This window comes from Pinus tabuliformis, chromosome X, assembly GCF_031772625.1.
Source record: "Pinus tabuliformis cultivar Carrire ecotype Pingquan chromosome X, CPIR1, whole genome shotgun sequence".
Classification (NCBI taxonomy): Eukaryota; Viridiplantae; Streptophyta; class Pinopsida; order Pinales; family Pinaceae; genus Pinus; species Pinus tabuliformis.
This window is the reverse complement of record NC_142308.1, coordinates 1,261,179,275-1,261,251,363: the sequence shown is the minus strand read 5'-3', so window position 1 is coordinate 1,261,251,363 and position 72,089 is coordinate 1,261,179,275.

The window sequence follows — 72,089 nt, the reverse complement described above, 5'->3', positions numbered from 1 at the left end:
GTTGCCATGCCTCCATTGCATCGCTCTCCTGTTCAATGCTTCGATCTTCCCCATTCCCATTCTACCTTTGTGCAAATGAAATGAAAGGTTATTATACAAATGGGCGATGGATTTTTCAAAGTGCCATGCTTGGCGGAGCGGTTGGGCATTGGCACCAAAGGCAGGAGGTCAGGGGATCAAATCCCGCCTCTGCTAAAAATACACACAACATTTTTTTGTGTTTTAATATGGCGTTGTTTGTTATGTTTTAATGTAAATTTCATGTGGTATGGTGGGGCGTGGGTCGGGTCCATCGAAGGTGGCCCGCCCACCTCCGTATAATAATGTTAATGCATTGTGATATGTGGCTTGGGCCGACAGGGGTCACGACCTATCGACCCTTTAATTTATTTTTTAATACATGTAAGATCCGATGGAGGTGGCGAGGGTCATGGTCCGCCACCTTTTTTAACATTTTCTTTTTAAATAATAATCATTTTTAAAATTTCCCAAATTTGACTGTAACAGATGATTTAATGAGGCCACAATTTCACTTGGAAGTTGGTCGGAATCCAGTGGTCAAATTTCTGCGAAATCGTGCCTTCCATAAACCTACTAAGTCACCTGGTCAACCCTGAACTTTGACTGCATCTAACTTTCGCATACGAGCTCGATTTGACAAATCGTTCACACTGTTGCGATCAGGACGATGAGATCTACGCTCTAGTTCTAGTTCGATAACATTTTGATCACTTTGATCTTTTACCCTTTCCGAGTCCTCTTGAACTTCTACCTGTGTTTGGAGCCACCTAGATCAATCCTCCCCACTGAGGAGCTTTTGGTCCTCCAAAAGCATGAAAATAATCTGCCACTTCTTTCTACCTTGTCTGCACTTACATGTATCTAATATGTCACCCTTCCTTCTCTTTCACCTTTGTCCTTCGGAGCCATAAGCGATGAGCCAACCCTTGCAACCTCTGCAAACTTGTAGTACATTGTTTTGCAAATTATATGCTTGAATTACATGACCAACTAATGACCCAAGAATCCCATACTTGCCACGAGTTTATAACACATACTCAGTGGTCAAGTTTACATCAAAATAGAAACAATACCCCAACTATGAAAACAAGGCCAAAATATCATTGTTGCTTCAACAAGTGATAGAAAACACATCATCACTGCAACACATGATTTACAAAAATAAGGCCAAACACTATTGTTGCTTTAACAAGTGATGGAAAACATATCATCACTTTCACAATTTAACATGCAACACAAAATAAGACTAGACATCATTGTTGCTTAACAAGTGTGGAAAACACATCATCACTTTTACATTTTAAAATGCAACAAATGATTTACAAAAGCATGACCATGACAAGCTAACATATCTAGAAATCATTTTTCACTTATTGATGTGAATGGGTCATCCTCTTGTGGTGGTTTTGCTTGTCGAATGACTTTTTCAACTGGTTCATGCACTGACGCTTTGTCTTTAAGGCGCTACTCTGGATGGAGCCTCCAACATGTGGCCCTTTGATGACCACTTCGGTTGCAATGACTACAATAAGTCTTCTTCCTCCAGATCTGCTTTACCTTCTTCTTTGCCTGCTATTGAGAGGGTCTTTCACGCCTAATCCTTTTGTGTGCTACTATTATTTTCCAGTGCTCAACAAATGTTTTGTTATGTAATCCACAAAAGTACATGTTTTTCGATGCCATGTTTAACGTCCATCATTAACAACATGATTGTAATCGAAATGAACATTCGAATATCGAGATTAGTTATACCTTTCCTTGTTGCCTCTGGTGTCATTATGGTGATAAGAGCTTTCCTAAGCTCTTTCCCTACAATGGGCACTGCCATGGGATGATGGTGATGTCTTCCCATCATTCTCTTTCCTTGACGATTTCAATGATGTCTCAGAAACATCTGACACCTTCGAGCATTCTCCTTCGGTGTATCCCAAGCTTTCAAATCGAGGTCTCTACACAACCTCCAATGGCTGATTTATGTCTTGGTTATTAACACCAAGTTCTTTTTCCTCCTTGTACCTCATCCTGGTAAGGAGCCTCATGTTTGTCCCTGTAATTGGTATCTCCACATTTCCAACAGAAATCATATTATGTGAAGATGAAACTGACGGGAAATCAACATCTTTTATCTCCACTATTATGAAACCAACTCACAAAAAGATAGAAAAGATAGATAAACGCCTTAGAAATAAGCCTATTCAAGGGGGCACCCTCCTTTACATTACACAAATGAACAATTCTTGGATGATACAAATGACAAGACCTCCTTTTTATATAGGAGTCTAAGGGGTCATAATATAATTAGAGCCGACATAACAATAATAATGTAAGGGAACAATAATAACAATAGTGGGCTTCTATGGGGCACAATAACAAACATATGGGGACTACATGGGCACAAAAATATAATAATGGGGTTACACTAATAACAATAAGGGGTTACACTAGTAGTATAGGGACCTAACATGCCCCTCTCCTTCAAAAAGTGTTGTCCTCAATGCTTGAGTAGTTCTTGATGCTTCTGTATAAAATTCTTATCCTCCCATGTGCAATCTTTAGCGGGTAAGTACTTCCACTTGATGAGATACTCTGAGATTGATCGATTTTGTAGCTATCAGGGTCTTGTTTTTGTGACTGCTCCAGGTTCCAATATGATTTTTCCTTCCTTTTCAAGTTTTGGCAATATTGTTTGAGTTGGTATCTTCTCATTATGTAAGGTTGCCATTTCTTAAGTGCATGTAGTCTTGCCAACATTTCCTTCTCATAAATAGCTTTGTGTAAATACTTTCCTTTTATTGGACGACTTTCGAAAGCAATGGGTCTTTCTTCTTGCATTAAAACATCACCAATTCCATTTCCTGATGCATCATATTCTACAATAAAGGTATTTGTGAATTCTGGTGTAGCTAAGACTGGTGCTTGGCACGTCGCCTCTTTAAGAAGTTCAAAGGTCTTCGTTGCTTCTAGTGTCCATGAAAATGCATCTTTCTTCAATAATGTTGCTTTCAGAATGTCTTCAGTGTTCCTTCTTATTTGATGATATCCTGAATGAACATCCAACTTGGTGAAGTAAATTAATCCATGCAATTCATCCAATAATTCATCAATGACAGGAATTTGAAATCTATCGTTAATAGTGAGTTTTTTGAGCTCTCTATAATCTGGACACGTGCCATGAACCATCCTTCTTGTGCATCAATACTACTAGAGTAGAGAAAGAACTTTGACTATGTTGAATTATACCAGCCCCTAACATTTCTGCAACCATACGTTCAATTTCACTCTTTTGGGCATATGGATATCTATAAGGCCTGATGTTTGGAGGAACACTTCCTGGAATCAAATGAATAACATAATCATGATCACGAATAGGTGGGAGGCCTTTGGGAGTCTCAAATACCTTGGAATGATTGTCCAAACGTTTTGGAGATCTTGAGAAATAGAAGATTTTGATGTGGAACCTCTAGCGAACATAAATGTGTAATTACACCTCTTTTTTATTTCTTTAGAAGCTTTTTCATTCTGTAATAAATGTCTATCTTTCCCGGTTTCCGTGTGATACCCCTTAATTCAACTTCCTTTCCTTTCGAAGAAAATTTCATGAAAAATTCTTGAAAATTAAAAGCTATTGTATCCATTCGACTCCAAATACAACATCAGTACCAGCTATTGGAATGGAAAACATTGGGATATTCAATACATATTCTCCCATGGATAGCTTGATATTATGGCACTTTTTAGAGCAAGTTATGGTTCCTCCACTTCCAACCATCACTTGACACTTTGGTGCTGGATATAGGAAGCAATTCAATTCCTTTGCTATCTTACAATGAATAAAATTATGGTATTGCCCGGATCGATCAACACTATTACCTTTTTCTTCTTAATATGTCCTTCTATCTTGATAGTTTGAGGAGTTGTAATTCCGTCCAATGCATTACAAGATATTGTCAGATTCATTTCTCGATGCTCTAAGTGATCTTTCGCTTCTTGAACCTTTTTCTTCTTGATATGTCCTTCTATCTTGATAGTTTGAGGAGTGGTAATTCGAGCCAATGCATTATAATATATGGTCGGATTCATTTCTTCTTTCTCAATGTGATCTTTCACTTCTTGAACTTTTTTCTTCTTGATATGTCCTTCTATCTTGAGAGTTTGAGGAGTGGTAATTCTTGCCAATGATTTACAAGATATGCTCGGATTCATTTATTCTTTCTCTGGGGTTGGGTCTTGGCATATATCCTCTTCTTTTGTTGTTTCTTGATCATTTTCTTCCTCCTCTTCATACTCTATGTAAAATAATTTCTTCTAAGCACACTTATGACCTTTAGTGCATTTACTATCACAATTGTAACAAAGCCCCTTTTTCTGTTTTTTCTTCCAATTATTTTGGTGTAAACCTTGTAGGTTGTGGAAGGCTAGGAGAAGAAATACTTCCATAATTATAGTCGTGAGTGGTGGGATTCTTTGATTCCCTAATTTTTCTTTGTATCCTCATAATGTGCTATCATTTCCTCCGTGAAAATTGACCATGTAACAAGTGGTTTACGAGAACAAAGCCCTTTATACCATAAAAATTGATCCAGTTCTAAATATGAATATGCAATACGTACCTTTTGTAACAATTGCACCTCATGTAGATCAAAATATTGCTCCATCTATAGTATCCAATTTACTGGATCCTTGCCATCGAACTTCCTCATATCGTCTTTTCTTGATTTTAGGAGATCAATCTTGAAACAACTATAACTCTGTAATTTCGGATCTTCCAGTTCTGAAATTGCGACTTGTAGTAGCCCTCTGTGTCCTCTTTCTAATGCCACCAGTCTGATCGAAATTGGATTTTCCAAGAAATAGTTATGCATAATCTCCCAAGATGGCCTGAGTATATACCTTTTCAAAAGAACGAACTTGTATGAAGTTCCACGTGTCACTGTTTTGACCTTCAGATCTGAAAAATATACACAGGAAACTACAGTCCGTCCTCTTTCTGTAACTTCTGATGAAATTTCAATTTGATGCTCAGAGAGACAGTTATGATGATTTTCCCCAGGTCACCTGTCTAGGATGTAATTCGGGAGTATCCAAAAACCCTAACTTCATTAGATCATATATCCGAAAATATAGCGAGACAATATCTGAAATTCGGACGCGAAGTTCAGACCGCTTTCTTCTAAAATGAGTTTTGTTTCAGCTTCTGAAACTTCGTAGCGAACAAGTTATAGCGAAACTTCCACGATGACCTATTTTAGATGAAATTCTAGAGCTTGCAAAAACCCTAACATCCTCAGATCATATATTTGAAAATATAGTGATACAAGCTCGAAAATTCGGACCCATGGTTCAGAGAGATTTCTTCTCAAATGGGTTTTTCTGTTAGATTCTGAAACGTCATAGAACAAAAGTTATATCGAAAATTCCGCAATGACCTATTTGGAGCAGCAAAACCCTAGAATCCAAAGCTTTGATACCAAATGTTATGAAACTAGCTCACAAAAAGAGAGAAGAGATAGATAAACGCCTTAGAAATAAGCCTCTTCGAGGGAGGCATCCTCCTTTACATTACACAAATGAACAATTCTTGGATGATACAAATGACAAGACCTCCTTTCTATATATAGGAGTCTAAGGGGTCATAATATAATCAGAGCCGACATAACAATAATAATGTAAGGGAACAATAATAACAATTGTGGGCTTCTATGGGGCACAATAATAACAATATGGGGACTACATGGGCACAACAATATAATAAGGGGGTTACACTAATAAAAATAAGGCATTACACTAGTAGTATAGGGACCTAAAATCCATTGTCGAGTTGGAATGAATTGATGAGGGCTTCTCATCATCTGTTATTGGTGGTTCGCTGACTGTCTTGGTGCGTTCCCCAACTTCCTTCCCAACATACCCAAGTTCTGCCTGATGGGGTAATTCTTCTCTTTAATGGGGTTGACAATGCCTTGGCCATTAATGCCCAAGCCTTTTCATTCATACCCCATTTTCCTCAATAGTTTGGAGCCAATTCTTGTGGTATGATTTTTAAAAACAACGAAATCATCATCAGGACACATACATGAAGATGAAGAATTACTTTTTACCTCACATGGGTCACGCTGCATCTTTTCCAAAAGCCTCATCCTTAGCTTGCAATTATCGTAGCAAACTATGTTTCTCCTCTTTCTCTTCTTGTAGAAGCATCTTCAATTCAACATTATCTGCTTGAAGACTTTGGTTGTTGTGCTTCAGTTCTTCCAAGGCCTCTTCCGTGGCTCGCAACTGAAGCTGAAATCGCTTCTTTTCCTCTATCTCTTTTTGTAGAGCTTCATACATTATTTCCACCTTTTGGGAAATTCTGAGCATGATCTCGTACATCACTTTGTCATCCTCCATCATTGCACATTCCATTGTTCACGTTCGCAATTCACATCCACGCAAATACTGCTCTGATACAACTCCTACTTAAAGCATCAACCACCCTATTTACCATTCCTTTTATGTAAGTGATATCAAAATCATATTCACTAATTAGCTCAGACCATCTTCTTTGTATTGCATTTAAGTGGTATTGAGTGAATATGTGTTGTAGCCCACAATGGTCAGTCCTAAGATCAAACTTCCTTCCTTGAAGGTCGGGTATCCAAATATTTAGTGCATAAACAATTGCTGCCATTTCTAGGTCATGGGTTGTGTAGTTTTCTTCGTGGGTTCTAAGTATCCTTTATGCATAAGCTATTACTCTTCCTTCTTGCATCGACACACAACTCAACCCTTCCTTGGAGGCATCAATGCAAACCAAAAATTCTTGTTCCATAATCGGCACCTTCAAAATTGGTGTTGTCGTTAATAACACCTTTAACCTTTGGATTGCCTCTTCACATTTTTCAGTCCAAATGAATTTCTTGTTCTTTCTTTGGAGATCGATAATGGGGCTTGTTATCTTGGAAAACCCTTCGACAAATCTACGATAATACCCTGTCATGCCTATGAAACTTCATATTTCATGAACATTGGTTGGTGTTGGCCATTCCATGATGTCCTTGATCTTTATCGGGTCTACTTTGATACCATCCCCAGAGATAATGTGCCCAAGATAATGAATCTTGGTTTGGTAAAAGGAACACTTTGATAACTTCCTGTATAATTGGTTTTCTCTAAGACATTGTAGAACTATCCTTAAGTGTTCTTCATGCTCTTCTACTAGAAAGTTGATGTTGCCTTCAAAGTATTTGTAGGATATATATATATATATATATATATATATATATATATATATATATATATAATTTTTTTTTTCAAAGGTTTTGGTGGAGTGTATTTTGGATTCCAATTATCTGATTTCTACTGGTATGGAAAGATTGAAATTCATTTTCGCATACAGATCTTCAATAGCCTATCATACTGATATTGAAACTAATTTCAGTATGTTAGCAACATTACAGTTGAACTAGATAAACCATGAATTACTACAAAAGTTACAGTATGAAGTTAATGGTTATCTTATAACAATACTCTTTCTTAAATATTGGTATGGAGATTCATATATTTGTGTTTGTGCATTTGAAACTTCCTGTTGCTTGCAGGAAATAATCTGAAATTAACTACTGAATGCCTATAGGTAGGAAAGAATTTGCCAGGAATTGAAATATGTAATAGTACTAAAGAGTCATTAATGCATTTTGATTATAAATTTCCTAATCAGGTTGTAAAATAAGATGTTAGGTAACTGTTACAAGCATTCCATATATTGCACATTAATGGAGGAGTGTATGACATTATTATAGCCATTATCTAAATTGATAAGTCATTAATTCACTAATTTTTATTGCTGGAATTCAAAGCTGTGAAGCTACAACAAACTCTTTTGCATTTAGGTCCCATTTTAGGCCAAGTAAGGTGACGATAGCATATCACTTTGAAAGAATATAGAAAATTATCTTTTAATATAAAATTGAATAAGATTTCAAAGTAAATAAAATTTCAAATAAATTAAAAATGTTATTAATGCTTGATATATATATATATATATATATATATATATATATATATATATATATATATATATATATATATATATATATATCAAACTATTGAAGAAAACAAAAATATTTTAAACTAATAGGAGAGAAACAAAAACCCTTTACAATATTCCCTACTTCCTTTAAAACAAGGACTAAGAATACTATTTTTTTTTTGAATTATAAACCATACATAAAATATCCTAACTTTTAATAATTTCTACACTTTTTTCTTTTTGAACATATCAATAGTAATAACGTTTATTTCTAGACAATAAAAATACCAAACTCAACGCATTAACAAACAAATGAAAATATAAAGATTACAATAAGCATGCATTAGTGTTTGAAATTTGTGATCTAACATGAGTTGAAATTGCTGATTATCAATCAGTTTACTCTACAGGGAATTAGTTATGTAAGCTTGATGATATTGACCCCTTTTTACTGTACGTCTTAAGGTCTGCACGGCAAGGCAATAATCCTCCTAATACTTGTCTCTTGACTCAAATATTTTGTAATAATCATTTTCCGAACTCAAATATATCACAAGAATTATTGGTTGTGTAACTATACTATACACTTTTTTTTATCAATATATTTTAATTTTATCGTAATTGTTTTTATTTTTTTAAGTGTGTGCCTCGTTTCCTTGTTTAATAAAAATTGACAGTGCCATTTCCAAAACCTGTAACTATTTCTGAGATCAATACAATTTACAGGGTCTATGTGACTTTGCTTTGCATGTTTTAATAGAGATATTGTCATTGATGAATGAATATAATGATTGACTGAATCCATTTCAAAAGCATCTAGTTATGTCAACGTTGTAGTAAAATCAACGACTTATATTCCTCAGAATCTCAAAAGACATACAAATTAAGAATTGAAACTGATAAGCTGGTACAGTGCATGTGACACATTGAGGGAAATACTTCCAAGCTAGCAAGGAAAACCAATATCTAAATTTCTCAGATGCCAAAGCCCATTGTCTCATTAAAAAGTTTCATTTATCTTTAAAAAAACAATTAACCAGGCTAAAATGAATATGTGTACTTAGAGAACATGAAACTGATAGTATATTGATCATTTTGAGAAAGAGAAACAAATAGATCCACTTAGCACAACACACAATATTCAGATGAATATTAGTATTGTCATTGATGTTGGGGACTTGAAGATATAGGGAAAAATATCAAGAGTTCAAAGCAAAAGGTATACAACTCTTATGAAGATTGCTTGAAAAGTGGGATTTCAAAAGTTACAACTTCATTTTTTCCTTTGGAATTTCCTTGAAAAACAAATCGCAACTCTGTTAACATTGAGAATATAAACAAACAAACCCTAAAAGTCTAGAGGGAGTTCTCTTTGTGTGAAAAAAGGTAACCACCAGCGGTTTCTTATCTGTGAGAAATAAGCATTGCTTTATTTCAGAGAAAGCACCAAAAGGAGTATTTATACCAGAAACCTTGTCATAAGCTCCAACATTAGCAATTTTGGGCTTGTCTAGTCCATGCTCGTTACTTCTATGAGGTGGTGATCGAGAACCATGTTTCTGTCTTTGTCTATGATCGTTTCGAGACATTGAAGAGGTATCCAGGTACTTATCTCGCCCTCTTTCCTCCCTTGTTCTGTTTCTGCTTGAGCCTTTGTCTTTATCTCTATGCCTGCCTCTGTCATGGTCCTCAATGCTTCTTCCATAATTATGTCACTTTATAGAGAAAAATCATATAGTATTTCAAAGCCTACGGAGGATGGAAAACTTCTATAGAAACTATAGCATGCCAATCGATAATTAATCCGTAAAAATGTCCTAAATGTGCTAATTATTAGGAGAAATCGAAAGAGTCTCGAAATTAAATTGGCTTGCCAGATTAAAAGTAGCAGAGTGGAGTGCATAATTTATTCCCTTGGTTAATGGTCTCCCAATGTCAACGAGACTGGTAAATGACTCCCCTGCTCAGCATTGGCGGTCTTTCGTTCAGGAATAGTAATGGTCTCGCTACCCCGAGAAATTTTCACCACAAAGCCCCACTCTTTATTCACCATTTTTTTTTTGTTTTTTTGGGGGTTTAATGCAAACTTTGGCCTACATAAATATTAATGTTCCACTAAAACTTTACAAAATCAACAAACCTATTCATTTCCACACATTCACGCACTTCGTCGGCATCTTCAACAACTTTTCTTTAAAGCCATAACTTCTTCATCCGGAAGCCGTCTTCAAAGTCGCTTTTTTGAATCAGCCTAATTTTTTGAGATCTTCCCATTGGAACACTTAGTTTCAACATCTATAGCTTCCATTTCTGTTAAAATAGAAAGTCCATGCTAAGTTATTCTTGACAACACCAACTACTTCCAATGGTGGTCCTACATTGTGGATTTACTTAGAAGTAAAGGTCTTTACAGAATAGCCTCAGGCCAAGAAAGCAAACCTCAAGATGAAGATAAGGCAGCCAAATGGGAATATAGGCAAGATAAAGCACGTGGGTTGATAGGGATGTCTTTTTCTCCAGACCTTAGATTCCATATGGCAGAACTTGATACTCCTAATGAAGCAATGAAACAACTCATTAAATTTTTTGGAATTAAAATGAAATTAGAGCCCATCAACTCGAAAATGAGTTGCTTACCTTGGACCCCAATAATTTTTCTTCCATTGAAGATTTTTGTCCATGTTCAAGACCTTAGACTTCTCTTGGAAGGTGTTAAGGTTAAGAAAGAAGATAGTAGCCTTATCTATTCCATTCTTACTAAGTTGGGACCAACCTACTCTGTGTTTGTTTCCACCTTCCATTCTACTAGAGAAGCCTTTATTTCTCAAGGACAAGACTACAAGTCCCCCTCTTTTAATGCCTTTTGTGATTATTTAATAAGAGAAAAATAAAAGCTCTTATATCTTGGTCTTCTTAATCTTGGAAACTCTTCTAAGAAATCCTTAGCTGCCCAGCAGTAACCAAATTCAAAGAATCCTAAGAAGCAGTATCCTAAAAAGAATGGTCCTAAACCAAACAAGGATCCTAAGAAATTTCAGTCTCAAAATGAAAAATCATTTCAACAAAATGATAAGGAAAATAAAAACAAAGGGAAGAAGATTGATAGACATTGCCACTTTTGTAATCGAGATGGCCACTTAGAATCCAAATGCTTTAAGAAGATGGAAGCCTTGGAAGCAACAATGAAGAAGCATAACATCCATTTGGAGCACTCTTCAACTTCAACTTCATCTTCAGGAATAACACTTTCTACATGTGGTTGTCAAGCATCTCAGTCTGGTTATGCACTAAATGTATATTCTTCTTCTCATTCTCATGAGTGGCTTATTGATTATGGAGCTTCTTATCACATGGCCAAAAACAAAGCCATATTTTTTTCTTTAAATGATTGTAACACCAAAAATATATATGTTGGTGATGATAGATCTCTTAGTGTTGTAGGGATTGGAACTGTTCATCTAGACAATGGTCAATTTAATGATGTATTATGTGTTCCAACCTTATCCTGCAACCTTCTATCTGTATATCAGATAACTCATTCAAGTGAAGGTAAAATCATTGAATTTTCACTTCACGATGTTGTAATTAAGGACCTAAGAGATCCTACATAGGTTTTAGCCACTGGCATTGCTGATGATTCTACAAGGTTGTATAAGTTTAACAACTTTGGGTCATCAAATATTCCCTCGATATTTGTTGCTCATAATGATGAAGTGAACAAACTTTAGCATGAGCGATTTGGTCACTTAAATTATCACTCCCTTCAGAATATATGTAAAGAAAATATGGTGACAAGTCTTCCAATGGTATCTTGCAGATATGGTGTTTGTTTTGGATGTGTACTTGGAAAACATCATCGGGATAGTTTTGAAAAACGTGCCTCTTGGCATGCCTCAACCCCTTTACAGCTTGTGCATAGTGATTTATATGGTCCACTTCCAGTTGTTTCATTCTCTGGCTACAAGTATTTCTTAACTTTCATTGATGATTTCTCCAGACGCACTTGGGTATACTTCTTAAAACTCAAGAGTGAAGTATTTAACATGTTCTTTGCCTTTAAGGCCTTTTCTAAAAAACAATCTGGACATCAAATTCTTAAGCTAAGATTTGATAATGGCAGAGAATATGTTAACAATAAATTCATCAACTTTTTCACTAAGAATGGAATTCAAATTCAACATATTGTTCCATATACTCCACAACAAAATGGTGTAGCTGAAAAGAAGAATCACACCTTAAAGGAAATGGCTAATTGTATGCTTCAAACTAAACGACTTAGTCTTAATTTTTGGGCAGAAGCAATTAATTGTGCAAATTACATAGTAAATCACACTCCTACTAAGGTTTTAAAGAATATCACTCCAGAAGAAGCATGGAGCTCAATTAAACTAGATGTAAGTCACTTTTGTGTTTTTGGAAGTGAAGCATGGGCTCATATTCCAGATGAGAAACATAAAGATTTAGAACCTAAGAGTGAAAAATGTATTTTTGTTGGATATTCTGAAGATGTCAAAGGATATAGAATTATTCCACTTAAGTCCAAAAATTTTATCATTAGAAGAAATGTAAAGTTCATTGAAAATATATCAGCCTACGAGCCTACTTCGGTGAATGTGCCACCTCTCTCTATCCCTTATACTTCTGAAAATATTTCTTCTTCAAATGATTATAGCGAGGATGACAATCCTCCCCCACCTTCTCAGGATCCTCCTTCAGCTCCTCAGCTTCCAAAATGGGTCTGTGCTACTCGAGATGCAACATGTGCTCTTGCCGTTGATCCTACAGATCAATGACATACACGTTCTTAGTTCAATAGAGCCTCTTCTTTACTGGCTCAAGCTTCAATGAATTATGATCATGACACATTTGCAGAAGATTCAGGCCATCCATATTGGGATGCAACTATGAATGAAGAATATCATTCATTATTGGTAAATGATACATGGGATCTTGTTCCTCTTCCAAAGGGATGAAAACTTGTTAGATGCAAATGGGTTTACAGAACTGAGTATGGACGAGATGGAAAAGTTGATAAACATAAATCTCATCTTGTTGCTAAGGGATTTTCACAAGTTTAAGGCATTGACTATACTGAAACCTTCTCCCCTATTGCCAAAATGAACTCTATCCGCCTTGTTCTTTCCCTTGCTACCTCTTTCAAATGGGAAGTCCATCAGATGGATGTTAAAAATGCCTTCTTGCACGGGGACTTGCATGAAAAATCTATATGGAACAACTGACTGGCTTTATACAAACAGACTCTAGCCTTGTATGTCGGCTTAAGAAATCCCTTTATGGTCTCAAGCAAGCCCCTCGGATTTGGTATGCCAAAATGGATAGCTTTCTTTTAGAAACTGGTTTTTCTAGGTGTCATTTTGACAATATTGTCTACACCAAGAAAGTGGGCAAGTCTCCTATCATTCTTGTTCTTTATGTTGATGATATTATCCTTACTGGTAGTGATCCCAACCTTATAAACCATGTGAAGTCCAGCCTTAAAAAGAAGTTTGAAATGACAGACTTAGGACACTTGCATTATTTTCTTGGTCTTCAAGTCTCGCAATCCAAGGAAGGTATTTCCCTTTCCCATTCTAAGTATGCTTGTGATCTTCTACACCATTTTCACATGGAAGACTGTAAGCCAGCCCCTTCTCCCTTTTATTCTGGAGCTAAACTTTCAGTTGCTTGTACTTCCCCTGAAGTTGATGCTACCTTATACTATCAACTTGTAGGAAAACTTTTGTATCTAACCCATACTCGTCCTGACATTTCCTTTGATGTTTGCCTTATTGCTTGGTTTATGCAAAACCCACATGAAATTCATTGGAAAGTAGCTAAAATAATACTTCGTTATGTTCGAGGTACAGTTCAGAGGCATCTCCTCTATTGGTTGGTTTCACTGATTCCAATTGGGCTGGTGACCCTGATGATCGGAAGTCTACTGCAGGTTATGTGTTCACTCTTGGTTCATGACCTATTACATGGACTTGCAAGAAAAAAGTTCCATTTCTCTTTCTTCAGTAGAAGCAGAGTATCGTGGTGTCGTAGAATCTAGTAAGGAAGCCCTACGGCTTCGTCAGATCCTGTCAGAGTTTGGCTTTCAGCAGCAGCATCCGACTACACTTTGGTGTGATAATAAAAGTGCCATTCAACTATGCAAAGATCCAGTCCAACATCAGCGCAACAAACACATTGAACTACACATGCAGTTCATCAGAAAACTCATTCATGACCATGTTCTTAAAGTGCAATATTTTTCAACAGATGATCAAGTTGCAGACATCTTTACAAAGGCTCTCACAGAGGCGAAGTTTACTAAATTTCGATTTATGGTTGGAGTTCAGGAAGTTGTCACTAAGGGTGGATAGGCTCTAATGCCTCCTTCCTTCTCCTATTGTGTCATATTTGTACATCCTTCAATCCTATCCCAAGTTGTTCTTAAGGGGGGATGTTAGGATATTCTGACACATAGGAAATAGATAAGTATAACTTGGTATAGTGTAGAGTTAGGTAAAGTGTGTTTATTTACTATGTACTTTTGTAACTTACAATCCAACGGTCACGATATGTTCTAGACATGAAGTGATCCGACGGTTCATTGTCTCCTTGGTACTACCGATGCTTGATCCATGGCTTAACACACGATTGGTCCATGATCTCTATTTCAAGAGCATGGAGGGTCATTTGTAGGTTAACCATTCATGAGAGAAGCTTATGTAATTTTTCATTCTTTTATTAATAAATTGCTTGAAGTGGCTGCGTAAGCTCAGGCCATGGATTGATTCCCTCTTTGAGGGTTTTAACCACGTCAAGAATTAACTGGTGTATTGATCTATGATCTGTTTTTTAGCGTCTCCTTTAGTGTGTTGTCTGAGGAACTTACTTTGTAAATTCCTACACCAAGCCCAAACCATAATGTGTCAAAAAATTTGATGCCTTGACTTAGCTCTTCAAAATAAATTTGAGATCCAGTCTATATAAAAATGTTGTTATTTTGTTTGCGGAATTAATATCGGATATATATTTTTCTATTGTGCAAACTAGAAATTAGTGACATTTACGTCATTTTTTTTTGGATTTCACCTTGTCTCTGATTCGATCAATAAGGTTTATAATCAATTGCTTTGTTGTTGAAGATTTCATTCCCGACGGGTCTGCATTAGAATATAGTTTGCATCCAATTATTGTTACCCTTGTGATTGGAATATCTACGCTCCATGTTGTATAGATTTTGCCAGAATTACAATTTTAATTAAAGAAAAATCCAATTTTTTTGTAGCAGTGATTTTGTGGTGCATACCAAATTAGGAAAACACCATTGTCGAGGTTCAATACCTTTTTAGGGAAATTTCTCTTGAGTTGCTAGGGCTACATCACTACACTGAGAAAAAATCTTGGGCATTGGAGGATAAGACTGTGACAAACATCAATTCGACTGCAGAAAATGTTCGAATCAATCTTGACGTGCGACAACATTATTGCACCGCAAAAAGAATCTCCACCAAACCTTATCAAGTGGGTGTATCCTGATTGGGATAATTGAGGCAATCCACATCTTAAGTGCCAAAACACCGAGAAATTTGAATCTTCAATCCAATCAATTTATGTCAAATAATTACACTCAGATCTTGAAAATCTCGCCCAAGTCTTAGATGGAAAGCATTATTGGCATAATTGATTAATAATTATAGATTTCTGAGGGTGAAACTTATTCAATTTATTTTATATCTGCATGATTTTCATGGCACGATTTCTGATTTGCCCAATAAGTCGATGCCATGAGATAAGAAGCAACTATCATCAGTTGGAAACAAAATCTATCAGTTTTCCATACACACTATGCACGGCATCAGAACGATCCATTTAAGAGTCCGAACAATGTGGGATTCGAGAGAAAAGAATGCAGGAATGAAATTTGACCGCACGAGAGTAGCACGAGTGCTTTCCTATGGAAAAGTGACAACGTGATGAAATTGAGGCGCCTTCAAAAAAACTTAAAGGTGTAATTTCAATCCAAAATTAGAATGAAAGGACAGAATTTGACCTCAATAGAACTCTAAAATATTTCTTGGAGGTGAATTCCTAGCATGAGAGATCAAGCTTAGAGTATTAATCTGTTAATTGATTTTGGGCATAAGGTAACTGTGAGTCTGCATTGAGTTTAATGAAGCATTTGGAGATTTTTCCCAATGAATGACGCTAAAGAAATTGAGTATTATAATGGGGTAATAATGTGAATTGGACATCGGCCACTGTGAGCGAAGCAAAGATGTCTAGTTGATTCAATGGGAATTAATGCCTCGAGAAGGAGCTAAAATTAATTATGATATGGAATGTTGGAGTGTGAGGACCACCATAGTATGGAGCCTTGTGTGTATTGCTCCATATCTTCGTAGAGAAGACTATGTGTAACAGAGTATGGTGAATTGCATGGGTACAGAAGGGAACTGAACCAATTTTCAGGATACAAACACAATTTTCAATTGTAGGGTTAAAACACTATTTTCAATTGCTAGAGTGTGGAAGCAATGGAGTTAATTTGGCTCTTACAAACTTGAGAGCATTAGCTCAATACGTTTTAAAACAAAATTAGGAATAAAATTTTCTGAGCCAATCAGAAAATAAACAAACCTGAAGGAATCTATATATGTTGAGATTGTATTAATGTCAATTCCACACTCTGATATTTTGGTTAAAATCTCTGGTTCATGGACATGCTCAGACCCTGATATGATTTCTTCACCGTTGATCAAATTGACAGTACACTGATTAAATATCTTAGTAACACAAACCCGCATCTCTGGGTTGCAATTTGACAATGCAGAAAATTATTATATTTTCCAAAATGTGTTTATTTGTTACCCCAAAAGTTTGAAGTATTATTGATGTACATGTCAATCACTAATTAAGTGCAACAGAACTCGAACCAATTTTTAAGCACGCCTTTGCGCAGAAGTGTTTCTACGATGGTGTTCCTTTGGTTTGCCCTCTCTGGATGGCTATTATAAATTGGTTCTAACGTCTTTAGTGGGTAGTTACATAAATGCCCAATCTTCAGAATGCAGCCAACACCTAGTTACAAATCCTCCATGGCATCGCAAGGCATCATACAACCTCGAAATAGAGCTGGAAACCCAAGAATAATGCTGTGGGCTCTTGGCATTTCATTTCAAACCATATTTAAAAAAAAAAAAAAAAACAAATCCTACAGTTAAGGGGGATAGCAAGACTGTCCAATTCTTCAAACCCATCCCATGAGAAAACAACCTGATCAAGACTACAACAGACCATTGGAATGAATAGGAATTTATTTTTATTTTGATTTTTTATTTTTTATTTTTGTTTTTATTTTTATTTTTATTTATTTTTATTTTTTATTTTATTTTTTTATTTTTATTTATTTATTTATTTATATTTATATTTATATTTTATATTTTATATTTATATTTTTATATTTTTATTTTTTTATTTTATGGGAGATCCGTATTTTATTAAGTATTCACTTTTGTTTTTTATTTTCTCTTTCACCAAAAAAATAAATTTGCAGCTTATTAGGGGAGAGCCTTGAAAGGTCACCATACACAATTTCAGGGTAGAGTGTAGTAGATATTTAAAAAACTAGTCATGCATGCATGGGCCCATAGGACTCAAGGGTTCAACTAAGCTTTGATACCAAGTGTAGAGACCAACCTTTTTATTTTTATTTTTATTTTTATTTTTATTTTTTTTTATAAAATACTAAAATACAACCTTAAGAAAATAGCATTGGGAACTCAAAATATTGAATATCATATAATTTTTTTTTGAATTTCACTTCATTGAAAATATCATGAAATTTACATATTATTAACTAAAACCATAATGAAGTCATACAAAAGAGTACTATAACAACATAGGTACCATTCACCAAGAGACGACATTCAAACTTGACTTGCCGCTATTTGCCCTCCTTTGTTGTCGGTGGCCTCCAAGTGTGAATGTCAACGTGCAAAATCCGAATGCAATGACCCACTGGTTGACCTCCCAGCCTACTCCTTGGGTACTCTCCTTCCCCGCAGACCCCCGAGATGAAATGGGGTTGTACAACGGCAGAATGTATACGGTGGTAGAGGAGAGCACTCCTTGGCTCAAGAGTCCCCTCTCTATAGTCCTCTACCACACCAAACTCACTATAGCTCGTACTCACTACTCTGACATAGTCTCATCCATCCAATAGTAGGGTAAAAAAAGTCCCTTCTCCCATGGCTTGCCCCTTCTTTTATAGGAGTCCTCATAGGTGACACTTGGCCTTTCACGCATAATTATTTATTTTTGATAATTCAATAGTTCGATTATTCACTCACCCATGTGCCACTCTCTCATCAAGGATTTCCAAAATTATTTACTTAAATTTTAATTTAAAAATAATATTTTTCCTCACCTCAACAAGATTGCTATTTCTTCTCCTAGTTGTCTCATGATTCCCCTTTTTTACTCCTTAATTTGTGTTCATTACTAAAGTCAATTGACAAGTCAAGATTTGATCCCCTATCTACTTCCTAATTTAACTCAAGTTATCTCTTAGATGAATATTCTTATGTTGGTAGTTGCCACATGGAGGTTCTCTGTATTTCTCTAAAATTTAATTTATTAATCTTATTTTAATTCACCATCCTCTTCTCTTAATTAGGTTTAACTATTTTAGGATTAATATTTATCCTTACATTTATGTCCTCTTTCCCCTTTTTACCTAATTAAACTACATTATCTACATAATATTTTCCAACATGGGAAGGGTAGAGTTTTTAAGGTAAAATGTTTTATTTCTTCCAATGATCTTCTTAACTCAAGTTTTATTCTTGATTTAATTACCTTGGTTTCTAACATCATTTACCCTTGATGTGAATTTACCTGGTTTTCATATCTAGATTATATTTATTATTTTATTTATTTTTAATGATTCCAAGGGTGCCAAGTTTGGTCGTGCCCTTCAAGAAGTTCCCTTGAAGTTCCAAGGGTGCTACACCTAAAAATTGATTTGTGATGCCAAGGGTACCAAGTTGGTCGTGCCCTTTAAGAAATTCCCTTGAAGTTCCAAGGGTGCCACACCATTTTCCCTTCAAGCATTCAGTGGCTACAAAGGGAAAGTGTAGGTGCAATGATAGAGACCACTATCATCTCTTATGTTGTCTGCTATAGTGAGACTAATGGCGTCTGGGATCAAGGAATCTACCTTGATGCGCGCCCCTCGGTAAAATCCTCATGAGTGACCCAACTTTGGGACCTGCCCATGACATCGTGATCTTCAAGGCGAAGGTGTTTCAACCTTTCCAGCCCAAGTCACGGCGGGAGTGCTAGTGGGTGAGATCAGGGACACTACCCCACCCTTCCCATGCAATTCCATCTAATTGTACAACCCCGTCACCCATATGTGAGTCATTCAGACAAGCAATTAATCTATGGTTGCAACCACTAACATATCATCAGAATACAGATAAACATATATAGCAGGTTTCAAAATTGACTTAGAATTTCAAAGATAAAATAATATAATTTTTTCATCAAACGAGGTGTCGTCAACTCATCATATGCGAGTGCCTCTAGTGGTAATCATTAATAACAAGGTTTCTCAATGTTATTCATTGTCATAATAACATCATCAACATCACCTAGTCATTTGCATCATTGTTCATTATGAACCAGAACTAATGCAAGTAGGTAACATAGGGGACACATCATCATGGCTATCATCATCATAACATCAATGGAAACATACATAACCATCAAAGCTATCATCATCATGATATCAATAGAGAGCATACATATCCTTTACTGCCATCATCATCATAAATTCAATAGAAACCAAACATAACCATTTATGCTACAATCATCATAATATCGATAGGGAACATGCATAACTATTAATGATGCAATCATCATAATATCAATGGAGAACATACACAAACATCACAACCACTAATAATAGAGTCATGTGTCTGGATCATCAACTTGGTCCTCAAGAATAATGTGTGGGCCCTAGGGCTAACTAATATTAATGTCATATCACTATCACTCGACTAAAGCGTGGCACTACAAGTTTCACAAGATCTGGAGGAGCTAATAAGAAAATCAATCCTTGTTTACCGAGTAATCATTGCAACAATTGTACCATTGTTCAAGGCACACTGTTTTGTTCCAGAATATATGTTACTGTAGTAAATGTAAATAAGTAGACTTCAGAATTAGGGGATACCAATATCTTTCTAGAGATTAGACATCCAAATAAGAATTTGGTTCAACCCTTAATTAAATTCAAACCTGTGCCAAATTTCCCTCTGCCACAACTTTTAGAACTTGAGAGAAAAAATTATAACGAGAGATGATGCTTCACAAGGTTGAACTTTAGATACACTATGATGTGATCTCCAAATAAGTGTTACCAAGACTTCAAGACGAGGTGCTGAATATGTGCTTAGAAGGTAGACCCAAATGAAGATAAAATGACTCAGAATTGTGCCATCACTAAATCCAAACTTCTCCGCTTCAGTAATTGCTACGTATCAACTTTCAATATGCTCAAAGAGACCGTCAAACTCCCATATTATAAAAGAATTAAATATTGGTCCCACTCTAGAAGATTGCAATGTCTTGTTTAGAGACAAATGTCTTCTTTGTGCACAATTGTATGTAGGGCCGCACACATGAGTAGTAGAGAACTGTTGGAGGACATGTCTTGTTTAGATTGGTTCAAGAATTTTCTTTAGAAGACCATAAACATACCACAAAATTATATCAATTTTGAGAGTATGATAGTCTAGTGAAACCCTCAAATAAAAATCTGGATCTAATATAGATTTTTGTCCTTTGAAAGGCTTGGATTTTGAATATATCGAGATGCATTCATAGTCTTGGAGCTGTGTGATTAACCCTTGAATTTTGACATCCTTCAGTCTGCTTCAGTTTGTTCCCTAAAAGACACCTCGATATATGCTCATACTTTCACATATGCCTCATATATATGCCTTGATAGTGGGCCAAAAATCATGACCTTATTCAACCTTATGAACTGCTCCATATCAACGAGATTTTTCTTGACTTTTACCACAAATTTGGCTCACGAAATCAACAATTTTCTTACTCAGAAACAGATAAAACACTGCCCTAATCAATGGGTTGACTAGTCATGGATGTGTTGCTCTATTTCATGGGATTTATCCATGGTTTCGTAAGATATATGATCTACTTCCAAAAATATTCAAACGAAATGAACCCCTTTCTAAAATATGCAAGCCATAACCCAACACTTTCCAGATATTCGACCTCTCACAAAAAATGTTTAGGACTCCACATGGCTGCAAGAATATTTCTGTAGTGCCTCGTTCTAGTCGACTGACAGTGATATGTCATTAACATTTATTTAGCCCTAAGGCCCACACTTTATTCTTTTAGGACCTCAGGTTGAGGATCTAGACACATGACTCTATTATTAGTGGTTGTGATGTTTATGTATGTTATCCATTGATATTATGATAATTGCAGCATTAATGGTTATGCATGTTCTCTATTTTTATTATGATGATTGTAGAATTAATGGTTATGCATGTTCTCTATTGATATTATGACGATTGTAGCATAAATGGTTATGTTTGGTCTCTATTGAATTTATGATGATGATAGCGGTAAAGGATATGTATGCTCTCTATTGAAATCATGATGATGATAACCTTGATGGATAGGTATGTTTTCTATTGATGTTATGATGTTGATAGCTTTGATGGATATGTATGTTTCCATTGATGTTATGATGATGATATCCATGATGAATGTGTCCCCTATGTTACCTACTTGCATTATTTCTGGTTCACAATGAACAATGATGTGAATGACTAGATGATGTTGATGATGCTATTATGACAATGACTAACAGTGAGAAACCTTGTTACTGATGATTATTGAGTATGGCAGGAAACCACCAGAGGCACTCGCATATGACGAGTTGACAACACCTAGTTTGATGAAAATTTATATTATTTTATATTTGAAATTCTAATTCAATTTTGAAACCTTCTATACATGTTTATCTATATTTTGATGATATGTTAGTGGTTGTAGGCACAGATTAATTACTTGGCCGAATGACTCACATATGGGTGATGGGGTTGTACAATTTGATGGAACTGCATGGGAGGGGTGGGGCAGTGTCTTTGATCTCACCCACTAGCACTCCCGTCGTGACTTCGGCTGGAAAGGTTGAAACACCTTTGCATTGATGATCATGATGTCATGGGGGCAGGTCCCAAAATTGGGTCGCTCATGATAATTTTACTAGGGGGGTGCACATCAAGGTGGATTACTTGATTCCCTGATACCATTAGTATCACTATAGTAGGAAACATAAGAGATGATAGTGGTCTCTGTCGTTGCACCTATACTTTCCCCTCGTATCCACTGAATTATTGAAGGGAAAGTGGTGTGGCACCCTTGGAACTTCAAGGGAATTTATTGAAGGGCATGACCAACTTGGAACCCTTGGCGTCAAAAATAAATTGTTAGGCGTGACACCCTTGGAACTTCAAGGGAAGTTCTTGAAGGGTACAACCAAACTTGGCACCCTTGGACTCATTAAAAATAAATAAATTAATAAATATAATCAAGATATGAAAACCAGGTAATTTCACATCAAGGGTAAATGATGTTAGAAACCGAGGTAATTAAGTCAAGAATAAAACTTGGGTTAAGAGGATCATAGGAAGAAATAAATATTTTACCTTAAAAACTCTACCTTTCCCATGTTGGAAAATATTAGGTAGATAATGTAGTTTAATTAGGTAAAAAGGGGAAAGAGGGACATAAATGTAAGGATAAATATTAATCCTAAAATAGTTAAACCTAATTAAGAGAAGAGGATGGTGAATTAAAATAAGATTAATAAATTAAATTTTAGATAAATTTAGAGAACTTCCATGTGGCAACAACCAACATAAGAATATCCATCTAAGAGATAACTTGAGTTAAATTAGGAAGTATATAGGGGATCAAATCTTGACTTATCAATTGACTTTAGTAATGAACACAAATTAAGGAGTAAAAAGGGGGATCAAGAGACAACTAGGAGAAGAAATAGGAATCTTGTTGAGGTGAGGAAAAATATTAGTTTTAAATTAAAATTTAAGTAAATAATTTTGGAGATCCTTAATGAGAGAGTGACACATGGGTGGGTGAATAATCAAACTATTGGATTATAAAAAATAATTAATTATGCATGAAATGCCAAGTGTCACCTATGAGGACTCCTATAAAAGAAGGGCTAGTCCATGGGAGAAAGGACTTTTTTTTACCCTAATGTTGGATGGATGAGACTATGTCAGAGTAGTGACTACGAGCTATAGTGAATTTGGTGTGGTAGAGGACTTTAGAGAGGGGACTCTTGAGCCAAAGAGTGCTCTCCTCTACTAGCTAATACATTCCGCCGTTGTACAACCCCATTGCAACTCGAGGGCCAGCGGGGAAGGAGAGTAACCAAGGTGTAGGATGGGAGGTCAATTGGTGGGTCATTTCATTCAGATTAAGCACTTCGACATTCACACTTGGAGGCAATCGGAAACAAAGGAGGGCAAATATCGATAAGTCAATTTTAAATCTCATCTCCTGGTGAACGATACCTATGTTGTTATGATTTTCTTTTGTATGACTTCATTATGGTTTTAGTTAATAACATGTAAATTAAATGATATGTTCAATAAAGTGAAATTCAAGAAAGTTTTTTATAATGCTTAATAATTTTTGAGTTCCCAATGCTATTTTCTTATGGTTGTATTTTTAGTATTTTATTATAGGGAAAAAAAGTTTATAGGGTTGGTCCCTACACATCACATATGGTCTAGAAGTTGTTACATATAGTAGGATACCAATAATGGATATATATATTCTCTAGCCAACTTCCTTAGATTCATCATCCTTGCTTAGCTTGCAACCCATTGCCATGAGAGTTCTAACTAGTTTGAAATCCTCCATTGAAAATTTCCTCAACATGTCTTTGATGAATTTAGATTAAGAGATGAATATTCCATCTTCTTCCTAAGAAATTTGAAGTCCCAAGAATAAATTAAATTCTTCAAGTAAGGACATCTCAACTCTTTCTGCATTTCACCAACAAACTTCTTATTCAACCCGTCATCATCACTACCAAAAATGAAAGCGTTCACATATACTTCTACGAGTGTCAATCTATATTGTTTGATTTTAATATATAAGTTGTTGTTAGTGCTTCCTCTCCTGAAACCTTGCTTCTGCAAATATGTGTCTAGGTGGGCATACCATGCTCTCAAGGCTTGCTTAGACCATAAAGAGCTTTCTTTAACCTGAAAACAGTCTTTCTTATCAATAAGCATAAATTCTTTGTGTTTCTATATGTAAACTTCTTTTTCTAATTCTCCATTTAGGAAGGCTGATTTGACGTCCATTTTATATAATTTGATTTTTCTTGAGAAAGCATATGCCAAGAACATCTTGATGGCTTCCATTCTGGCCACTGGAGCAAATGTTTCCTCAAAATCAATTCCTTCCACCTATAAATATCCTTAACAAACTAACCTGGCTTTCCTTTTGGTAACATGTCCATCTTCATTCATATTGTTCTTGAAGACCCATTTTGTATCTATGACATTTTTGTCCTTTGGTCTTTGTACTAGTGCCCATGTGTCATTATTTTCAATTTGATCAAGTTATGAATTCATGGATTTGACCTAGTGTTCATCATTGCTAGCTTCATCAAAGCTACTAGGATCAAAGGTGGATAAAAGGGAAAAATGTATTTATTTTCCACATATGCTTGCTATCTTATTCTAGTTCCAATTCTTGCATTTATCTCTCCAATTATCTCTTCTGATGAGTGATTTTTCTATTACCATTTCTCAGGTGCTTTAGAAGGTGCTAGAGAGGTTCATTGATCAATTTCTCTTTGCTTATCTACTGGTTCCTTTGGTTCTTCTTCCAGTGGCTCTTCCTGTTATCACCCAGGTTGTTCCCTTTGACTCCCAAGGGAATACGGCCAGGGTAACCACTAACCAAGCTTTGGATTACAGTTCCTAGCCAAACTGTAATAAGAGAGGGCTCTCTCTTTAAATTTGTCTCTGTTTTGTGAAGATTTTAGGCTAGTTATGAGTTTAGCTTTTGTTTAAGGTTTTGGTTGTGAACTGTTGGTTAAGAAGGGCATGAAATGTTTGAGGGATCTTAATCCATTGGGCATATGGAGTCAGAAATTGGGTAGATCCTGATGTCTGTGAGGGAGAAGGACTTATTGCAGAGCTAGATAACTATTCATGATACAAATTATGATTTATAAATGAAACAGAGTGAATGAAAGCTTATACATAGTGTGACTGCAAGTTAAGAAAGGCCATTTCTATTCAGTAGCATCTAAGAATTACTGCACAGAAACTTTCAAAGATTTATAGTAATTTGGAGCATTTAAGAATTCCAATTTAACAAATAAACCTGAAGAAAACATTTATAACAAGGAAAGATTGAATTCAGGGTGTCTCCATGGACAAATCCTGAGTTATTCTTCTTCTTTCTTGTTGAGATTAGACCACATATGTGAGAAATGAAATACAGAAAAATAAAACACAGACAGAGATAGAAAAACTTATTGTATCAAGCCATAGCACTAGAGTTCTGCAACATTCAATGGTTCCAACACAATATACATCAGAAAAGACAATCTCTGAGATCCAGAAACGCTCCTTTGTATTATCTTTTCAAACATACAGCCGAGTTCTCTTTTTTGAACAAGTAACAACAACCCCTGCAAGCTTATGCGAGGGGGAATATATACAATCGGTTCTTACAAATATCTGAACCGTTGAGTCATCTGATAATTAAATACGCTCACCAACTTTACAAAATAGCAGATAAAGAAGTTATTACTGCTGTAAATACAAAATGAATGCTCTTTATTTCTGTCAGAAATCTTTTTGACCTTTGGAGGCCACTGAGTCGGTTTGAGTGTTCTGCATAAATGCTGAATGATGTGTCTTTATCCCCTGTCACGCTGTAGTTTTCTCGGTCCTGTCATCTGTGACTGCCAGTGCTGCCTTGGTGGCCGAGTAGGTTTGCTGAGTTGGCCTATCTCATTCTTTTTCAAAAATATTGAATGCATCAAATTTTCCTGTACATGATACTTCATGTTTTTTGATGAAAAAATCTGGTGAATGGCTCTTGTTTATAATATCAACTGTATCATTTTGGTCCACCATTCCTGTGTGGGCAATTGATGTCTCAAAATTGCATCCAAGGTCTCATCAGCCTCTGTGTATTTGTAGAAGTTTGGAGGCACTTCAAACAAATGTTTGATCTCATCCATAATGAAAAATAAGTTCTCTACCCTGTTATAGAGACTTTGCCCAGATGCTGGCCCTGTTTCTTCTGAAGTACTTGGCCTTTCAGTGATATGATTTGTAGCAAATGTGTTGACCCTCTTAGCATAGTTTTCATGGGAAAGTAGCCTCCCTACGCTGTTCAGTAAACCAGGAAGACCTCTGCCCTGTAGTGCTGTAAACTTGTCCATGAACCTGTTTACTTCTGTCTGCATGTCCTGGCTTCTTCTTTCCAGTGTTTGTACCAGGCTTCTTAGTGTAAGGACCCTTTTTATAAGCAAAATGGTTTTGGTCCTGTTGGGAATTCCCATTGCTGCCAGCTGAGGACTTGTTCAGTTATTGAGCACATTAATCATCCTATTGGCAACCTCAGGCATATTGCCTAGAGATGCCCTTGCCCTCTGGATTTCCCCGTGTGCCTTTCCTATGAGCTCCATTTGCTCATGAATGGTCTCAATATACTGCCATTGATCAGTGATTGATTGGCCAAAGTTGGCACATAAAACTGTCTTAAGCTCAGCTATCACTTTGTCAAGTGTGAGCTCCTTCTCCAGCTCCTTTATCTTCTCCTTAAGGGCCTTTATTTCCCTTCCTTTTTCTGCTACAGTCTGCTTGGATTTGTCATATTTTTCATTGAGCTTAGCCAAATTCTCCCTGGCTTCATTTAGCTCTGCCATTTGGGCCTCTAAGGCCTGAATTTCATTCTTCAGCTTCTGCATATCCAGGCTTGGAGCCTGCTCTGTTGTTGGTGGTGGTGCTGATGTAGATGGTGCTGTCTGTTCAGTAGGGGGAGCAGTAGTCTGAGGAGGTTCCCCCAGATTGATTATTTCTGGAGGGGGTTGAGAAGTTTGGCCTCCTTCCTTATGTTGTAGTGCTGCCTGCAGTGCTGCCTCTGATTCTCCCAATTTTTCCTGTGTCTGAATCAACTGTTTGTATAATGATACCAGCATAGCTGCTGCATCTTGGTCATGTCTCAGCTGGGCAACCTCTTCTGTTTGTGGGTGAATGGTTGCTGGGATCTTAATCATTTTCTTCAATGCTGCCATATCCGCATCCCTCAATTTCAACAGTGCTTGTACAACCTTGATGTCCTTGGGATCATGCCCAAGTTCTATGATGATATCCTCCAATGCTTTGATTCGGTTGTCTTTTGCCTGGGAGGATGCTCTCTCCAACTCAAGTTGGGCAGTTGTGTTGTTTAGACTATTTTCCAGCCTATAGTTCACCAATGTTTTGTCTGCCAAGGTGGCATACACCATCTCACCCGTTTGCTTATGTAATTCAATCTGATCCATAGGGTGGATGTCTTTTTTTAGGACCTCAAGGTTGGTCCTTATGTAGTCTGCAGCTGACTGTGGCTGCAACATGGTTGGCGTAAAATGACTCATTACCATTTTGCCCTCATGTACATCGTATGCAGACATCAACCTTTGTTGGTTAGTAGGGGCCATTTTCAACAAATGATTGTAGAGCTGTATCTTGAGTGGCTCATTCCTCCGTTTGATATCAATAAATTGTTGTTTGATGCCTGCTTCAGCTCCCCTTTGGTGGCTTGAGGAGCTGACTTCTCCTCCAACTGTCCTTTCATGTTCCTGGTCAAAGGAACTTGCACATGCTTCCATGCTTGGTGGGCCCATGCCCAAAGATTGCCCAAAGGGCATTTCTTCTTCTGAAAGGGGATTTAGCCTCTGTCTTTTCTCCCCTTGACTTATAGATGTGGTGAGGGGAGTCTCCTGCTCTCTATCCCTCTTCTTTCCCTTTTCTTCTTGTTGTGGAGTTTGTAGCACTGAGGCCTCCACTGTCCTTTCCTGCCTGAGGGGCACATCCTCTTGAGCCTGTTGCTCAGTGGATATAGGGGCTTCAAGTGTTTGTTCTTGTTGCTGTGTTGGCTGCCCCTCTTTTTCCTGTTCTTTTTGCTGCTGTACTTCTTCATGAGGTGGCTATTCTGGCTCCATCTCTTTCTCTTTGCCTTTGCTAGAAGCCTGATCAGTAGCTTTGGCTGCTTGCTGATGTGCTGCAGAAGATGAGGCAGCTGCTCCCACTTGAGTGCCTGGAAGAGAGAATACCTGTGAACAAAGCTCTAAGTCAGCCAACTTTTGGAGATTTTTTACTACTCTTTGACCTAGTTCTTATTGTGTGGCAGCCTCCTCTAAGGTGCCTTCCCTCCACTTTAGTTGATTTGCATATTTTTCTATGTGAGGCAAACTTAAGTGGTCATAATTGGCCAGCCTATATCTGACCCTTCTTAAACTTATGAAATGATTGGGGTCGTATGGTTTCCAAAGGAAGCTGGTCTGTAAGCCAAGGGCTTCTAGCATGCTATCTGCCTCTTGCCAACCTTCCTCCCTTTTATTGTAAATGAAGTGGCCTAATTGGTTTCTGACTTTGAGCTGTGCTTTCTTGCCTTTGCCTGAAAAATGGAGTACATCAGCATTCCCAAATTGCCTGAAGTATTCGAGGGCAAACAATCTCATAGGCACGTATTTGGGTAATCTGTATGGGGGCAACTCACACCCATATATTCTGATGGCTGTGTGGTTTTGGTAATAGTACCAATCCCCAATGCTGTATACCTTAGACAAATGAAGAATCCTCTGCATCTCATCAGTTAATCTTGGAGGAGGTGAGCTCAGAAGCAGAGACATGGCTGGGTGGATGAAAAGGTCTATAAACTCACAATAAGTGTATGGAGAACAAGATCTGCAGTGGAAAGCAGAGGACCAATAAACTACTGACCTTGGATTGCCTTGTGCATCCACTCTTTTCACAACAAAAGGAAATTTCTCATGTTGATAATATAAGATTAAGTGGTAGATATAGGAGGTGTATCTGAACACCCTTTCTCTTGACAAGTTCATCAATTGCTCATGTATTTTATCGGATATGTAAGTGGCATAGTCATAACAGATTGGGGACTTGCCAGGGGAAAACATGAGCATCATCACCAGCACAGTTTCATCAACAAACTCTATTGAATTATAGCCCAATATGGGACTGATCATGTCTACAAGGTCTCTGCCCAATCGGTTGAGGTATACATGAGAAATGGGAGGGTACTTCACGGTGTCAGAGTCAATGTACAATTGATTCAACTTGGTAACCTGAGCATCTGTCAGTTTAGCTCCTTGCTTTATCAGATCTATCACTGATAAAGGAACTAATTTCTTATCAGTATTGAAGTGTAGCATCTCTCTGATGGCTTCAGGGGTGACATAAAAAACAACTGAGCCTGAAGGGTCAAGCACAACCCTCTGAGTGGGGTCATAGCAGTCAGCACATCGGTGGATTAGGTCAGGAAACTGGTTGGCCTGAGGGAGCTTGAAGATAGGGAGGAAAGAGTCCCAAATGCCCAATACATCCATCCCACTCTCATGCTTGATCTTCAATTCATTTAGCAAGTGAATGTGGTACTTGCTATGCATTAGCATTTCCTCTGATATTTGATAATCTAGATCTGCTAATGCTTTCCACTCCAACTCTCTATGAGGGGCATTCAGTGGAGCAATATTCAGGGCCACAGGTGCTACTGGTGCATCCATGGTTAAGTAGTACTATAATTTGTATTAGAACTGGTGTTACTAACAGAGCAACACAGAGGAGTATCTTCTGGAACAGATTGGTAAATTGCAGAGGAAAAGAAGGTAGATGGAAGTGACAGCAATTGAAATACTGCACAGAAGACTGGTAGAGTAAATGGCAGGCCTGAAAAAACTGTCTTCACGGTGAATTAGAGCAGCTCGGGTTTTAGTTCACGAATGCGTGAACGAGCTGTGAATTTAGGTAAGTTTGGTGAAATGCAGGTTCTGCAGAGGAGCTTGCTACCCAACAGTTGAAAATAGGTACTAGTGCCAGGGATTGACTGGTAAATGCAGTGTTTTCACTGGTTTTTAAGCTATACTTGGAGAATTATGGACAAAACCAGGTTCAGAGGGAATAATTGGATAAATACCTTGTGAATTGCCGACAATGGTTTCAAATGCAGGTGGTTTGGACGCGCCGACGGTTTTTGCGACGATTTCTGCAGGTTGGCGCTTGTTGGTCGTAAAATGCATGCAACGCAGAGCAATCGTTGTTTTGCAAAAAGTGAGAAAAACACGGTTTTTTGGCGAAAATATGGATTTTTGGAACATTGGCGCCTTTTTTGGATGACGTCATCAGGTGGGGTCAAGGTCAGGTGACGTCATCGGGTGATGTGGCAAGCTGTGAGTGGTCCACGGGGACGCATAGGTGGCGGACATGTCGGAGTGCTAGCGGGCGGGGGCGCTGATGTGGCAGTGAAGTGGCCTGACGTGGGCATGACGCAGCAATGACGTGGGCGCGGTGGGACCATTGGTAAACCGGAAGTGGTAAGCGGTATGATATCGCACCGCTCTTTATACGGAAGCGGAATTGTCAGAGGGCGGCCCGATACAACTTGGGGGTGACGCGTGGCAGAGGCCTGACGTCACCCTCTGACAAATTTCAGAAGCTAACCGCAGTACATCGAGGCCGCTCCGAAATTGATAAGGGCCGTCGGATGGGAAAGCCCAGATCCGACGGCTGGCGGGAGGCAGAGGTGGCCGGATGATACGGTCAGGCGGGCCAATAAAATATTATAATTCTCCGAAATGTGTGCTCGGCGGGGACCTTAGGTTTTTGGCGGATTATGTGGGTTTTCAATGTATTTTTAATGAAAATGCGCATTTGCACCAAACTTTGGATAAAGCGAAATAATGGGTTTTTGGTGCATTTTTGCAAATAATGTGGGTTTAGGGGTAATAGTGGGTTTTTTCACAAGGTCTTTTTGCAAATGAAGGGGTTAATGGTTTAGATGATTTCTGAAGGGAAAAGAGGGGTAAATGCTTAGGATGTTAAACTGACCAGAGGTCAATTCAATCCCTGACTTTGAACATACGGTTATAATGCCAAAGGGGAAGGGATATTTATAGATTGCTTGGGGTTTATACACCATAGTGTTTATAATAGTAGGAAAAAAGGGGAACATAGGGGATTTAGATAATAAGAAGTTAGGGGTTAATATGAGTGGAAAAGGTGGATTTAGAAGTGGAAACACTAAGTTTTGTATGGAGTTAACTTAGTTTAGGAAGTAGATCAAAATGAAAAGAATTTATAGACAAGAAATGTGGCTCTTAAAGAAACAAGAACCAACATAAAACCTTGAATTCTTTCATGAACACAACTGGTGTAGGGATGTTAGTGATGAATGTGAAAAGGGGGAAAAGGAAGTTAGACATGCTCCATTGTGTTGCTGCAAAATGATAGAGAAGAGGAGCTTTTCTATCCATTGATGCTTTCTTTATTTTGACCAGCAAGATTCAGTTGAAAGGAATGACATTTCTGCAACCCCATCTACCTACCCATCTACTTGCCTAGCATTTTTTGTTTCTTCCTGGAGGGTGCACTTGGACTTGCAGACCCTCATGTGCCTTTTCTTTTCCATTGGCTTTTTCTTTTGATTTTCTATCTAGAACTACCCTTATTGCTTCCAAGGCCCCAGATTAAGCAGTTGGGAACCTTAATTCTCTACCTAACTATTGGTCTGCCAAGATTAAACAGTTTGGACAGACTTCTTTCTCTATTCTACAACAAAAAATTGAAACATGGCATGATCCAGATTAGACTGTTGGACCATCCATCAAAATTGAGTCAACACCAAGCTATATACACACCTTGTCTTCTCTTGGAAATATGGGATCTTTGCATCACCAAAGCAGAGCATATTTGGCACTTCCATTTGCCAATCATGAAATATGAAACCTATTGGTATAGGTATCCAACAGTGGCTCCACATGGGGATGGTTTTTCTTCTTGAAAGACCAAGAACAGCAGGTCAGAATGCCTTGGCCCTTTGACTACTCTTTACCAAAACTTGGAGTTTTTCTTCCTTGAAACCTCAAAATTGTAAACTGTCATATTTATGGAACTTGCTAAATTAAAGCCTTTTCCTGATTCTGCAAGACCCTTCAAACTAAGCTATTCACATGCTGAAAGAAAACTTTATACACAAAAAATTATGTACAAGGGAACAGCCATGCTATACACATGGAGGGTAGTCAAAATAGTGCTTCAACATCCTGCCATTCACAGGACCTTCATCCAAATCTGTTTCATCAAGATTTTTTAGGAAGTAAGTGTTGTTTCCTTGCACTGCTTGGATAACAAATGGTCCTCTCCAAAGGGAATCAAACTTTCCATGTTTTCCTTTATCTTCCCTTCTTGAATCCCACTTGAGGACTTTATCACCCATGTCGAAATCTTCAGCCTTAGTTCTTCTATCAAAAGCTTTCTTTAACTTTTCTTGTAAAACTTGAACTCTGTAATAAACTTGGTATCTAGTTTGCTGCAAACATATAATTTGGTTTACCCTCCTTTGCACATCATTTAGTTCAGCTTGACTTTCTTGAAGTAGTTTCATAACATGGATCCCTAGTGATGAAGGAAATTTGGCTTCTAATCCATAAACTAACTCATATGGGCTGACCCCAATAGATATCTTGGTTGTTAGTCTGTCTGCCCATAAGGCATTGACAAGCTTCTTATGCCAGTTCTTCTTATTTTCTTCCAACATCTTCTTTATGATGTTTATGAGGCTTTTATTTGATGATTCAGCAAGGCCATTTCCTTGGGGATAGTATGCAGTAGAATGGCCCAAGGTAATATGAAATTTGTGGCATAAATTCACCATCTTCTTGGATCTAAAGGCAGCAACATTGTCTGTTATGATCTTATCAGGACAACCAAATCTAGACAATATATTATTTTCCAAAAACTGAATGATTGTCGAATCATTTGCCTGTCTACATGGGATGGCCTCAATCCATTTGGTGAAGTAGTTTGTGGCTGTGAGGATCCATCTATGCTGGCCTGAAGATGAAGGATGAATTTCCCCGATGAAATCTAAGCCCCATTGTTGAAAAGGTCTCTTTGTTGCAATAGGCCTCAAAGGAAGTGGCAGTAGTTTTCTTTTTCCCTCAAATACTTGACATTTATGACATGAAGTGGTAAATTTTTTGACATCTGAGAAAACAGTGGGCCAATAATAACCTGCCCTCAATATCTTATCCACAGTGGACTTCCAGTACAAATGTCCACCACAATCACCTGCATGAAATTCTTTCATGATATTGTCAGTCTCATTCTCTATTAAGCAGTTTAACAATATACCCTCATGGTTTTTCCAAAGCAAATTGCCATCCATGACATAAAATCTTGAAGCTTTCATTTTTAGAAACCTACATTTAGTTCTGGAAAATCCTGGGGGAGCACACAGGTTTTGTAATACATAACATATATCAGAATACCAAGAGGATTGTTCAAAGGCTGCATTGATCTTTGGAGTCGCCAGCTCCGGTTCACTGTCCAGTTGGTTGATGTCCAAGGCTTGGAAATTTGTTTCAGACATTAATTTGGCCAAACCTTGCCCTTTTATCAGTTTTGTAGGTTTTATTTCAATGTCAAATTCTAAAATGTTGGCAATCCATTTTCCTCTTCTACCCTCTAAGTTCTCTTGAGTAAGTATGTCTTTTACAATAGGACTTGGCACATAAGCTATAACATGGGAGTATAGGATATAAATCCTAAAGTCTTTGATGGCTTTGACCAAAGCATATGCTTGCTTTTCCATGATCTGATATTTCACGGGTGCATCTCTGAGAGCTCTACTAAAGAAAGCAATAGGTCTCTCATTTCCTTGGTCATCTTTCTGTAATAAGACAGCAACAATAGTATGCTGGGAGGCAAAAGAGAAAATGATGAACTCCTTGTCAAATTGTGGATTTGTTAAGACTGGAGTTTGGGTAAGGGCCAATTTTATTCCTTCAAATGCTTGATTTGCTTCTACTGTCCATTTTACTTTTGAATCCTTTTTAAGCATGTTATTGAGTAATCTGCTTAATTCTGCCAAATTTGGGATAAATCTCCTTAGGAAGTTGATCTTCCCCAAGAATGCTTGTAATTCTTTGATGTTTCTTGGGTGGGGCATTTGCAAGATGGCTTGTATTCTGTCTGGGTCAATCCTAATGCCATCCTTTGAAATAATATGACCCAATAACTTGCCTTCTTCCAAACCAAATAGAGATTTCTTAGGATTCAAAGAAATCCCATATTTTCTACATTTTATGAATATTTGCCTTAGGTGTTTCAAATGTTCTTGGTCAGATTTAGAGAAAGGTGTGAGGTCATCTAAATAAATAACCAGGAAGTCATGAATCTCTTTGGCAAAAGCAATATCCATTGCTCTTTGAAAGGTAGCTCCTGCATTTTTTAACCCAAAAGGCATTTTGACATATTTGAAGGTTCCCCATGGGGTTGTGAATGCGGTTTTGTCTTGATCATCAGGGTGTACTAGGATCTGATTAAAGCCTGAGAATCCATCAAGTAGTGAAATCCTTGAAGCCCCTACCACTCTTTGGAGAATGTGATCCATCTTAGGTAAGGGATAATTATCCTTTAGGGACACTTGATTTAAGTTCCTTAGATCGACACAAAGCCTTATTTCACCAATTTTCTTTCTTGTAGGGACCAAATTTGAAATCCAATCAGAAACCCTGATTGGTGCTATGATGCTAGCTTTAAACATTTTTTGTACCTCTTTCTCAATTGAAGGGAGAAGCATAGGATTTATCCTTCTCAATTTTTTCTTGAATGGCTTTTGATTAGGCTTGAGAGGGATGGTGTGTTGGATAACAGAGGTGTCATAGGATTTTAAATCCTCATAACTCCATGCAAAGACATCTTGAAACTCTTTGAAGAGATCAATGTATTTAGGCTTCTGATCAGGAGGTAAGGATGCAGATAATTTTATTATCATGGGTTTTTCAACAGTTCCAATGTTGCATTCTTCAATAGCAGCATTAAGGGGCTGCATTTTTGGTTTTCTAGGGACATCATTTGAGTCAAAGATATCCTCCAATGGAGTTAGGCCTGTAGGAAGAAAATTGTCTTTCAATTGTATCACTTCATCTTCAGCATCAGCTATTTCCTCGGAAGGTAATTGTTCAAGTTCTTGTATTTTCTCCTGGTTAAAGTTTGTTGGACAAAGCATTCGATTTGCTGTTTGAAGTGAGATGTTTGTTTGTTGCTGTTCACCTAGTATTTGTGAATCATTTGCGGCCTTAGTATCAATGTTTAGTCCTGAGAATTCTTGCTGCAAAGTCAAGAAATTGTTTATTTGTGTATCATCCTCAAACACTTGCCAATCCTTGACATTGTTTGGGACAAAAGGTCTGTGTTTTACCTCAGCTGTAAAGCAATGGTGGGGTTCAAAAGGTAGCTTACAAGTGCTTGCAAATGTAGCCAGACTATGAGCATGAAGATTATGTGTCCTAGGAATTTTGGTAATTTGAAATTCAGTGAAGGTTTTAAGCATTTCAGTAGCAGCAGACCTATAAGATCTCAGTCTTTTGTCATTAGTGACAAAATTTCCCTTTACTTGTTGGATAATTAGGTCTGATTCTCCTAGGATTGAAACTTTTATGGCCTATAAGGATTTTACTAGCTTGAGGCCTAGTAAAAGAGCTTCATATTCTGCCATATTGTTAGTGCACCTGAAGTTTAACCTGTAAGCTCAGCCCTCTGCATAACTGTTTTGTTTGTTATGTATCCAAACCCCTGCTCCTGCCCCTAATTTGTTGACTGATCCATCAAACTCAAGGAACCATAAGATCTCCTGTTCAAGGGAGGAATTATCAACATTCTTTCTATGATTTGGGATTATAAGTTGGAGCTCTAGTTTTTCATCTGGTTTGTCTTTTAGGAGAGACTCATCAATTGGTTTCTCAATTTGGATCTCTTGGAGACTTGGTTTCTTACTCTCATGCATGTTTTGTTCAAGTGTGACTGATTTATTATCACTCTCAGGGCTTGTATCATCATTGAATAGAATAAAGGAATCCATATTTGAATGGACTGCATAAATGGGGAAGTTATGAGGCTTTTCTTCACTGCTCACCATGTATTTCATAAGTGACTCTCTATATAGCCTCTTGGGTTGACCAAAGACTGAGATGGTGGCATATGAAATGTCTAATTGCAAGGAACCTTGGAGTTTAGCCCCCCATGATCTTGATAACAACATTCCATATTTGGGTGGGATATCAGCAACTACAACATCCATTAAGATTGTTTTGTTTGGGTACTGGACCAGGGATACACATAGATCCTTTATCAATCCTAAACACTTAACTTGGCTGGAGTCAAATGAAAATAGGTCCTTATAGGGTCTTGTGATGTCTAAATTGAGTCTCTCCATCACTGATTTGGGCATCAGGTTGTGGGAAGCACCTGAATCAAACATTGCATTGTGTAATATCTTATCATGAACATGCAAGCTGACATAAAAAGGTAAGATCCCTGTAACTGCTGTCTTTCCATCAACCTCTGGACCAAAAAGAGTTCTGGGGTATCATCCAACACATTGACATCATCTTTATTATGGGTAAGTTGAAGTGAATTTTTGATTTGTTGTTTATAAATGTCATGCTTGGTTAGCTCTGAAAGAGGAATGGCTATCTTCAATTTTCCTATTTCAGCTTCTAAATCAAAAGGCTTTTCAGCTTGGACCTTGGTGTTATGGTTGACAACCCTTTCTTTATTGTTCAAGTTTTCCTCTCGGTTTTCACTCTGATCTTGAGGCTTGTCCTTCTTACTCATCTTCTGCGTAGTGATGCTTGGATTAGGCTGCAAGGGTGATGTAGGCATTGCTTGGTGTTTTGGGGAAGATGTTTCAGTTATTTCTTCAACTGTTACTTCCTTTGTAGTAGAATCAGTTTTGTCATTTGGCTCTGTGACAATGGTTTTCTTAGGCAGAGGAGTATCCTTTGTTTTCTGAGGCTGTGTCACATTTATAGTTCTGCTCCTTAGCTTGTATTGTTTATGAACTTCATAAACAGCTGTGTCATAGCCTTGTTTAAAGTCAAATGACTCACCTGACTTGGTTTGAAACTGTTTGATATCATCATCCTTATGATCTTCTTGACTTAGGAAAACTTGTTGATCATCATTCAGGCCCATTAGGTTAATGTGGGTGTCATCTATTTGCTCATTAGAAGTGGATGCTTCTGTATAGTTTTCTTGGAACAGAGGTCTGATCTCTGGTTCAGAATTGGCTTTACCAACATTAGGATTTTGGTTTCTTCTGAAATTAGGATTCCTAACAGGGTTATTCTGTGGTGCTTCCCATGATGACTTCCTCTCAACTGATTCTACTCTATCACCTAATCTCTGCATACCAGTGATTATTGCGTCCAGTTTTGAAGGCTCTTCCTTGAAGGTGGTCTTTCTCTCAGTCCTTGTCCTATTTCTCTTGGCTATCAGATTGGCTTCCACACTTACTGCTATATCTTGCATTTCAGCTAAAGTCCTGGGAGCCCTTTCCCTTAATTGATATGCCATATCTGAATCAAACCCATCAGGGAAGGTATATAGAGCTAGATCTGGTGGGGGTCTAAGATTTTGGGGAATAGCATTGTAGACATTGTTAAACCAGGCACAATAGTCCAGGACAGTTTCTTGAGGACCTCTTTTGATAGTATTGTATTCAGATAGTATATGGAGTGGGTCCTTCTTCTTCTCCCATCTGTTGATAAACGTTTGATAGAGGGCTTCAGGGTCAGCTATAGAATTTGGTGCAAGTGACCTAAACCATGTTCTCACATCCCCTGTTAAGCTTTGCACAAAAATTTTCATTCTAACCCCATCATCATCTATTTCATAGTTTTCAAAGTAGTCTTGCATTTTCTTAGTATGCTGCAGGGCTGGATATGAGCCAGTACCATCAAAGTATGAGATCTTGCTTTGGTACTCTTGAGGCAGAGGAGCTGGATTGGCCGGTAACTGCAGTGGGGCATATCTATTAGCCATGTTTGGTGGGACAACAAGGATAACAGGGATGAATGGGACTAGTGGTGGGAATGGGATGACAGGGGTGTGTGTATTTGATGGAGTGGTTGAAAGGATACCTTGTGAAGTGGATGAAGAACTAGGAGATTGTGGGCCAGTAGTATGAGGATGTAGAGAAGCTTTAGCAGGGGTTGGAATGTCAGTTTGGAAACCTGCTTCCGAGCTTGAATCTGATAAAGTGCTTTCTGATTTGTGTCTCTTGAGGATTCTTGCAATCAGGTTTGGATTCTGAAACTCAGGTGCTGGCTCAGGATCTGGGTTTGATCTTGTGTGACGAGTTTTCTTCTTAGGAGCCAGCTTCTATAACTTTCTTTTTGAGAATTTCTAAGGAGGTAGTGATCTTTTGACAAGGACTGGTCAACTATAGCACAACTATATGAGAATTAATACTGAATAAAGATTTTTCTTCACTGCTCACCAAGCTTTATCTACAGCATTAAGAATCAGATAGGAGGTTGCAAAGTTCATCCAGTCCCCAGTGGAGTCGCCATTTATGTTAAGTTCATCCAGTCCCCAGTGGAGTCGCCATTTATGTTAAGTTCATCCAGTCCCCAGTGGAGTCGCCATTTATGTTATGACCCAGGTTGTTCCCTTTGACTCCCAAGGGAATATGGCCGGGGTAACCACTAACCAAGCTTTGGATTACGGTTCCTAGCCAAACTGTAATCAGAGAGGGCTCTCTCTTTAAATTTGTCTCTGTTTTGTGAAGATTTTAGGATAGTTATGAGTTTAGCTTTTGTTTAAGGTTTTGGTTGTGAACTGTTGGTTAAGAAGGGCATGAAATGTTTGAGGGATCTTAATCCATTGGGCATATGGAGTCAGAAATTGGGTAGATCCTGATGTCTGTGAGGGAGAAGGACTTATTGCAGAGCTAGATAACTATTCATGATACAAATTATGATTTATAAATGAAACAAAGTGAAATAAAGCTTATACATAGTGTGACTGTAAGTTTAAGAAAGGCCGTTTCTATTCAGTAGCATCTAAGAATTACTGCACATAAACTTTCAAAGATTTATAGTAATTTGGAGCATTTAAGAATTCCAATTTAACAAATAAACCTGAAGAAAACATTTATAACAAGGAAAGATTGAATTCAGGGTGTCTCCATGGACAAATCCTGAGTTATTCTTCTTCTTTCTTGTTGAGATTAGACCACATATGTGAGAAATGAGATACAGAAAAATAAAACACAGACAGAGATAGAAAAACTTATTGTATCAAGCCATAGCACTAGAGTTCTGCAACATTCAATGGTTCCAACACAATATACATCCGAAAAGACAATCTCTGAGATCCAGAAACGTTCCTTTGTATTATCTTTTCAAACATACAGCCAAGTTCTCTTTTTTGAACAAGTAACAACAACCCCTGCAAGCTTATGTGAGGGGGAATATATACAATCGGTTCTTACAAATATCTAAACCGCTGAGTCATCTGATAATTAAATACGCTCACCAACTTTACAAAATAGCAGATAAAGAAGTTATTACTGCTGTAAATACAAAATGAATGCTCTTTATTTCTGTCAGAAATCTTTTTGACCTTTGGAGGCCACTGAGTCGGTTTGAGTGTTCTGCATAAATGCTGAATGATGTGTCTTTATCCCCTGTCACGCTGTAGTTTTCTCGGTCCTGTCATCTGTGACTGCCAGTGCTGCCTTGGTGGCCGAGTAGGTTTGCTGAGTTGGCCTATCTCATTCTTTTTCAAAAATATTGAATGCATCAAATTTTCCTGTACATGATACTTCATGTTTTTTGATGAAAAAATCTGGTGAATGGCTCTTGTTTATAATATCAACTGTATCATTTTGGTCCACCATTCCTGTGTGGGCAATTGATGTCTCAAAATTGCATCCAAGGTCTCATCAGCCTCTGTGTATTTGTAGAAGTTTGGAGGCACTTCAAACAAATGTTTGATCTCATTCATAATGAAAAATAAGTTCTCTACCCTGTTATAGAGACTTTGCCCAGATGCTGGCCCTGTTTCTTCTGAAGTACTTGGCCTTTCAGTGATCTGATTTGTAGCAAATGTGTTGACCCTCTTAGCATAGTTTTCATGGGAAAGTAGCCTCCCTGCGCTGTTCAGTAAACCAGGAAGACCTCTGCCCTGTAGTGCTGTAAACTGTCCATGAACCTGTTTACTTATGTCTGCATGTCCTGGCTTCTTCTTTCCAGTGTTTGTACCAGGCTTCTTAGTGTAAGGACCCTTTTTATAAGCAAAATGGTTTCGGTCCTGTTGGGAATTCCCATTGCTGCCAGCTGAGGACTTGTTTGGTTATTGAGCACATTAATCATCCTATTGGCAACCTCAGGCATATTGCCTAGAGATGCCCTTGCCCTCTGGATTTCCCTGTGTGCCTTTCCTATGAGCTCCATTTGCTCATGAATGGTCTCAATATACTGCCATTGATCAACGATTGATTGGCCAATGTTGGCCCATAAAACTGTCTTAAGCTCAGCTATCACTTTGTCAAGTGTGAGCTCCTTCTCCAGCTCCTTTATCTTCTCCTTAAGGGCCTTTATTTCCCTTCCTTTTTCTGCTACAGTCTGCTTGGATTTGTAATATTTTTCATTGAGCTTAGCCAAATTCTCCCTGGCTTCATTTAGCTCTGCCATTTGGGCCTCTAAGGCTTGAATTTCATTCTTCAGCTTCTGCATATCCAGGCTTGGAGCCTGCTCTGTTGTTGGTGGTGGTGCTGATGTAGATGGTGCTGTCTGTTCAGTAGGGGGAGCAGTAGTCTGAGGAGGTTCCTCCAGATTGATTATTTCTGGAGGGGGATGAGAAGTTTGGCCTCCTTCCTTCTGTTGTAGTGTTGCCTGCAGTGCCGCCTCTGATTCTTCCAATTTTTCCTGTGTCTGAATCAGCTGTTTTTATAATGATACCAGCATAGCTGCTGCATCTTGGTCATGTCTCAGCTGGGAAACCTCTTCTGTTTGTGGGTGGATGGTTGCTGGGATCTTAATAATTTTCTTCAATGCTACCATATCCGCATCCCTCAATTTCAACAGTGCTTGTACAGCCTTGATGTCCTTGGGATCATGCCCAAGTTCTATGATGATATCCTCCAATGCTTTGATTCAGTTGTCTTTTGCCTGGGAGGATGCTCTCTCCAACTCAAGTTGGGCAGTTGTGTTGTTTAGACTTTTTTCCAGCCTATAGTTCACCAATGTTTTGTCTGCCAAGGTGGCATACACCATCTCACCCGTTTGCTTATGCAATTCAATCTGATCCATAGGGTGGATGTCTTTTTCTAGGACCTCAAGGTTGGTCCTTATGTAGTCTGCAGCTGACTGTGGCTGCAACATGGTTGGCGTAAAATGACTCATTACCATTTTGCCCTCATGTACATCGTATGCAGACATCAACCTTTGTTGGTTAGTAGGGGCCATTTTCAACAAGTGATTGTAGAGCTGTATCTTGAGTGGCTCATTCCTCCGTTTGATATCAATAAATTGCTGTTTGATGCCTGCTTCAGCTCCCCTTTGGTGGCTTGAGGAGCTGACTTCTCCTCCAACTGTCCTTTCATGTTCCTGGTCAAAGGAACTTGCACATGCTTCCATGCTTGGTGGGCCCATGCCCAAAGATTGCCCAAAGGGCATTTCTTCTTCTGAAAGGGGATTTAGCCTCTGTCTTTTCTCCCCTTGACTTATAGATGTGGTGAAGGGAGTCTCCTGCTCTCTATCCCTCTTCTTTCCCTTTTCTTCTTGTTGTGGAGTTTGTAGCACTGAGGCCTCCACTGTCCTTTCCTGCCTGAGGGGCACATCCTCTTGAGCCTGTTGCTCAGTGGATATAGGGGCTTCAAGTGTTTGTTCTTGTTGCTGTGTTGGCTGCCCCTCTTTTTGCTGTTCTTTTTGCTGCTGTACTTCTTCATGAGGTGGCTCTTCTGGCTCCATCTCTTTCTCTTTGCCTTTGCTAGAAGCCTGATCAGTAGCTTTGGCTGCTTGCTGATGTGCTGCAGAAGATGAGGCAGCTGCTCCCACTTGAGTGCCTGGAAGAGAGAATACCTGTGAACAAAGCTCTAAGTCAGCCAACTTTTGGAGATTTTTTACTGCTCTTTGACCTAGTTCTTCTTGTGTGGCAGCCTCCTCTAAGGTGCCTTCCCTCCACTTTAGTTGATTTGCATATTTTTCTATGTGAGGCAAACTTAAGTGGTCATAATTGGCCAGCCTATATCTGACCCTTCTTAAACTTATGAAATGATTGGGGTCGTATGGTTTCCAAAGGAAGCTGGTCTGTAAGCCAAGGGCTTCTAGCATGCTATCTGCCTCTTGCCAACCTTCCTCCCTTTTATTGTAAATGAAGTGGCCTAATTGGTTTCTGACTTTGAGCTGTGCTTTCTTGCCTTTGCTTGAAAAATGGAGTACATCAGCATTCCCAAATTGCCCGAAGTATTCGAGGGCAAAAAATCTCATAGGCACGTATTTGGGTAATCTGTATGGGGGCAACTCACACCCATATATTCTGATGACTGTGTGGTTTTGGTAATAGTACCAATCCCCAATGCTGTATACCTTAGACAAATGAAGAATCCTCTGCATCTCATCAGTTAATCTTGGAGGAGGTGAGCTCAGAAGCAGAGACATGGCTGGGTGGATGAAAAGGTCTATAAACTCACAATAAGTGTATGGAGAACAAGATCTGCAGTGGAAAGCAGAGGACCAATAAACTACTGACCTTGGATTGCCTTGTGCATCCACTCTTTTCACAACAAAAGGAAATTTCTCATGTTGATAATATAAGATTAAGTGGTAGATATAGGAGGTGTATCTGAACACCCTTTCTCTTGACAAGTTCATCAATTGCTCATGTATTTTATCGGATATGTAAGTGGCATAGTCATAACAGATTGGGGACTTGCCAGGGGAAAACATGAGCATCATCACCAGCACAGTTTCATCAACAAACTCTATTGAATTATAGCCCAATATGGGACTGATCATGTCTACAAGGTCTCTGCCCAATTGGTTGAGGTATACATGAGAAATGGGAGGGTACTTCACGGTGTCAGAGTCAATGTACAATTGATTCAACTTGGTAACCTGAGCATCTGTCAGTTTAGCTCCTTGCTTTATCAGATCTATCACTGATAAAGGAACTAATTTCTTATCAGTATTGAAGTGTAGCATCTCTCTGATGGCTTCAGGGGTGACATAAAAAACAACTGAGCCTGAAGGGTCAAGCACAACCCTCTGAGTGGGGTCATAGCAGTCAGCACATCGGTGGATTAGGTCAGGAAACTGGTTGACTTGAGGGAGATTGAAGATAGGGAGGAAAGAGTCCCAAATGCCCAATACATCCATCCCACTCTCATGCTTGATCTTCAATTCATTTAGCAATTGAATGTGGTACTTGCTATGCATTAACATTTCCTCTGATATTTGATAATCTAGATCTGCTAATGCTTTCCACTCCAACTCTCTTTGAGGGGCATTCAGTGGAGCAATATTCAGGGCCACAGGTGCTACTGGTGCATCCATGGTTAAGTAGTACTATAATTTGTATTAGAACTGGTGTTACTAACAGAGCAACACAGAGGAGTATCTTCTGGAACAGATAGGTAAATTGCAGAGGAAAAGAAGGTAGATGGCAGTGACAACAATTGAAATACTGCACAGAGGACTGGTAGAGTAAATGGCAGGCATGAAAAAACTTTCTTCACGGTGAATTAGAGCAGCTCGGGTTTTAGTTCACGAATGCGCGAACCAGCTGTGAATTTAGGTAAGTTTGGTGAAATGCAGGTTCTGTAGAGGAGCTTGCTACCCAACAATTGAAAATAGGTACTAGTGCCGTGGATTGACTGGTAAATGCAGTGTTTTCGCTGGTTTTTAAGCTATACTTGGAGAATTATTGACAAAACCAGGTTCAGAGGGAATAATTGGATAAATACCTTGTGAATTGCCGGCAATGGTTTCAAATGCAGGTGGTTTGGACGCACCGACGGTTTCTGCGATGATTTCTGCAGGTTGGCGCTTGTTGGTCGTAAAATGCATGCAACGCAGAGCAATCGTTGTTTTGCAAAAAGTGAGAAAAACACGGTTTTTTGGCGAAAATATGGATTTTTGGAACATTGGCGCCTTTTTTGGATGACATCAGCATGACGTCATCAGGTGGGGTCAGGGTCGGGTGACGTCAGCATGACGTCACCGGGTGATGTGGCAAGCTGTGAGTGGTCCACGGGGACGCATAGGTGGCGGACATGTCAGAGTGCTAGCGGGCGGGGGCGCTGATGCGGCGGTGAAGTGGCCTGACGTGGGCATGACACAGCAATGACGTGGGTGCGGCGGGACCATTGGTAAACCGGAAGTGGTAAGCGGTATGATATCGCACCGCTCTTTATACGGAAGCGGAATTGTCAGAGGGCGACCCGATACAACTTGGGGGTGACGCGTGGCAGAGGCCTGACGTTACCCTCAGACAAATTTCGGAAGCTAACCGCAGTACGTCGGGGCCGCTCCGAAATTGATAAGGGCCATCGGATGGGAAAGCCCAGATCCGACGGCTGGCGGGAGGCAGAGGTGGCCGGATGATACGGTCAGGCGGGCCAATAAAATATTATAATTCTCCGAAATGTGTGCCCGGCGGGGACCTTAGGTTTTTGGCAGATTATGTGGGTTTTCAATGTATTTTTAATGAAAATGCGCATTTGCACCAAACTTTGGATAAAGCGAAATAATGGGTTTTTGGTGCATTTTTGCAAATAATGCGGGTTTAGGGGTAATAGTGGGTTTTTTCACAAGGTCTTTTTGCAAATGAAGGGGTTAATGGTTTAGATGATTTCTGAAGGGAAAAGAGGGGTAAATGCTTAGGCTGTTAAACTGACCAGAGGTCAATTCAATCCCTGACTTTGAACATACGACTATAATGCCAAAGGGGAAGTGATATTTATAGATTGCTTGGGGTTTATACACCATAGTGTTTATAATAGTAGGAAAAAAGGGGAACATAGGGGATTTAGATAATAAGAAGTTAGGGGTTAATATGAGTGGAAAATGTGGATTTAGAAGTGGAAACACTAAGTTTTGTATGGAGTTAACTTAGTTTAGGAAGTAGATCAAAATGAAAAGAATTTTTAGACAAGAAATGTGGCTCTTAAAGAAACAAGAACCAACATAAAACCTTGAATTCTTTCATGAACACAACTGGTGTAGGGATGTTAGTGATGAATGTGCAAAATGATAGAGAAGAGGAGATTTTCTATCCATTGATGCTTTCTTTATTTTGACCAGCAAGATTCAGTTGAAAGGAATGACATTTCTGCAACCCCATCTACCTACCCATCTACTTGCCTAGCATTTTTTGTTTCTTCCTGGAGGGTGCACTTGGCTTGCAGACCCTCATATGCCTTTTCTTTTCCATTGGCTTTTTCTTTTGATTTTCTATCTAGAACTACCCTTATTGCTTCCAAGGCCCCAGATTAAGCAGTTGGGAACCTTAATTCTCTACCTAACTCTTGGTCTGCCAAGATTAAACAGTTTGGACAAACTTCTTTCTCTATTCTACAACAAAAAATTGAAACATGGCATGATCCAGATTAGACTATTGAACCATCCATCAAAATTGAGTCAACACCAAGCTATATACACACCTTGTCTTCTCTTGGAAATATGGGATCTTTGCATCACCAAAGCAGAGCATATTTGGCACTTCCATTTGCCAATCATGAAATATGAAACCTATTGGTATAGGTATCCAACACTTCCTTCACCTTCTCTTCTTTCCTTGGTTCTTCTATTTCGTGTTCTGTTGAATATTGTTGGTATATTTCCTAAAATATTAATAAAATATCACATTGATGCTTTCCACTATTTTTTTGAGTCTTAGATTGTAACATTTGTATACCTTTCTTTTGGTGGAGTGCCCAACAAAGTTACCTTCATCTACTCAAGAATCTTGTTTTCCAATCTTCGAGTCATCCCTCTTTATATTGAATTTACTCTCGAAGACTTTGAAGTGTTTGAGATTGGTTGTTCTTATTTTCCATAACCCATAAGGATTATTTCACTGTTACTCCTAAGAATTCCTCTGCTCAGAATATGAACCGTGAATTCAATTGACTGGATGCAAAAGATATTGCTTAATTTTGAGTCATTCAACATGGCCTTGGCCATGCCAACTATAGTCTTGTTCTTTGTTTATACGACTCCATTTAGTTGAGGTTTCATAACTATGAGAATTGCCTTTTTATGCCATATTCCTCATAATAGTGTTGGAATCCTTTGGATGTAAACTCACCTCTATTGTTCAATCTTAAGCATTTTATCTTCAAATCAATTTCATTTTCAACCATTTCTTTGTATATCTTCAAATCCTTAAAAGCTTATGACTTCTTCTTTATGCAACTTCAGGGTGACATATAATTGTCTAACATACCATTGGATATTTTTCTCATATCCCATCCGTAATTCTAGTCATTATTCTCCTTCTCTTGTAGTGGCATGCTTATTACATCATGTCTCTCTCTTAATTCAATCATTTCTATGTTGAACTCTGTTGGAAATATTGAGATAGGGGTGAATCAATAATTATTATCAATTAGTATATTTTTAATAACATAAAGAATTAACTAGTATTAGCATCAAATAAACATAAACATCATCAACACCATTCAACAATGCATAAAGATAGTTGACACAAAGGTTTTTAGGTGGAAACCCCTTCGGGACAAAAAAACTGAATGATTCTGTTGATGGTGCTGGAAATCCATCAACCAAGGGGTCTCCTCAATGTGAAGTCCCAATTAAACCTTACACCGTTTGGAATAGGAGCCCCATTCGGAGTATCGACCTGACTACCATGTATTGTTGTAGATTTTCCTTGGCTACAAAGTTCAACACAAGAGAGTAATACACAGGTATCTTTAGATCAACAAGTGACTATGCCTTGTGAAATGTTCAACTGCGGAACGTATCAAGGTCCTTCTACCGAAAAGGTAGAGAAAAGTGGGCCCTTTAAAGACAAGTAATAATTCTAATATAGAAAAGGCACACAAGCACATACATAAGAATGAATTGTTGATCAACCAGCGAAATAGTTCACAAGGAAGCAACAATTGTTAAAGAAAATAAAACACACTTTTAACAAGATAAGTACCAAAGCCACCGAATATAGTTCATTTTCCTTAGTAAATATGAGAAACAACATACATCAAAAACATTAAAATAACAATATTACAATATTCACGACATCAAGACAACAAACACCACTAGCCCCAATAATGGAGAATTAGAGCAGTCGCTTGCTCCTCCAAAATAACTATCTTCCTATCTAATGCCTAGTAGGAGAAGCCAAGGTGAAAATCATTTTGCATGAATAATGAGGGTGTATATATATAACAAATGGGGTGACCCTTCACATTACATAGATGACTCTTGGACTTCCACTTCACATTACATTTTCTAGTATAGAATTACGTAATCCATGAATGATGTGGCACATGATGGCTCATGACACCACATGACATGACACTAATGACATGGACTACATGATGACATGGCAATTTCAAGTCGCATTTTTCTACTTCTTTCTTTGTGCCTTCTTGAGAATATGGTGCATATTCTTCTTCTTCCTCGTCATTATGACTTGAAGATAAGGAGTCTTAAATGTGGTCTTGATCTTCCATATTTTGTTATAGTATAATGTTCCTTCATCTTCTTTCCTGACGATCATATTATCTCATCAGATCCTTAAGCGTATTATAGCATGTCCTCCTTCTCCATAATCTTTCCATAGCATGATATTGTTGGGTTGTGTTATATTCTTTCCACGACTCGCCCACATAATTAACTAGGGGTCGGAGCCCCCCCTTCGTTGTGTCGATTGTGCAGTGGGGTGGGTAGCCCCCCTCTAGGGGGTCCGGGGCAGTGCCTCGGGGATTTTGTTTTTTTTTGGACCCTATATTAGGTTGAGCGGACCTACCTATGGTTTTATGCATGGTTTTCGCACATGGTTTTGGACGTGATGGTTTTCGGTCCATGGTTTTGGACATGATGGTTTTCGGTCCATGGTATTAGATGCTTCGACATGTATAAATATGTATTGTAACATTGAAAGGAACATAATGAAAAATTAATCTGGTAGTCCTAGTTTTGGGATCTAGGGGAAAATCTCTGTGTATATGTGTTTTATGTGTTATGCTCTCACATTGTTTATTTTCTGTGTTTTAGAATTCGTATGCAGGTAATTTATGTGCGGGGTTAAAACCTATATTTGGTATCAGAGTTGTTTTGGCTTCAAGGGGGTGCCTTTATTATTTTGGGGTTTCGCTTGGGCCTATAGTAGACCCTGTTCAGTGGGAGATCTATGGGATCGATTATGGTGGTGAAAGAAGATGACGAGCAATGGAAAGATAGATATCGAGAAATTTAACGGTCAGAGTTTTGAGTTATGGAAACTCAAGATGGAGGATCTGTTGGTGGATAAAGATCAGTGGATCGCGGTAGATCTAGGTGCTAAACCAATTGGAGTGTCCAATGAAGAATGGAAGAAGTTGGAACAGAAGGAAAAGAGCACAATATGATTGTGTGTCTTAGATTCAGTATTGCTGAATGTATAAGGGGAAGCCATGGCTAAGGCTTTATGGGACAAGTTAGGGACTTTGTACCAATCTAAGTCTCTGGTGAGTAAACTGTTCCTACGGAAAAAGCTGTATAACCTGAGGATGAAAGATGGAGACTCGGTGATAGAGCATCTGAACGCATTTAATACTGTGGTAAGTCAGTTATTATCTGTTGATATTAAAATTTCAAATGAAGATAAGTGCATCAGTTTGTTGTGTTCTCTACTAGATTCATGGGATAGTCTGGTTATTGCAATAGGTAGCAATGCAATTGCCTTACAGTTTGATGAAATAGTCTCATCCTTATTGATGGAGGAGATGAGATGGAAAAATATGGAGAGATAGAATGGTGATGCCTTGTTTGTATGAGGATGGTCCCAGAACAGAAACAAAAATCAGTCATCGAGTGGAAGATCTAAATCTAGAGGGAGATCTAAATCTCCAGGAAAACCTGTAAAGGTGGTGTGCTGGAAATGTGAAAAGGAAGGGCACTACAAAAGGGACTGTAAATCTAAAGCTCCTGACAAAGGAAAAGGATCTGATGATGCTCCTTCTATAGAGGCGAAAACCACCTCAGATGAAGGTGGGGATGTGTACTTGGCTTCTTCAAGTACACATGTAGATCATGAGGCATGGTTGATTGACTTAGGTGCATCCTTTCACTTCACTCCCAATAGAGAGTGGTTCTGTGAGTATGAGAAATATGATGGCAGTGATGTCTTCTTGGGGGATGACAGGAAGGCTATAATTTTTGGTTGCGGAAAATTAAAGTTGAAGTTGCAAGGTGGAGGGGTTAGAACAATTCCGGGTGTTTTGCATATTCCTGCATTGGCCAGAAATCTGGTTTATGTAAGAAAGTTGGATGATGCAGGTGTAAAAAGAGTGTTTGAGAAGGATACCTGCAAGATGGTTTGGGGAGCACTGGTATTGATGGGGGAGTTCGGATTGGAACTCTGTACAAGCTGCAAGGTAACAATGTTGTTGATGGGTGCAACAGTTATGTGGTTCCTGAAAGTGGAGCAGAAAATCTAGTGGTCTCTGGAGAAAAGACCATGCTATGGCATAAAAGGCTTGGACATATTGGAGAGAAGGGCCTTTGAATACTTCATGGTAAAGGTATGGTAGAAGGTATGAGTAATAGCTTCTGGATCTTTATTTTTGTGAAAACTGTGTATATGGGAAGCAGAATCAGGTGAGTTTCCCCTCTGGTGGTAAGAGGGAAAAACAAATATTAGAGCTTGTGCACAGTGATGTGTTTGGACCTGTGAAGGTTCCATCACTGGGTAAGTCTATATAATATGTATCATTTGTAGATGACTTCTCAAGGAATACATGGACATTTCCTTAAGAAGAAATCTGAAGTCTTTGACATGTTTAAAGAATTTAAGGCTTTAGTGGAAAACCAGACAGAGAAAAAAATAAAGTTGTTGAGAACATATAATGGTGGAGAGTTTTGCAGTAAGGAATTTAAAGAATTCTGTAAGAAGTGTGGTATAACATGGAAACTACTACTCCATACACACCTGATGAAAATGGAGTTGCAGAAAGAATGAATAAGACGTTTATGGAAAGGGCAAGAAGCATGCCCAGTGGTGCCGAGTTAGGATAGGAATTCTGGGTAGAGGTGGTGGAGACAATATGGTACCTGGTCAACAGATCACCTTCATCAGCGTTAGAGGATAAGACTCCACAAGAGGTTCCAAAGGAGAAAATAATGAAGTTTGATAGTAAATCTGAAAACTGCATCTTTATTGGGTATAAGGATGGTTTAAAGGGTTATAAGCTTTGGAACCCAGTAACAAGGAAGGTTGTGTACAGTCGAGATGTGGTGTTCAGAGAGGTGAAAGATGTTATTAAACATGAATTCCAACCAAAGGAACTTGGGAAGACAGATTTTGAGCTAAAGGAGGAAGAATTTGACTCTACAACAGAAGAGGAATCATAAGATGAAGAGCCACAAACTCCAGGTGTGATAAGATCAGTTCGAGAAAGAAGGCAACTAGAAAGGTATAGTTCATCAAATTTTTGTTCAAAATTTTCTTTATCTATTACTGACGATGATACCAGAACTGTGAAGGGAGCAATAGATTCATAGGATGGAAAACTCTGGGAAGAGGCCATGGTTGATGAAATGGCATCTTTGCATAAAAATGAGGCATGGGATCTGGTGGAGTTGCTGGTTGGAAGGAAACCCATTGGCAGCAAATGGTTGTTCAAGAAGAAGACAAATGCAGAAGGAAAGGTGGAGAAATACAAAGCTCAGCTGGTAGCAAAAGGTTATTCCCAAGTGCCAAGAATTGGTTTTGGTGATATTTTTTCTCTTGTTGCCAAGGTAGCTTCTATTAGATTACTTTTATCTATTGTTGTTGCTTTTGATTTTGAGGTAGAATAGATGGGTGTGAAGAAAACATTTCTTCATGGGGATCTGGAAGAGGAGTAAACATGAAGCAACCTGAAGGCTTTGCGGTTAAGGGTAAGAAAGAACTGGTATGCAAGTTAAAGAAGTCTTTGTATGGGTTAAAACAGTCACCAAGGATGTGGTATTAGAAATTTGATACATTTATACGGGGACTTGGCTTCACCAGAAGCAAAGAAAATCACTGTGTGTATTTTAAATTAATTGGTGACCGTCTTATTTATCTAGTCTTGTATGTGGATGATATGTTGCTAGTTGGAAATGACAAAGAAATTATCCAAGATTTGAATACCCAATTGTCCTCCAAGTTCGACATGAAAGATCTTGGTGCTGCAAACTATATTTTGGGCATGGAAATTAAAAGAGATCGAGCAAAGAGGAAGCTCTGGTTAAACCAGAGGAAGTATGTCGAGACAATATTGCAAAGTTTTAATATGCATGATAGTAAACCATTGAAGGTTCCTATTCTTGTAGGTGTAAAGTTATGTGCTGAACAATCTCCCAAGACACAAGAAGAGGAAGAGGACATGTCCTGTGTTCCATATGCAAGTGCAGTCAGTAGCCTGATGTATGCGATGGTCTGTACTAGACCAAACATTGCACATGCAGTGGGAGTATTGAGCAGGTTTATATCAAAACTAGGGAAGGAGCACTAGACAACAGTGAAGCGAGTTTTTAGATTTTTGTGTGACACTAGAGATTATGGTTTGTGCTACTAAGGAAGACAAGGATTGGACAGAGTTTTGGATATCTGTGGCTTTGTTGATGTGCACTGGGCTGGAGTTCTGGGTCAGAGAAGATCTACAAGAAGGTATGTGTTTAATCTATTTGGAGGTGCAGTCAATTGGATGAGTAAGAAACAATCTGGAGTGGCACTATCAACTACAGAGGCAGAATACATGGTAGCCACTCATGTAAGCAAGGAAGCAGTTTGGTTGCAGAGATTGTGTTCAAGTATGGGGTTAGTATAGGGAGCTATAAGGATAGACTGTGATAGCCAAAGTGCAAATTTCTTGGCAAATAACCTTTCTTGTCATTTAAAGACAAAGCACATTGATGTTCAGTATCACTTTGTGAGTTATATGATAGAAGACAAAAAGGTGTTGCTGGTAAAGGTGGACACTTTAAAGAATATTGCACATGCATTGACAAAATCTGTGAGCTCTGAGAAGTTCTCTTGGTGTAGAGAGACAATGGGCATTGCAAGGCTGGATAAATGACTAAGCTCTCTTGTGGCCCCCTATGGAAAGAAAACAACAAGTGGGAGAATGTTGGGTTGTGTTATATTCTTTCCATGACTAACCCACGCAGTCAATTGGGGGGGTTAGGGGGGGTGTGGAGCCCCCCCATCGTTGCATCGATTGCATAGTGGGGGGGTCATAGGGGGTTTGAGGGGGCTAGGTAACCCCCCTCTATGGGGTTTGGGGCAGCGCCCTGGGGATTTTTTTTTTTGGACCCTATATTAGGTTGGGTGGAACTACCTATGGTTTTGTGCATGGTTTTCACACATGGTTTTGGATGGATGGTTTTCGATCCATGGTTTTGGATGCGATGGTTTTCGGTCCATGGTATTGGATGATTCGACATGTATAAATATGTATTGTAACATTGAAAGGAACATAATGAAAAATCAATCTGGTAGTCCCGGTTTTGGGATCATTTTCTTCCTCCTCTTCACAATCTATGTAAAATAATTTTTTCTCAGCACACTTATGACCTTTAGTGTATTTGTTATCAAAACTATAACAAAGCCCTTTTGCTCTTTTTTCCTCTAACTATTATGGTGTAAACCTTGTAGGTTGTGGAAGGCTAGGAGGAGCAACACTTTCATCTTTATAGTGCTAAGTGGTAGACTTCCTTGTTGCTATAATTTTTCTTTCCACTTTTCTGGTCACCCGAATGCCTTCTCTAATGAATCAGGTTCCCAAAGGTGAACCTCGTGTTGGATGTTATCCTTTAAATTCCCTATGAAGACATCAATCCTATGCTCCTCTGGAATATTTTTTACCCTGATATTCAATTTTTGGAAGTCCTCAATGTGCTCTACCATTGAACCCTTCTGTTTTAGATTTATCAATTGGCTAAAGAAGGTGTTGCTCTTTGTGTCCTCATAATGTGCTATCAATTCCTCTATAACAATTGACCAAGTGATAAGTGGTTTATGAGAACAAATCCATCGATACCATATAAATTGATTCAATTATAAATATGAATATGCAATGCGTACCTTTTGTGTGTGTTGCACATTATGGAGATCAAAATATTGCTCCATCTTTAGTATCCATGTTACTGGATCCTTGCCATCAAACTTCCTCATATCGATCTTTAGAATATGGTGGGTCTTCAATCCAAATTTAGAGTCTATGAAATCATGATTAACATTCCTTTTGTTCTCATCATGAGTTTCATCTAATACCTTTTCACCATTAGGAAGCATTTCTTGTAGCAACTTTGTCAAGCCTTCCTTCAAACCTTCCATGTATTCTTTTAAACCATTCTTCAAATCTTCCATGTTGCCTTTAATTTTTGCTTCTATGCCATCTTTCAAACCTTCCATGTCTGATTTTAAACCATTCTTCAAACCATCCATCTTGGCTTCCGTCTTAGTTTCCATTTCATTTTTGGTTACTCTTTGCGCGAGTGAAATTTGTTGCACTTGGTCTCGTAATTTTATTATATCATGTTTCATTTCTTCCTCTTCTCCATGCATCATGGTAGAGAATTCTGGTTGCTTACTAGGTGTTTCCATTTTCTTGCTTTGAGTAATTTTCAAATAAAATAATGATATTTATGCTTCACTATGCCCCTCGAATCACTTCAAACTGTTTTTTCAAACACAACTTATGCAAATTTAAAAAAAAAAACACATTTTTCTTGCTTTGTAGGAGCTCGATGTTGAATATGTTGTATCTTTATAAATTCATATCTCCAAGTTCTGAAATTAGGTCTTGTGGTATCCCTCCGAGTCTTCTTTCCAATGCCGTAAGTCAGAAAAAAAGTTGGATTATTCAAGGCAAAGTTATGTCCAATCTCCTACGATGACCTAATTAAATACCGGTTCAGTAGAGAAAACTTGTACGGAGTGATACGTGTCACTGTTTTTACCTTGGCCCCAAAAATGATACATAAGATACTACAATCTGTTCTCTTTCAGTCACTTCTTACGAAATTCAAATCTGATGCCCATAGAGGAAGATATGACGATTTTCCCAAAGTCACCTATTTGAGATGAAATTTTGGATCATGTAGAAACCCTAACTTCATTGGATCATATCTCTAAAAATATAGCGAGCTAAGATTTGAAATTTTTACAATAAGTTATTAGTATTTAAGCTCCTCATGATAAAAATTTTAGTCTCTTAACCTTCGTATAAAAAACATTATAACGAAAATTCCATGATGGCCTGTTTGTAGGAGCAAAACCCTAGAATCCAAAGCTTTGATACCAAATGTTATGCAACCAGCTCACAAAATAGAAGAAGAGATAGATCAATGACTTCAAAATTAGCCTCTTCGAGGGGGAAACCTCCTTTACATTACACCAATGAAAAATTCTTGGATGATACAAATGACAAGTCCTCCTTTCTATATATAGGAGTTTAAGGGGTCACAATATAATCAGAGCCTACATAACAATAATATTGTAAGGGCACAACAATAACAATAGTGGGCTTCTATAGGGCACAATAATAACAATATGGGGACTACAGGACACAAAAATACAATAATGGGGTTGTACTAATAACAATAAGAGGCTACACTAGTAGTAGAGGGACCTAACACAAAAGAACTCATAGATTTCTGTAAGGAGGTTGGGATTAAGAGGGAGTTGATAGTTCCATATAATCCTAAACAAAATGGAGTTGTTGAATGAAAGAATCGATCAATTGAGGAAAGTGTAAGAGCCATGTTACATGATCAAGACTTGCCTAAATTTTTGTGGGGTGAAGCAATAAGAACTATTGTGTATGTTCAAAATTGAAGTCCTCACATATCACTAGAAAACATGATTGTTGAGGAAGTATTCATTGGGAAGAAACCAAGTGTAGGCCATTTATGAATATTTGGTTGTCGAGTATATATTCACATTCCAAAATATAAGAGAACGAAGTTGGATCCTACAAGCGTGAAGGCTATATTTGTTGGCTGCATTAACACCTCAAAGGCATATAGGATATACATAAAGGAAGGACATTGAATAGAATTAAGTCAAGATGTGATCTTTGATGAAATTATTACATTCAAGAAATCAAAGAACTGCCCGATGGACTCTAACGATGAAGAAATTCCAATATTTGAAGAAGAATGTGCTAGGGAAGAAGAGAATTCAAATCATGAAGAAGAAGGTCCTAGTGAGCCTATGTAACAAGTGATCATCCCTGAAAGCAAAAAGAGACCAAATTGGTTGAAGTCTACTCTTCTAGATGAAAAAGGACATGGAGCATCCAAAGGCACATTCAATGAAATTAAGAAGCCCAAGCGATACTTAGGATATGCATCTTATATGATGAAGTGAATAGAATTTCAACTATCCACTTTTCAAGAGTTTTTCAAACATCAAGAATGGAAAGATTCCATGAATGAAGAATATCAATCAATAATGAAGAATAGAGTTTAGGAGATTGTTCCTAGGCCTAAAGACAAACCTATGGTAACTTCCAAATGGATCAACAAGTTTAAACATGTAGCAGATGGAAATATTGATAAGTATAAGGCAAGATTTGTGGCTAGGGTCTTCTCCCAACAGGAAGACATCGACTATGAAGAGACATTTGCACCTATATTAAGTTATGCAACTATATGTTTGTTGGTCTCTTTAGCAACATCGATGGGATGGAACATCCATAAAATAGATGTTAAGACAACATTTTTGAAGTGAAATATTGGTAAGTATAAGGCATAGAACAACCCTTGGTATTTGAAGTAAAATATGGAGATACTTATGTCTGCAGGTTGAATAAGGCACTTTATGGACTTAAGCAACCACCAAGGGTGTGGTATGCAAGGATGGCCACATACCTACAAATATTTCGCTTCTCAAATATTTTTGTTGATCCAAATATCTATATCAAGGTTGTGAAGGATGAACTCGTAATCATTATTCTATATGTAGATGATGTTCTGACGACATGTGTAGAAGGTTGTATTTGAGAATGCAAGAAGAATTTGGAAGCAAAGTTCAATATGAAGAATATCGGGTTGATGCACTATTATTTGGGGTTGGAAGTTTGGCAAGGATCTGGTGAGATTTATCTAGGTCAAGGAAAGTATGTGATCGAGATGTTGAAAAGGTTTGATATGATGGATTGGAAACCTATGTCAACCCCTGCAATCAATAACTTGAATAGGCTAAGAAGTTCTAAATCAAGCCCTGTGGATCTGACCAAGTATAGACAATTGATTGGCTCACTAATGTATTTGGTAAATACTCGACCATATATTTGTTTTGCAGTGAATATTCTCAGACAAATCCAGGTAGAGACCATGCATGATCATTAGAGAGTAGCCAATCATATATTGAGATATCTGCAAGGAACAATCCACTACTGCCTGAAGTATGATAAAAGTAATGATGTCCACTTAATTTGATATAGGGTTCTAATTGAGGAGGCAGTGAGAGGGATGGGAGAAGCACTACTGGAGGATATTTTAGTTTGGGATCCTCCATGATATCCCGTATGAGTAGAAAGTCGGAATCGGTTGCTTTGAGTAATGTTGAGGCTAAATAGATTGTAGCCTATGAAGTAAGCGGAGAAGTTTTCTAGTTGAGGAAGTTGTTGTCTGACTTGTTTGAAGGACCGATGGACACTAGGGTGATACATTGTGACAACATCAATTGTATAAGGTTGTCTAAAGACCCATTGTTCCATGGAAATATAAAGCACATAAATAAAAAGTATCAATACATACAAAAACTGGTGCAAGATGGAGTAATGCAACTACAATATATCTCCATTGATGAATAGGTAGCTGACATCTTGAAAAAATCTCTTCCTAATAAGAAGCTTGAGTATTTGAGAGATAAGATTGGACTGGTTGATATATCATCCATAGTTGAGAGGGAGAGATAAACACATCATTCTTGTCTTCACTTCGTGAAGAAATAATAGAGGATTTGGTAAGCATCTGGTTTCCGATACTCTTTGAGTACGAGGTAGGGCATCCAAGGTAAGAGTAGTCAAAGAGGAAATTCCTTGATGATGTGTTATTCTAAGATAGGAATTGTCCTAAAAGTACATACTTTGTGAACACCCGGGTGAGGTATGTGCCTTGAGATATAATGATGATGGTGTTTATTAGTCATTCTTCTCACCAACATCATGCTTTGATCTTGTGGAGAGATAGGTTTGTTATTCAAGGCCTTGCTATGTGACAATGTTGATTGATATGATGCATAAAGCTAAACTAAAATGATAGTTTATGAGATGGCTTACCAATCTAACTCTTCTTATGCGATCTCTTCAGTTTGAGAATGTCCATATTCCATTATGAATACCTCCCTAGTTAAGAGGGAGTGTTGAAAAGTGTAACTAGGTTCGGTCTTCATAAATATGAAATGTATTTTTTATTATTAGATATTGTTAAAAGAAAGAAAAAATATTATTTTTGTTTTTGTAGCATGGGTTTCATGCTCAAGGTATTTTATTTAGAGGTCAAGCACCCATTGAGTGCTTCTAGGGCTTTTCTAGGATCAAGAAGTCAAAAGAGTCATTGTCATATGAAGAAGACCCCATCAGGCACTTTGTAACTTGCAAAAAGAATTATTTTTGTATCTAAAAGTGTCAAAATACCCTCCAAGACCAAGTTGGCCTCTTAGGGCATGTCATCCTCCTTGGAAGCCTATATAGAGGAGAGAACTTGACATCCTTTAGTCACTCCCTCATTAGATCATCTAAATGAAGGAGAAGCAAAAAAAGGCTAGCAAAGAAGGAAGAAGGACAAAGGAAAAAGTGTTTGGGTTATTTCTCTCTCTCTCTCTCTCTCACGTGGGAAGAAGGAAGGCTAGGTATTCTTTTCTGCAAGGTCGAAGTTGAGGAATTTGCATAAGGAAGGTCGAAGGAAGGTCTATAATATCATCTTCAAGCCCTAGAAGAAGGAGAAAATCAAGCGAAGGTCAAAGGAAGCCTTGGAAGCCCTAAAACTGCTCACACATGTGGAAGTAGCAACTATTGTTGGGGCTGAAAATTTTAGACCTGCATTGGAGGACGAAATTTTGTAGCTAGGAGTCGAATTTTTGTTGTGAAATAGATTTGAATAGGCTTCACTTGGGCATAGGAAGCACATCATCAAGAAGATCTAACTTGGTCTTGGAAGGTATTGGTCTTGGTCTACATGTCTCGGAATTCATCATTTGAAGGATCTATAAGAATAGAATATATTTGTGGATTTTCCTCTCAAGTGGAGATGTTTTGGCCCTGGATTGCAACCTACATCTTGTGTTCTTTTGTATTGTTGATCTTCTTGTTTTTGATAGTTTTTTTATGATAAGAACAACATAATAATAAGGGGATAAGCTAATAATCAAGAAAATTTAAAATACATCATAATCAGTTATCAAGTTAAAGAGAAATTATACTAATAGTAGCCCTATAGATTGATCGACACTCTTTTCCTCCTTGTCCAAGTGAGTATGCTAGAGTGCCCAAGAGTGTGTTAGAAGGTTATCTCTCCTTTTTCCTCTATTTTCCCAAAGAGAATGCTAGAATGTTCTCTCTCCATTTTATTTTTCTTTTCTTTTCCTTTTTCTTCAATTTCCCTTGCATGCATATTCTTGTCTCTTCGTCTTCCTTTTCTCTTATTTTCCTTTATTTCTTCAATTAATTGTCATTTATTGCCCTTTTCCCTTTTTCCAATTCCAATTCCAATTTCCATAGCCAATAAATAAATTATTGACCACAAGTGATGCCCAATGTAATGTTTTTCCCCTCCATTTAGCTTGGAATACGTGTCCCATGACCTTAGTTTGATTTTTATTTTATAATGAACATTTATTACATGGAATTTTCAACTTGAGTCTGTTACAAACCCCTCCCCATTGGGGTAACATCATCCTCGGTGTTATATGACACTTATGAGAAAAAAAAAACTGTTGAAAACATGATAAACATATTGCTTATTGGAGCTTTATAAACACATCCCAATGCAGTATTTACAATGACACACACACACACACACACACACACACACACACACACACACACACACACACACACACACACACACACACACACACACACACACACCAAAACACTTTGCTTCAACCAACAAATAAAGAAAGATATAAGGCATGCATTTTATCAACCATCTCCCATGTAGCTTCACTGGGCCCAAAGTGCTTCCACTACACTTTAACTTTCTATATTTCTCGGTTTCAAAGCATTAACTTCTTCCGTTGTAGGATGCATTAATGCTCTGGCAGGAACTCTCCTTCTAGTTCCACCTGCAAACCATACTAATTAATCACATTATCAATATCTTGTACATGTCTTTTAAGCAATGAAACATGGAAAATGTCATGGACTTTCATTGATGGAGGAAAAGCAAGCATATATGCCATTGATCTGATCCTTTCAAGGATCTCAAAGGGTCCACAATATCAAGATGAAAACTTGGAACATGATCTTATATTGAAGGAGCTCTTCTTGGGATTGATACACAAGTACACATGCTCTCCAACCTGAAACTCCTTGAACACTCTATGTTGATTTTAATATCTCTTTTACTAGTCTTGTGTTTCCTTCAAATTCCTTTTGATAAACCGTATCTCCTGCTCCATCTCTCTCAACATATTCGAGCCAATCAACACCCTGCTAATTGGATCACTCCAATTGATAGGAGTATTACAACTCCTCCCGTAGAGAGAATCAAATGGACTCATCTTCAATGATTCCTTATACCCATTATTATAAGAAAACTGCACTAGTGGAAGATACTCTAGCTCACTTCATTTGTTGATGCATGACATACATCCTCAACATATCCTTAAGGATCCTTTTAATCCTATTTGTCTACCCATCTGTGTGAAGATTATAAGTTGTACTAAAAGGTAGCTTTGTCCCCAAGCCTACAAACAATACCTCCAAAAATTGGAAGTGAACTTGGCATCTCTATCTGATATAATTCTCTTGGTAACTCCATGTAACCTCACTATCTGCCTAATGAATATTTCAGCCACTTCGCTAGTTGAATTAGTAGACTTTACTACAATGAAGTGAGCTACCTTGTTCAACCTGTCAACCACAACCATGATGGAGTCATTCCGCCTTGATGTCCTCAAAAATCCTGTAATGAAATCCATGGAAATGACCTCCCATTTTCATTCTAGAATCATATTAGGTTACAACAAACCAACTAGATGCTTGCATTCAACTTTCAATTATTGACAGTCCAATCACTTAGCAACAAATGCAACCACCTCTTTATTCACTTTAGGCCAATAATAGAATTTCTTAATAACTTTCAAAGTTTTCTGGTGTCCTTGATGGCCTGAATATGGCTTAACATGAAACTCTCTCAAAATAAGCTTCTTCAATTCACTACTATCATGCACACTCTTGAATCTAACCAAGCCATCTGTTGTGAGGTGATACTGCTCATCCTTATCACCTTGTTACTGCAATCTCTACCTCAGTTTCTCGTACCTCTCATCATGTTGGATTGCATGTAAGATTTGCTCTCGTAAATCTATCCCATATGAGCTCATGGTTGAAATATGATTCACTTGTACTCTCCTATCGAGTGCTTCCACAAACTGGTTCTTTTTTCCTTTGATGTACTTGATTTCAAATTCAAACTCACTAAGATTAGTCAACCATCTGGATTTCCTTGCGTTCATATTAGGTTGGTCAAACAAGCACCTCAGCCCACTGTGATCACACATCAGGACGAACCTCCTACCAAAGAGATAATGTCTTCACATATTCAATGCATGGATGATAACTTCCTACTCAAGATCATGAGTCACATAATTTTTCTCACACTCATTCAACATCCTTTATTCATAGCAAACCACCTGCCGTTTCTGCATCAGGACTCCACTAAGTCCTTCCTTACATGCATATGTACAAACCATAAACTCTTTATCGAGATATGCAATATTCAAAACTAGAGCATTGGTAAGCAATTGCTTCAACTGATCAAAGCTAGTTGCACACTCATCAATCCATTCAAACTTCTTTCCTTTCCTCTGCATTAATGTAATAGGATAGCCAACCTTAGAGAAATTCCTTATATACCTCCAATAATAACCTGCTAGTCCCATGAATGATCTAACCTCATCCACATTCTTCAGATTTGGTCATTCCATGATAGCCTTAATATTTTCTAGATCCACTGCTATCCCTTCTTGGAAACAACATGTCCCAAGTAATGAATTTGAGACTGAAAGAAGCTACACTTGTTGAGTTTGGCATACAACTTATGCTCTCTCAACAATATCAATATCGCTGCTAGGTGATCTACATGCTCTTCCTCATTCTTTGAATAGACCACTATGTCATCAATAAATACTATCACCAACTTATCCAGCTAAGGGCACAACACATTGTTCATCAAACACATGAAGGTTGTTGGAGCATTGGTAAGACCAGAAGGAACAACTACAAACTCATAGTGCCCATACCTTGTACAAAATGTAGTTTTATATATATCTTATTCTTTGATGTGCAACTAATGATACCTTGATCTCAGATCAATCTTTGAAAATACTATAGTTCCCTTTAACTGATCAAACAAATCATCAATCTAAGGAAATCTCTTTAATTTGCAACTTCAATTCCACTAACTCGGGATTAGTGCTCATCATGTATGGTGCCTTAGATGTTGGTTTTTCTCCTAGCATCAACTCAATAAATAAATCCACCTCTCTATGAGGAGAAAGTTATGGAATATCTGTAGGAAACGCATCTTGAAACCACTAAAAATAGGATACCTCCTCAAGATTTCACCATCCTCATCATCCAACCCTTTGTCACAAGAAACATGAACTGAAAACAATAAACATCATTTTCTGCTGATATGCTTAGCTTGCATAGTTGTAACCATCCTTACTAATGTAGGCTTATTATTTCCTTGCAAGAATCTCTTTTCTCCATCCTCATCTAGGCACTCAATGTCCTTTTCATGTCAATCCACCTTGTTCCTATGAATAAATAGCCAATCCATGCCCAATAGCATGCTATATGCACCCCAAAGGAAACAAGTTCATGTTTGTTGTTGTAGACTTGCCATTAAGCTCAAATACACAAGATCTCACCCAATGGTGAACTCTTTTCTTGGTCCTTGTAGCCAACTACACCAACCAAGATTATGCATGGACTTCCTTCTCCTAACAAAATTGATCCACCAAGTTAATACTGATATATTTATAATTTGATATTGGATCAATCAGAATTGAAACGACTTGATCACAAAGCTTACCTTCCATTTTGATGATGGAAGCCTAGTGATCTACCTGCCTGTTATCAACTATTGCGTAGATCTAAGGAATGCTTTGACCTACATCCATGACTGTTTGTGCCTCCTGAGCACTATAGATTTGAGGCATGCCACCCTGATACAATGCACAATCCTTCTTGCGATGATCTCTACCATAAATCCAACACTTCAAAGGTTCTCTGCCACTGCCTTTATTTTGTTCCTCCACAGGCTGAGACCCATGTCCTTTCTTAGTTGCATTAAACTTCTTATGTGAGGCCACATTTTCCTTCTCACCAACATCCTGAGATATTCCTCACTTCTTGGGTCATTTTCCTTTAGTCTTCTCATTACCTTTCCATTCATGCTTGAATCCAGGCTTGCGCTTTGTTTGTTCATAGCAATGCTTCAACTTTCTGATGGCTTTCTCCAATGAGTGAGGCTCATCAAACTCAATCTAGTCTTTGAATGACGATGGAAATCCACTAATGAACCTTTAGATATTTTATTTCTCATCCTTGAGATGGGGCGTGTATCTCAACAGCTCTAGAAATATGGTTGTATACTATTCATCTGACATGAAAACCATCTTGAGCTCATAGAATTCCTTGGCCTTCCCATCACAATATCTCTCATATAGGTACTTCTTCCTGAAGAGTCTTTCAAATTCTTCCCAAATCATCTTCTCTTCCTTGAAGCCTCTAACATGCTTAACATCTTCCCACCATATATCTACTTTCCCCTGAGACTAAAAGTCATTATCTTTGCCTTCATATTCTCTAAGTAATCATGAAGTCTGAAAATTTTCCTCATCCCAAGTAGCCATGCTTCTACATCTTCTGATTTAGTCATCTCACTGTAAAAATTAGGAGGGTTTACTTTCTTGAATTCTTCTGTCAAGCGCCCCTTCCCACCCCTCCTCTAATGCTAGCAGTGATGGTGATGATGTTTCCTAAAAGTAGAGCTAGAATAATATCCATGTGTGATAGCCCTCTTCTCAGGTGTATCCAAGAGTCTTCCACTCTTTACTCTATCATCCCTATCCATTGCGTATATTTTTTGAGACCTGCTTCCATCTACCCCATTAGTCTTTTATTCCTGCCAATCTTCATGACTGATCCCCAAATGTCCTTGCTTATGTAAATATAAAAGGCTTTGAAGAATAACTGCAGTAACCTCAACTTGCTTTTCTTGATATTTTGCAAGCCTTTCTTATGCTTTAATCAACCTTGCATTATCATATTTATAACTTCTGATCTCTACTTTCAAACTTCTTAATGTATCTTCTAGATCATGAGAGTCTCCCTCTCCATGCTACTCAACTGACTTCTCCTCTGGCCTGTATAGAGAGTCATATGAATTGTACTCAACCATTATGCTCTTCATCTCTTAGCCTTCTCTTTTCTTACAACATATCATTATTAGATATAATAAAGACATAATCAAAAGCATTACCTCAACTTACTGCTTGTGAGGATATTGCATCTGTACAATTCAATTCAGATTAGCATGATACATAATAATATCAAGAGCATATTAGTTCATACGTGAATCAAGATACTAAAATAGCATTAACAATAACATAACTTCCATGCATGCACGATAAACACATAGACATGTGTAATAACCATATAGATCTGCACAACATTTTTCATTTACCCTAAGGTCCGGTGTTGTGAAATTTATCTAATGCCGCCCTGTAAACACCTCACCCCATATTTACCCACTTTTACAAGCTCACGAGGGTAAAATTTATCTTAGAGTTATTATGTATTGTTGGGTTGTGTTATATTCTTTCCACGACTAACCCACGTAGTTTAACGGGGAGTTAGAGGGGGGCGGTAGCCCCCCTTTACGGGGTCCGGGGCAGCGCCCCGGGAAATTTTTTTTTGGACCCTATATTAGGTTGGGCGAACCTACCTATGGTTTTGTGCATGATTTTCGCACATGGTATTGGATGCGATGGTTTTTCGGTCCATGGTATTGGATGCTTCGACATGTATAAATATGTATTGTAACATTGAAAGGAATATAATGAAAAATCAAGCTGGTAGTCCCGGTTTTAGGATCCAGGGAAAAATCTTTGTGCATATGTGTTTTATGGGTTATGCTCTCGCATTGTTTATTTTCTTTGTTTAAGAATTCGTATGCAGATAATTTCTGTACAGGGTTAAAACCTACATTTGGTATCAGAGCTTTTTTGGCTTCAAGGGGATGCCTTTGTTGCTGAGGGGTTTCGCTCGGGCCTGTGGTAGATCCTGTTCAGTGGGAGATCTGCGAGATCAATTCTGGTGGTGAAAGAAGATGGCGAGCAGTGGAAAGATCGAGATTGAGAAGTTCAATGGTCAGATTTTTGAGTTGTGGAAACTCAAGATGGAGGATCTGTTGGTCGATAAAGATCAGTGGATCGCGGTAGATCCGGGTACTAAACCATCGGGAGTGACCGATGAAGAATGGAAGAAATTGGATCGGAAGGCAAAGAGCACAATACGATTGTGTGTCTCAGATTCAGTATTGCTGAATGTATCAGGGGAAGCTACGACAAAGGCTTTGTGGGTCAAGTTAGGGACTTTGTACCAATCTAAGTCTCTGGTGAATAAACTGTTCCTGCGGAAAAAGCTGTATAACCTGAGGATGAAAGATGGAGACTCGGTGACAGAGCATCTGAATGCGTTTAATACTGTGGTAAGTCAATTATTATCTGTTGATATTAAAATTTCAGATGAAGATAAGTGCATCAGTCTATTGTGTTCTCTACCAGATTCGTGGGATAGTCTGGTTATTGCAATAGGTAGCAATGCAACTGCTTTGCAGTTTGATGAAATAGTCTTAGCCTTGCTGACGGAGGAGATGAGACGGAAGAATATGGACAACCAGAATGGTGATGCCTTGTCTGTACGAGGACGGTCCCAGAACAGAAACAAAAATAAGTCATCGAGTGGGAGATCTAAATCTAGAGGGAGATCTAAATCTCCAGGAAAACCTACAAAGGTGGTGTGCTGGAAATGCGGAAAGGAAGGGCACTTCAGAAGGGATTGTAAATCTAAAGCTCCTGATAAAGGAAAGGGATCTGATGATGCTCCTTCTGCAGAGGCGAAAACCACCTCAGATGAAGGTGGGGATGTGTACTTGGCTTCTTCAAGTACACATGTAGATCATGAGGCATGGTTGATTGACTCAGGTGCATCCTTTCACTTCACTCCCCATAGAGAGTGGTTCTGCGAGTATGAGAAATACGATGGTGGTGATGTCTTCTTAGGAGATGATAGGAAGGCTAGAATCATTGGTCGGGGAAAAGTAAAGTTGAAGCCGCAAGGTGGAAGGGTTAGAACACTTCCGGGTGTTCTACATATTCCTGCATTGGCCAAAAATCTGATTTTTGTAAGTAAGTTGGATTATGCAGGTGTAAAGACGGTGTTCGAGAAAGATTCCTGCAAGATGGTTCGAGGAGCACTGATATTGATGCGGGGAGTTCGGATTGGAACTCTGTACAAGCTGCAAGGTAGCACTGTTGTTGATGGGTGCAATAGTTCTATGGTTCCTGAAAATGGAGTAGAAAATCTAGTGGTCTCTGGAGAGAAGACCATGTTGTGGCATCAAAGGCTTGGACATATTGGAGGGAAGAGCCTTCGAATACTTCATGGTAAAGGTATGGTAGAAGGTATGAATGATAGCTCTCTGGATTTTGATTTCTGTGAAAATTGTGTGTATGGGAAGCAGAATCGAGTGAGTTTCCCCTCTGGTGGTAAGAGGACGAAACAGATATTAGAGCTTGTGCACAGTGATGTGTTTGGACCTGTGAAGGTTCCATCACTGGGTAAGTCTGTGTACTATGTATCATTCATAGATGACTTCTCAAGGAATACACGGATATATTTCCTTAAGAAGAAATCTGAAGTCTTTGACAGGTTTAAAGAATTTAAGGCTCTGGTGGAAAATCAGACAGAGAAGAAGATAAAGGTGCTGAGGACAGATAATGGTGGAGAATTTTGCAGCAAGGAATTTGAAGAATTTTGTAAGAAGTGTGGTATAGCACGGCAGAAGACTACTCCATATACACCTCAACAAAATGGAGTCGCAGAAAGAATGAACAAGACGTTCATGGAAAGGGCAAGAAGCATGCTCAGTGGTGCCGGGTTAGGACAGGAATTCTGGGCAGAGGCGGTGGATACTGCACGTTACCTGATCAACAGATCACCCTCATCAACGTTGGAGGATAAGACTCCACAAGAAGTATGGACTGGTAAGAAACCCTCTCTTTCACATCTGAGGGTATTTGGATGTGATGCATATGTACATGTTCCAAAGGAGAAACGAACCAAGTTGGATAGTAAATCTGAAAAGTGCATCTTTATTGGGTATAAGGATGGTTTAAAGGGTTATAAGCTTTGGAACCCAGTCATATGGAAGGTTGTGTACAGCCAAGATGTGGTGTTCAGAGAGGTAAAAGATGTTATTCAACATGAAGTCCAACCAAAGTAACCTGAGAAGATAGAGTTTGAGCCAAAGGAGGAAGAATCAGACTCTGTAGTAGAGGAGGAATCAGAAGATGAAGAGCCACAAACTCTGGCTGTGAGAAGATCAGGTCGAGAAAGAAGGCAGCCAGAAAGGTATAGTCCATCTGCTTTCAGTTCAAATTTTTCTTTGTCTGTTACTGATGATGATCCCAGAACTGTGAAGGAAGCAGTGGATTCAGAGGATGGAAAACTCTGGAAAGAGGCCATGGTTGATGAAATGGCATCTTTGCACAAAAATGAGGCTTGGGATCTGGTAGAGTTGCCGGCTGGAAGGAAACCCATTGGCAGCAAATGGGTGTTCAAGAAGAAGACTAATGCAGAAGGAAAGGTGGAGAAATACAAAGCTCGGTTGGTAGCAAAAGGTTATTCCCAGGTGCCGGGAATTGATTTTGGTGATATTTTTTCTCCTGTTGCCAAGGTAGCTTCTATTAGATTACTTTTATCTGTTGCTGCTGCTTTTGATTTTGAGGTAGAACAGATGGATGTGAAGACAACATTTCTTCACGGGGATTTGGAAGAGGAAATCTACATGAAGCAACCTGAAGGCTTTGCGGTGAAGGGTAAGAAAGAACTGGTATGCAAGTTAAAGAAGTCTCTGTATGGGTTAAAACAGTCACCAAGGATGTGGTATCAGAAATTTGATACATTTATACGGGGACTTGGCTTCACCAGAAGCAAAGCAGATCATTGTGTGTATTTTAAATTAATTGGTGACCGTGTTATTTATCTGGTCTTGTATGTGGATGATATGTTGCTGGTTGGAAATGACAAAGAAATTATCCAGGATTTGAAGACCCAATTGTCCTCCAAATTTGACATGAAAGATCTTGGTGCTGCAAACTATATTTTGGGCATGGAAATTAAAAGAGATCGGGCAAAGAGGAAGCTCTGGTTAAACCAGAGGAAGTATGTCGAGACAATACTGCAGAGGTTTAATATGCAGGATAGTAAACCGGTGAAGGTTCCTATTCCTGTAGGTGTGAGGTTATCTGCTGAACAGTGTCCCAAGACACAAGAAGAGGAAGAGGACATGTCCCGTGTTCCATATGCAAGTGCAGTCAGTAGCCTGATGTATGCAATGGTCTGTACTAGACCAGACATTGCACATGCAGTGGGAGTATTGAGCAGGTTTATGTCAAAACCTGGGAAGGAGCACTGGACAATAGTGAAGCGGGTTTTCAGGTATTTGCGTGGCACTAGTGATTATGGTTTGTGCTACCAAGGAAGACCAGGATTGGACAGAGTGTTGGATATTCATGGTTTTGTTGATGCAGACTGGGCTGGAGATCTGGATCAGAGAAGATCTACAAGTGGGTATGTGTTTAACCTATTTGGAGGTGCAGTCAGTTGGATGAGTAAGAAACAATCTGTAGTGGCACTATCAACTACAGAGGCAGAATACATGGTAGCCACTCATGCAAGCAAGGAAGCAGTTTGGTTGCAGAGATTGTGTTCAAGTATGGGGTTAGTACAGGGAGCTATAAGAATAGACTGTGACAGCCAAAGTGCAATTTTCTTGGCAAAGAACCCTGCTTATCATTCAAAGACAAAGCACATTGATGTTCAGTATCACTTTGTGAGGGATATGATAGAAGACAAAAATGTGTTGCTGGTAAAGGTGGACACTTTGAAGAATACTGCAGATGCATTGACAAAATCTGTGAGCTCTGAGAAGTTCTCTTGGTGTAGAGAAACAATGGGTGTTTCAGGGCTGGGAAAATGACTAAGCTCTCCTGTGGAAAGAAAACAACAAGTGGGAGATTGTCCGGGGGGTTTGAGGGGGGCGGGTAGCCCCCCTCTACGGGGTCCGGGGCAGTGCCCCGGGAAATTTTTTTTTGGACCCTATATTTGGTTGGGCGAACCTACCTATGGTTTTGTGCATGATTTTTGCACATGGTATTGGACACGATGGTTTTTCGGTCCATGGTATTGGATGCTTCGGCATGTATAAATATGTATTGTAACATTGAAAGGAATATAATGAAAAATCAAGCTGGTAGTCCCGGTTTTGGGATCCAGGGAAAAATCTCTGTGCATATGTGTTTTATGGGTTATGCTCTCGCATTGTTTATTTTCTTTGTTTAAGAATTCGTATGCAGGTAATTTCTGTACAGGGTTAAAACCTACATTCCCAAATTCCAAGATACAGTTATGGAAATGGGGTCTACATATCTGAATTTACTGCAACCTTCCTTGGACACATGAGCACCCAAAGATTAGATAAATTTCACTGGTGACATTTCCCTAAGCTAGAACCACATTTTTCACCCACTTTGCCTCCTAGTCACACACATGCAAACATGTTAGTGCAGCCAAAGGGTTCCAGTTTCCTGCACAACTCTTCCTCAGTGTAGCTGTGGCAGAAAATTCCTTGTTCTAATAGTGTGGAGAGGGATTTTCTTCCGAAACTACAAGGCTAGCCTCCAAGCCAACTGCCCAAAACTTTGTCAGCAGTCTATTTAAGGCTTCAGACTTTGTTTCTAAGTCTTTGTTCATGCTCGAGCTTACAAAACACATAACCATAATTTCTATAAACACTTTTTAAACATAGTACATGTAAGTCATAATTGCATATATATGCATTGTTTCATTAGTTCATCAGAGAATCACCAAGAAGGCTTACTTCCCTCTCGTACTAGATGCACAAACACATATTAGATCATGCATTCATATAAAATAACCAAGGGCCTATTAAACCATGGATTAGAATCATAATAAGAGTACATCAAGCAATGATAAATATACCATGCATGTAACCGACATTTAACCGAAATGAAACCATGAAAAACCAGTCATATAATCAAACATCAAATCATAACTTGTGCTCATTAATCTAAATAAGGAATATCACATACTAACATATGCATGATTCCAACCAATTTAGGGACTTCCACATACCACCCGACCATAGACTGGGACTAAACCAAATAAGTTTTCCAGCCAAATCACCTCTGTGCCATATTCCAAGCATGAATGTGGGATCACATGGGATAAACCAAAACATAACCCAACAGGGAATTCAGAGGTTAAACCACCTCCACCCTCAACCATAGTGATTTCACCTAAACCAGTCCAAAAATCACCAAAACTAACACAAGCTTTGATGCCTAAAAATTTCTTCACCATACGCAGAGGATTTTCCTATCTCCACCCACTTGTTAAGGGCTTCCCGGTGAAAACCATCTCCACCCCCAACCCTTGGGATTTTCCTAAGACCACCTTAACCAGGATCCAAAATTTACCGACAATCCAAATCTCAACCAAATAGAGAAACCACTACATGATGGCTATCTAGTAAATGGCAAGGAAAGATCCGCTATCACTCCAGGAAAATCTCCATGTCAATGACAAAAAACATGACCAATAAACCAAATGCATAAACCATCCACTCAAATCCCAGCAAGATAATCACACATGAAACCTATTAACTACAAAATCCTCCTTTTGGCTGCTCTTTCCTTGTTTAATTTTTATCTTTGCTTATTGTTGTCCAATCTTCTTCTTGCGCTCCCTTGCCTTTTCCTTGCTTGCTTGATTTTATCTTCCTTGTGTCCAAGCACTCTCTCTCTTGTTGTAGTTGTTCTCTCCTCTTTTCCTCCTTATCCAAGTGAGTATGCTAGAGTGTCCAAGAGTATGTTAGAAGGTTCTCTCTTATTTTTCCTCTCTTTTTCCAAAGAGAATGCTTGAGTGTTCTCTCTCCAGTTTTATTTTTCTTTTATTTTCCTTCTTCTTCAATTTCCCTTACATGCATATTCTTGTATCTTCATCTTCCTTTTCTCTTATTTTTCTTTATTTCTAAAATTAATTGTCATTTTTTTCCCTTTTTCCTTTTGACAATACCAATGCCAATAAATAAATGATTAACCACAAGTGGTGCCTAATGTAAGTTTTTCACTTCCATTCAGCTTGGAATACATGTCCCATGACCTTGGTTTGATTTTTATTTTATAATGCCCATTTATTACGTGGAATTTTCAACCTGGGGTTGTTACAGTTCAACCTTGAAGTTTTCCAACAATCTTGAAGTAAAGCAGAAAATTTGTTGATCCTGAAGTAATCAAATTTTATGGTTATAGGTTTGAAGAAGTCTATGCCATATCTTTGGTTGCATATATTGTTAAATATTTGAAGAAACCCTTACCAGTATTTAGTACGTAACATTTAGAATCAGTATTTAGTATGGACTAGAAAAGACTAATTGTTGTCATTAGATCATACATGTGTTTGCATAAGTGATTGTGGTAGATTTTGGACAATGGTAGTATAAACAAGCCTTGTTAGGCTTTAGATTGATTATAAGATAGTAGCAAACTTGATGATAGATTTGACTATGATAAGTAGTAGCAATAATGTGGCAGTATGACAAAAATCTTGTGTGACAGGTCCTTGACAACAGTAATGACTTTGATGATGATGACATTATGACACTTGTAATATCTTCATATATATGGCAGTTTGTTTCATATGACTTTGATGTATGACATAGTTATGTTGGAAGATCTCTTGTGTAGCAGAAGCCATCATGTTTGTATGACAGTGATGACCTCGATCACAATGGTGATGTTGTGAGATTGACACTGATTGCATGACATTGACTTAAGTGTAACTATAACAGTGATAAAAGTGTGCATTCTATTGATGAGGATAATATTTGATGCATGAAGGATCTCTTGTGTAGCACTAACCCCCATGGTTGTATGACAATGATGACCTTGATAACAATAGTGACGATTTTTACCTTTGTATTCTTGGCATGACAAATGACCTTGGTAGATGACATGTCTTTATGATGATGTGACAAAAGAAATGACAACAATATTGAAGTATTCAATGATAATTGTTTTTTCCTGGAAGTGAACCTTGCTACATAATTGCTTGACCTTGAAATCCTTTACAA